The sequence below is a fragment of the Ranitomeya variabilis genome, chromosome 4, assembly GCF_051348905.1.
Source record: "Ranitomeya variabilis isolate aRanVar5 chromosome 4, aRanVar5.hap1, whole genome shotgun sequence".
NCBI classification, from domain to species: domain Eukaryota; kingdom Metazoa; phylum Chordata; class Amphibia; order Anura; family Dendrobatidae; genus Ranitomeya; species Ranitomeya variabilis.
In genome coordinates this window covers 649850006-649922094 of record NC_135235.1, presented here as the reverse complement: position 1 = coordinate 649922094, position 72089 = coordinate 649850006, and the positions used below count along the sequence as shown (strand labels likewise).

General features: G+C 43.9%; 2 protein-coding genes across 4 annotated transcripts; both read right to left on the bottom strand.

Annotated features, from left to right (window-relative positions):
• Positions 1–29483: 29483 nt before the first annotated feature.
• LOC143769279 (uncharacterized) lies at positions 29484–31400 on the bottom strand. The gene is made up of 2 exons (XM_077257789.1): positions 31322–31400; positions 29484–31246 (listed from the first exon to the last, which is right to left on the bottom strand). Exons 1-2 carry the CDS (start codon positions 31333–31335, stop codon positions 30247–30249), a joined length of 1014 nt encoding a protein of 337 aa, XP_077113904.1. The 5' UTR covers positions 31336–31400; the 3' UTR covers positions 29484–30246.
• Positions 31401–38227: 6827 nt separating this feature from the next.
• LOC143766182 (uncharacterized) lies at positions 38228–67098 on the bottom strand. Of its 3 annotated transcripts, none has more exons than XM_077253656.1 (7): positions 67041–67098; positions 43259–43408; positions 42950–43129; positions 42743–42866; positions 42562–42659; positions 42273–42363; positions 38228–40294 (listed from the first exon to the last, which is right to left on the bottom strand). In XM_077253656.1, the coding sequence occupies exons 1-7, from the start codon at positions 67065–67067 to the stop codon at positions 39279–39281; spliced, it is 1686 nt and encodes a 561-aa protein (XP_077109771.1). In that variant the 5' UTR covers positions 67068–67098; the 3' UTR covers positions 38228–39278. The 3 variants fall into 3 exon arrangements, with proteins under 3 accessions (XP_077109771.1, XP_077109770.1, XP_077109772.1); XM_077253655.1 differs by lacking the exon at positions 67041–67098 and adding an exon at positions 48783–48830; XM_077253657.1 differs by lacking the exons at positions 38228–40294; positions 42273–42363; positions 42562–42659; ... (2 more) ...; positions 43259–43408; positions 67041–67098 and adding exons at positions 51186–54188; positions 57294–57417; positions 57501–57680; positions 57811–58902; positions 59045–59242.
• Between the last annotated feature and the right edge of the window lie 4991 nt (positions 67099–72089).

Sequence of the window (72089 nt, the reverse complement as noted above, 5' to 3'; positions counted from 1 at the left end):
GACGTCAAACACACCAACTTCCGAACGATGCAGGAGCGATACAGTGACGTAACAGCGACTCACGGATCGTTCTCGCTGGTTGTTTGCTCAAACAGCAGTGGTAACGATCAGACAGATTGCAAGCGTAGCCAGATAGGTGTGTTTTTCCACTGGGAGACACCCAGGATGTGACGTTCCGGCGTCCCAGAATATAAACCGCGACTCTACAGCGATTGATTCCATATTGTTTGAGAGCTGCATCTTCACGTTCTTCTGCCTTTCCAGCGTCCTTCGCCAGCTACGATCCTCTTCTCCCGTGAGCGTTCTGTCTGGAACGTCGGTACTCTATACTGCCGGCGTCTTCATCGGTTCTCTTCTTGCACATCAACGGTATGAAAAATCTTAGAGTTGTTGTTTGTTTCTTCTGTGTATAGTTATGGCTATGCAGCAATGCTTATGTACGTACACGGTATAATGATGTATAAAACATCTCTGGCAGCCATCTTGTGCATCTGGCAAGCGGACGCACAAGATGGAGGCACTTTAGGATGCGGTTTGCAAACTCTTTTGCGCTGTCTGCCATTTTTTTTCGCACACTATATGGAAAGGTAAACCTACTTTTTTGTGTCTGCAATGCTTATCTACGTACACGCTATAATGATGTATAAAACATCTTTTGTGTCTGCCTTGGCTTGGCTGGCCCTGGCCTGCTCCGCTAGTAAATTAAAACAGAACACAAAATAAAGGTAATAATAACTTTTTTAAACAAAAAAACATTTTAAACAATTTTTTTTTTTTTTAAACCAAAAAAAAATTCACATACTCCCACGGCGGTGGGCTAACAGGTGTCGCAGCGTGCGTCCCTGCTCTTTCACCTGCTCCAGCAGGCGCGCTGCTGTCCCCTCCAGCCGCCTCTGCTTGGCCAGCAGCTCTCTCACGGTGGTCGATTCTGTGGATAGAAGAGGTCGGAGAACGGACGGTGATTACGCTGCAAATACGGCATGTGTGAACATACCCTGAGATTTACTATACACTCAATTTGGTCCTGTCCCAGAGGGCGAGAACGTTTTTTTTTTTTTTGTCGTTGTCAAATGTGACATCCCACCGATAACCCCTCCCACTGTCTGTATACTTACGGAGAAGGGACGCCGGCTGGTCATCCCCGGAAGAGGTGGAAGAGCTGCTCACCTCCCATCCCCTCGCTCGTGCCACAGCTGCCGCAGCTAAAAGGAGGCAAATACATATCTGGTTAACAATTGAACACGCTGTGGGGAAGCGCTCGCAGTTTTGGTCACTTACGAATGGTGGCCTCTGGGGAGAATGCCGCCGACCCGGGGGAGGAAGATGAGTGGTGGAAGGGTGGTGTTGTGGCCTGCGGTGGGGTGCTAGCGTGCCTGGTCCTTACTGCGTCTGTAATGTATACAGTATTTCAGCTCCCCTCTAATTTCCCGTATGCAGTAATAAAATTGCAAAGAATGATGGTTAACATACGTGATGTCCCGGGCCGTGGGCTGCTGCTGGTGGCGGATGATGGCGTGCTTGCTGGTGCTAGTGGCTGTTGCCGGCGCCGTCTCCCTACACAAACATTAACCCCTTCATGACCCAGCCTATTTTGGCCTTAATGACCTTGCCGTTTTTTGCAATTCTGACCAGTGTCCCTTTATGAGGTAATAACTCAGGAACGCTTCAACGGATCCTAGCGATTCTGAGATTGTTTTTTCGTGACATATTGGGCTTCATGTTAGTGGTAAATTTAGGTCGATAATTTCTGAGTTTATTTGTGAAAAAAGCGGAAATTTGGCAAAAATTTTGAAAATTTCGCAATTTTCACATTTTGAATTTTTATTCTGTTAAACCAGAGAGTTATGTGACACAAAATAGTTAATAAATAACATTTCCCACATATCTACTTTACATCAGCACAATTTTGGAAACAAATTTTATTTTGCTAGGAAGTTACAAGGGTTAAAATTTTACCAGTGATTTCTCATTTTTACAACAAAATTTACAAAACCATTTTTTTTAGGGACCACCTCACATTTGAAGTCAGTTTGCGGGTTCTATATGGCTGAAAATACCCAAAAGTGACACCATTCTAAAAACTGCACCCCTCAAGGTGCTCAAAACCACATTCAAGAAGTTTATTAACCCTTCAGGTGTTTCACAGCAGCAGAAGCAACATGGAAGTAAAAAATGAACATTTAACTTTTTAGTCACAAAAATGATCTTTTAGCGAAAATGTTTTTATTTTCCCAAGGGTAAAAGGAGAAACTGGACCACGAACGTTGTTGTCCAATTTGTCCTGAGTACGCTGATACCTCATATGTGGGGGTAAACCACTGTTTGGGCGCACGGCAGGGCTCGGAAGGGAAGGAGCGCCATTTGACTTTTTCAATGAAAAATTGGCTCCAATCTTTAGCGGACACCATGTCGCGTTTGGAGAGCCCCGTGTGCCTAAACATTGGAGCGACCCAACAAGCGACCCCATTTTGGAAACTAGACCCCCCAAGGAACTTATTTAGAAGCATAATGAGCACTTTAAACCCCCAGGTGCTTCACAAATTGATCAGTAAAAATGAAACAGTACTTTTTTTTCACAAAAAAATTATTTTAGCCTCAATTTTTTCATTTTCACATGGGCAACAGGATAAAATGGATCCTAAAATTTGTTGGACAATTTCTCCTGAGTACACCGATACCTCACATGTGGGGGTAAACCACTGTTTGGGCACATGGTAAGGCTCGGAAGGGAAGGAGCGCCATTTGACTTTTTGAATGAAAAATTATCTCCATCGCTAGCGGACACCATGTCACGTTTGGAGAGCCCCTGTGTGCCTAAACATTGGAGCTCCCCCACAAGTGACCCCATTTTGGAAACTAGACCCCCCCAAGGAACTTATCTAGAAGCATAGTGAGCACTTTAAACCCCCAGGTGCTTCACAAATTGATCCGTAAAAATGAAACAGTACTTTTTTTTCACCAAAAAATTATTTTAGCCTCAATTTTTTCATTTTCACATGGGCAACAGGATAAAATGGATCCTAAAATTTGTTGGGCAATTTCTCCTAAGTACGCCGATACCTCATATGTGGGGGTAAACCACTGTTTGGGTGCACGGCAAGGCTCGGAAGGGGAGGCGTGCCATTTGACTTTTTGAATGGAAAATTAGCTCCAATCGTTAGCGGACACCATGTCGCGTTTGGAGAGCCCCTGTGTGCCTAAACATTGGAGCTCCCCTACAAGTGACCCCATTTTGGAAACTAGACCCCCAAGGAACTTATCTAGATGCATAGTGAGCACTTATAACCCCCAGGTGCTTCACAGAAGTTTATAACGCAGAGCCGTGAAAATAAAAAATAATTTTTCTTTCCTCAAAAATGATTTTTAGCCCAGAATTTTTTATTTTCCCAAGGGTAATAGGAAAAATTGGACCCCAAATGTTGTTGTCCAGTTTGTCCTGAGTACGATGATACCCCATATGTGGGGGTAAACCACTGTTTGGGCGCACGGCAGGGATCGGAAGGGAAGGCACGCCATTTGGCTTTTTGAATGGAAAATTAGCTCCAATCATTAGCGGACACCATGTCGCGTTTGGAGAGCCCCTGTGTGCCTAAACATTGGAGCTCCCGCACAAGTGACCCCATTTTGGAAACTAGACCTCCCAAGGAACTAATCTAGATGTGTGGTGAGCACTTTGAACCCCCAAGTGCTTCACAGAAGTTTATAACGCAGAGCCATGAAAATAAAAAATAATTTTTCTTTTCTCAAAAATGATTTTTTAGCCCACAATTTTTTATTTTCCCAAGGGTAACAGGAGAAATTGGACCCCAAAAGTTGTTGTCCAGTTTCTCCTGAGTACGCTGATACCCCATATGTGGGGGTAAACCACTGTTTTGGCACACGTCGGGGTTCGGAAGGGAAGTAGTGACGTTTTGAAATGCAGACTTTGATGGAATGCTCTGCGGGCGCCAGGTTGCGTTTGCAGAGCCCCTGATGTGCCTAAACAGTAGGAACTCCCCACAAGTTACTCCATTTTGGAAACTAGACCCCCAAGGGAACTTATCTAGATGTGTGGTGAGCACTTTGAACCCCCAAGTGCTTCACAGAAGTTTATAACGCAGAGCCGTGAAAATAATAAATGTGTTTCCTTTCCTCAAAAATATTTTTTTAGCCCAGAATGTTTTATTTTTGCAAGGGTAACAGGAGAAATTGGACCCCAATAGTTGTTGCCCAGTTTGTCCTGAGTACACTGATACCCCATATGTGGGGGTAAACCACTGTTTGGGCACAAGTCGGGGCTCGGAAGGGAGGTAGTGACGTTTTGAAATGCAGGCTTTGATGGAGTGGTCGGCGTGCGTCACATTCGATTTCCAGAGCCCCTGATGTGCCTAAACAGTAGAAACCCCCACAAGTGACCCCATTTTGGAAACTAGACCCCCCAAGGAACTTATCTAGATGTATAGTGAGCACTTTGAACCCCCAAGTGCTTCACAGAAGTTTATAACGCAGAGCCGTGAAAATAAAAAATCATTTTTCATTCCTCTAAAATTATGCTTTAGCAAGCAATGTTTTATTTTCTCAAGGGTAACAGGAGAAATTGGACCCCAATAATTGTTGCCCAGTTTGTCCTGAGTATGCTGGTACCCCATATGTGGGGGTAAACCACTGTTTGGGCACACGTCGGGGCTCGGAAGAGAGGGAGCACCATTTGACTTTTTGAACGCAAGATTGGCTGGAATCAATGGTGGCGCCACGTTGCGTTTGAAGACCCCTGATGTGCCTAAACAGTGGAAACCCCTCAATTCTAACTCCAACACTAACCCCAACACACCCCTAACCCTAATCACAACCCAACCCTAATCACAACCCAACCCCAACACACCCCTAACCACAACCCTAATCCCAACCCTAACCCTAATCCCAACCCTAACCCCAACCCTAACCACAACTTTAACCCCAACACACCCCTAATCATAACCCTAACCACAAGCCTATTCTTAATCCTATTTCCAACCCTAGCCCTAATTCCAACCCTAACTCTAATTCCAACCCTAACCCTAAGGCTATGTGCCCACGTTGCGGATTCGTGTGAGATTTTTCCGCACCATTTTTGAAAAATCCGCAGGTAAAAGGCACTGCATTTTACCTGCGGATTTACCGCGGATTTCCAGTGTTTTTTATGCGGATTTCACCTGCGGATTCCTATTGAGGAACAGCTGTAAAACTCTGCGAAATCCGCACAAAGAATTGACATGCTGCGGAAAATACAGCGCAGCATTTCCGCGTGGTATTTTCCGCACCATGGGCACAGCGGATTTGGTTTTCCATAGGTTTACATGGTACTGTAAACCTGATGGAACACTGCTATGAATCCGCAGCGGCCAATCCGCTGCAGATCCGCAGCCAAATCCGCACCGTGTGCACATAGCCTAATTCTAACGCTAACCCTAGTTCTAACCCTACCCCTAACCCTAACCCTAGTTCTAACCCTAACCCTAGTTCTAACCCTAGTGGAAAAAAAAAATATTTTCTTTATTTTATTATTGTCCCTACCTATGGGGGTGATAAAGGGGGGGGGTCATTTACTATTTTTTTATTTTGATCACTGTGATAAGTTTACCACAGTGATCAAAATGTACATGGAACGCATCTGCCGGCCGGCAGATTCGGCGGGCGCACTGCGCATGCGCCCACCATTTTGGAAGATGGCGGCGCCCAGGAAGAAGACGGACCGACTTCGGGAGGCTCGGTAAGTATGAGGGGGTGGTGGGGGGGTGGATCGGAGCACAGGGGGGGGATCGGAGGACGGGGGGAGCGGACAGGAGCACGGGGGAGCGGACAGGGGGACAGAGGGGGGTACCGGACAGAACGGAGGACTGGGGAGGAGATCGGGGGCGGTGGCAGAACTTGATTTCCAGCCATGGCAGATGCTATTGCAGCATCGGCCATGACTGGATTGCAATATTTCGCCATTTTCATAGGTGAAATATTGCAAATTGCTCTGATTGGCTGTTGCACTTTCAACAGCCAATCAGAGCGATCGTAGCCACATGGGGGCAAAGCCACCCCCCCTGGGCTGAAGTACAACTCCCCCTCTCCCTGCAGATCGGGTAAAATAGGAGTTAACCCTTTCACCCGATCTGCAGGGACGCGATCATTCCATGACGCCACATAGGCGTCATGGGTCGGATTGGCACCGACTTTCATGACGCCTACGTGGCGTCAAAGGTCGGGAAGGGGTTAAAGGATGGTGGGAGTGCTCACCACCTGCATCAGCTGACCCAGCAGCACTGCAGTAACATCAGGTTGCCAGCAGGGGAAAGAAACTGACATTAACCCCTGATTGTCCAAAAGGAAAAAAGTTTTAAACTGAATGGAACCAGAGCTGCCACAAATCCAAAAATTTATTATAACAGTGATTTTCTGGATTTTATTTTTGATGTTCTATCTCTCAATGCTAAAATTAACCTACCCTTAAAAATATAGACTGTTAATGTCTTTGTCAGTGGGCAAACTTACAAAATCAGCAAGGGATCAAATACTTTTTCCCCCCACTGTACCTCCAGTCATGAAGGGGTTAAGGAATTTATCTGGATGTGTGGTGAGCACTTTTAATCCCAAGGGGCTTCACAGAATTTTTTAAAGTTGAGCTGTGAAAATAAAAAAATCTAATTTTTCCTACAAAAATGTTATTTTAGCACCAATTTTTTATTTTCACAAGGGTAACAGGAGAAAATGGACACAAAAATGTGTTGTGCAATTGTTCCTGAGTAAAACGATACCCCATATGTGGTCGGAAACTACTGGCAGGGCTCGGAAGGAAAGGAGTGCCATTTTGGCTGGAATAGGTTGTGGACTCCATGTCATATTTGAACAGCCCCTAACATACCAAAACAGCAGAAACTCCCACAAGTGACCCCATTTTGGAAAGTACACCTCTCAAGAAATTCATCTAGGTGATTATTGTTTTTTTTTAACCCTCAATCGACTCACAAACTTTTATAATATTGGGCTGAGTAAATGAAAAATTACTACTATTTGAACTACTAATTATGCAAATTGTCTCTTCTGAGAGGAAGAGAGCTAGAACTCTACTGCCACCTATTGGAAGGTAGCAATCCTACAAGTCAATGTCGACCCTTTAACGAGCCTTGTCACATGACTTAGGATAATAGCCAAACCAGAATCTCAATCTGCAGACACTGTGTTTCGGGGTACTGCCCCTCGTCACTGCAAAGCGGAGATCTGGTTTGGCTGTGTGAGAGGCGTCAGACTGTTATCCAAGAAGTGTCGTTTCTCCTTGTGGAGATTGACATGCTAAGCATGCCGAGATGTGGAGACTTAAAGCTGCAATGCTCCTCTGGGTATTATGCTAATTATGCAAATTGTCTCTTCAGAGAGGAAGAGAGCTAGAACTCTAGTGCCACCTATTGGGAACGTAGCAATCCTACAATTTAATTTTGACCCTTTAACGAGCCTTTAGATTTAGTTTTCATCCCTGCAGCTGAATGATTTACAGCTACTAGCCAGCTTGATTACATGTGAGGATTCCCTAGCAACCAGGCAAACCCCACATGTACTCAGGCTGGGTAGTAGCAGTAAATCATTCAGCTGCGGCGCTGAAAACTAAATCTCCGAGCACTAACAAATACTCGTGTACAGCGTGCTAGGGAAAACCCAAGCAACCAGTATACTCACTCATCCCTACAAAGGATAAGAAGACAAACCAGGAAGTCTGTAGACCTGTGGTTTGGGGTATTTCCACCTCATCAGTGCAAAGCAGGAGAGCTTTTAGAATTACTATTGCCAACAGATGACACTAGAATCACTTTCTTTTTACCCTCTGAAACAGCTCTTTGCATGTTAAAAGTCCCAAAGCAGCATTGCATGGTCTGAGTCTGTCTCCTTACGCTTGATTGGCACGTTCCACAAAAAATGGGTATTATACCTACCGATAATTCGGTTTCCAGGAGTCCATCCTGACAGCACGCTGGAGGACGTCCTCCTCCTCCTTGCAGGGACAGGAAACACAACACGAGAGGTTAAAAGGTCCCACTCCACCCCCTTTCCTTCAGTGTTTTGACAAGTACCACACCATGGATAGATATACTTTGCAAAAAAACTCTTTATTAACCAACATATACAGCATATGAAAATAGAATACATGGGGGGGAAATAACGGTGCTGTCAGGATGGACTCCTGGAAACCGAATTATCGGTAGGTATAATACCCATTTTCCAGGACGTCCCCCTGACAGCACGCTGGAGAATACCAAAGAAACCTCCTTTAGGGTGGGACAACTGCCTGGAGAACTTTTCTCCCAAAGGATGTTTGATGTGCAGCCAACACATCCAATTTATAATGCTTACAAAAGGTATTTACTCTGGCCCAAGTAGCGGCCTTGCAAATCTGATCTAGGGATGCCCCCGCCCGCTCAGCCCATGAAGCCGAAACCGCCCTAGTAGAGTGCGCTTTAATCCCTACTGGACAATCTATCCCTTCTGATGTGTAGGCTTTTGAGATTATAGATGTGATCCATCTAGCAATTGAGGTCTTGGAAGCTTTTTTACCTCTATTTTTACCCCCAAATAAAATAAACAGATTAGAATCCTTTCTCCAGGAACTAGTGGCTTCCAGATAGTCTAACACCGCCTGTCTGACATCCAGGGAGTGTAACGCCTGTTCCTTTTCATTAGAAGGGTTGTCTGTTATGACCCCAATGGCAGAGGGTCTCAAAAGTACATACCAAGTCTGCAAACACAAAAAACCAGCTCATAGGGTAGTGGTAACTGGGCTGACCATATATCTAATCCTAGCACCACAAATAGCAGCAGCCGGGGAACGTGCCTACGTTGGTTCTAGACGTCTCGCGCCAGCCGGAGAACTAACTAACCCTAGAAGGGAAAAGATAGACCTTTCTTGCCTCCAGAGAAAAGACCCCAAAAGTTGGATACAAGCCCCCAACAAATAATAACGGTGAGGTAAGAAGAAAAGACAAACGTAAGAATGAACTAGATATTTAGCAAAGAGAGGCCCACTGACTAATAGCAGAATATAGTAAGATGACTTATATGGTCAGCAAAAACCCTATCAAAATTTCCACGCTGGATATTCAAGAACCCCCGAACCGTCTAACGGCCCGGGGGGAGAACACCAGCCCCCTAGAGCTTCCAGCAAAATCAGGAATCACATTTAGTACAATCTGGACAAAAAATAAGAGCAAAGCAAATAACCAAAAAAACAAGGAAGCAGGACTTAGCTTAATTTTGCAAGATCCAAGACCAGCAGACAGGAGCAAACAGAAAGGAATTGATTACAACGATGCCAGGCACAGGACTGAGAAACCAGGAAGTTTATATAGCAACACCCCTGGACTAACGACCCAGGTGGGTGCCAAACTGAGGAAAGACAATCCCAGAGTAATATCACTAGTGACCACAAGAGGGAGCCAAAAAAGTCTAATTCACAACAGTACCCCCCCTTTAAGGAGGGGTCACCGAACCCTCACCAAGACCACCAGGGCGATCAGGATGAGCAGCGTGAAAGGCACGAACTAAATCGGCCGCATGCACATCAGAGGCAACCACCCAGGAATTATCCTCCTGACCATAGCCCTTCCACTTGACCAGATACTGAAGCCTCCGCCTGGAGAGACGAGAATCCAAGATCTTCTCCACCACGTACTCCAACTCGCCCTCAACCAACACCGGAGCAGGAGGCTCAACAGAAGGAACCACAGGTACAACGTACCGCCGCAACAAAGACCTATGGAACACGTGAATGGCAAACGACACCGGAAGATCCAAGCGAAAGGACACAGGATTAAGGATTTCCAATATCTTGTAAGGACCGATGAAGCGAGGCTTAAATTTAGGAGAGGAGACCTTCATAGGAACAAATCGAGAAGACAGCCATACCAAATCCCCAACACGAAGTCGGGGACCCACACCGCGGCGGCGGTTGGCAAAACGCTGAGCCTTCTCCTGTGACAACTTCAAGTTGTCCACCACATGATTCCAGATCCGCTGCAACCTATCCACCACGGAATCTACCCCAGGACAGTCAGAAGGCTCCACATCTCCCGAGGAAAAACGAGGATGGAAACCAGAGTTGCAAAAAAATGGCGAAACCAAAGTAGCGGAACTAGCCCGATTATTAAGGGCAAACTCAGCCAACGGCAAGAAGGTCACCCAATCATCCTGATCTGCAGAAACAAAACACCTCAAATAAGCCTCCAGAGTCTGATTAGTTCGCTCCGTTTGTCCATTAGTCTGAGGATGAAAGGCAGACGAAAACGACAAATCAATGCCCATCTTAGCACAAAAGGATCGCCAGAACCTGGAAACAAACTGGGATCCTCTGTCAGACACAATATTCTCAGGAATGCCGTGTAAACGAACCACATTCTGAAAGAACAAAGGAACCAGATCGGAAGAGGAAGGCAGCTTAGGCAAAGATACCAAATGGACCATCTTGGAAAAGCGATCACATACCACCCTGATGACAGACATGCCCTGAGACACCGGAAGATCTGAAATGAAATCCATGGAAATGTGTGTCCAAGGCCTCTTCGGGACAGGCAAGGGCAAGAGCAACCCGCTGGCACGAGAACAGCAAGGCTTAGCTCGAGCACAAGTCCCACAGGACTGCACAAATGACCGCACATCCCGTGACAAGGAAGGCCACCAAAAGGACCTAGCCACCAGATCTCTGGTGCCAAAAATTTCCGGATGCCCTGCCAACACCGAGGAATGAACCTCGGAAATGACTCTGCTGGTCCACTTATCAGGAACAAACAGTCTGTCAGGTGGACAAGAGTCAGGTCTACCAGCCTGAAATCTCTGCAACACACGTCGCAAATCCGGAGAAATGGCTGACAGGATAACTCCCTCTTTGAGAATACCAACTGGTTCTGCGACTCCAGGAGAGTCAGGCACAAAGCTCCTTGAAAGAGCATCAGCTTTCACATTCTTTGAACCTGGTAAATATGAGACCACAAAGTCAAAACGGGAGAAAAACAATGACCAGCGGGCCTGTCTAGGATTCAGGCGTTTAGCAGACTCGAGATACATCAGATTTTTGTGATCAGTCAAGACCACCACACGATGCTTAGCACCCTCGAGCCAATGACGCCACTCCTCAAATGCCCACTTCATGGCCAACAACTCCCGATTGCCAACATCATAATTCCGCTCAGCAGGCGAAAACTTCCTAGAGAAAAAAGCACATGGTCTCATTACAGAGCAACCAGGGCCTCTCTGCGACAAAACGGCCCCTGCCCCAATCTCAGAAGCATCCACTTCAACCTGAAAGGGAAGTGAGACATCAGGCTGGCACAAAACAGGCGCCGAAGTAAACCGGCGCTTCAACTCTTGAAAGGCTTCCACGGCTGCAGGAGCCCAGTTAGCAACATCAGAACCTTTCTTGGTCATATCCGTCAAAGGTTTAACAACGCTAGAAAAATTAGCGATAAAACGACGGTAGAAGTTAGCAAAACCCAAGAACTTCTGAAGACTCTTAACTGACGTGGGTTGAGTCCAATCATGAATAGCTCGGACCTTGACTGGGTCCATCTCCACAGCAGAAGGGGAAAAAATAAAACCCAAAAAGGGAACCTTCTGTACTCCAAAGAGACACTTTGAGCCCTTAACAAACAAAGCATTCTCACGCAAAACCTGAAACACCATCCTGACCTGCAATACATGCGAGTCCCAATCATCAGAAAAAAACAGAATATCATCCAGATAAACAATCATAAATTTATCCAGATACTTCCGGAAAATATCATGCATAAAGGACTGAAACACTGAAGGAGCATTAGAGAGCCCGAAAGGCATCACCAAGTACTCAAAATGACCTTCGGCGTATTAAATGCAGTTTTCCATTCATCTCCTTGCTTAATGCGCACAAGGTTGTACGCACCACGAAGATCTATCTTGGTGAACCACTTGGCACCTTTAATCCGGGCAAACAAGTCCGACAACAGAGGCAAAGGATACTGAAATTTAACAGTGATTTTATTCAGAAGCCGATAGTCAATACAAGGTCTCAAAGATCCATCCTTCTTGGCCACAAAAAAGAATCCCGCACCAAGAGGGGAAGAGGATGGACGGATATGCCCCTTCTCCAGAGATTCCTTGATATACGAACGCATTGCGGTATGCTCAGGTACAGACAGATTAAATAATCTTCCCTTAGGAAATTTACTACCTGGAATCAAATCTATAGCGCAGTCACAGTCCCTATGAGGAGGAAGAGCACTGGACCTGGACTCGCTGAATACATCCTGGTAATCAGACAAATACTCAGGAACTTCCGAAGGAGTAGAGGAAGCAATAGACACCGGCGGGGAATCACCATGAATTCCCTGACAGCCCCAACTTGACACAGACATTGCCTTCCAATCCAAGACTGGATTATGGGTCTGTAACCATGGCAGACCCAAAACGACCAAATCATGCATTTTATGCAGAACAAGAAAACGAATCACCTCCCGATGTTCAGGAGTCATGCACATGGTTACCTGTGTCCAAAACTGCGGTTTATTTTCCGCCAATGGCGTAGCATCAATACCTCTAAGAGGGATAGGATTTACCAACGGCTCAAGAACAAAACCACAGCGCTTGGCAAACGACAGATCCATAAGACTCAGGGCAGCACCTGAATCCACAAACGCCATAACAGGGTAGGAGGACAATGAGCAAATTAAAGTCACAGACAAAATAAACTTAGGTTGCAAATTACCAATGGCGACAGGACTAACAACCCTAGTTAGGCGTTTAGAGCATGCTGATATAACGTGTAGAATCACCACAGTAAAAACACAGCCCATTCTGACGTCTATGATTTTTCCGTTCATTTCTAGTCTGAATTCTACCACATTGCATTAAATCAGGTGTTTGTTCAGACAACACCACCAGAGGATTCGCGGCTTTGCGCTCCCGCAAACGCCGGTCAATTTGAATAGCCAGCGCCATGGAATCATTCAGACCTGTAGGAATGGAGAAACCCACCATCACATTCTTAATGGCTTCAGAAAGGCCATTTCTGAAATTTGCGGCCAGAGCACACTCATTCCACTGAGTAAGCACGGACCATTTCCGAAATTTTTGGCAATACACTTCAGCTTCATCCTGACCCTGAGAAATAGCCAGCAAGGCTTTTTCTGCCTGAATTTCAAGATTGGGCCCAATCCTGAGGGTCGCCCCGTAAGAAAGAGATAACAATTTTTACTTGCTGAGCTGAGTCTCCAGATGAACGGGGTCTCAGAGATAGAAACAATTTACAATTATTCCTGAAATTATTAAACTTAAATCGGTCTCCAGAGAACAGTTCAGGAATAGGTATTTTAGGTTCAGACATTGGACTACTGGTAACAAAATCTTGTATGCCCTGCACACGAGAAGCAAGCTGATCCACACTTGTAATCAAAGTCTGGACATTCATGTCTGCAGCAAGCACAAGCCACTCAGAGGTAAAGGGGAGGAAAAAAGAGAGGAAAGAAAAAAAAAAAAAAACTCAGACTTTCCTTTCTTGTAATCCCACTTCTGCAATGCATTAAACATTCAACCTTGGCCTGGCATACTGTTATGACCCCAATGGCAGAGGGTCTCAAAAGTACATACCAAGTCTGCAAACACAAAAAACCAGCTCATAGGGCAGTGGTAACTGGGCTGACCATATATCTAATCCTAGCACCACAAATAGCAGCAGCCGGGGAACGTGCCTACGTTGGTTCTAGACGTCTCGCGCCAGCCGGAGAACTAACTAACCCTAGAAGGGAAAAGATAGACCTTTCTTGCCTCCAGAGAAAAGACCCCAAAAGTTGGATACAAGCCCCCAACAAATAATAACGGTGAGGTAAGGAGAAAAGACAAACGTAAGAATGAACTAGATATTTAGCAAAGAGAGGCCCACTGACTAATAGCAGAATATAGTAAGATGACTTATATGGTCAGCAAAAACCCTATCAAAATTTCCACGCTGGATATTCAAGAACCCCCGAACCGTCTAACGGCCCGGGGGGAGAACACCAGCCCCCTAGAGCTTCCAGCAAAATCAGGAATCACATTTAGTACAAGCTGGACAAAAAATAAGAGCAAAGCAAATAACCAAAAAACAAGGAAGCAGGACTTAGCTTAATTTTGCAAGATCCAAGACCAGCAGACAGGAGCAAACAGAAAGGAACTGATTACAACGATGCCAGGCACAGGACTGAGAAACCAGGAAGTTTATATAGCAACACCCCTGGACTAACGACCCAGGTGGGTGCCAAACTGAGGAAAGACAATCCCAGAGTAATATCACTAGTGACCACAAGAGGGAGCCAAAAAAGTCTAATTCACAACAGTTGTCACAAAAAGAAGGTAAAATTATTTCCTGGTCTCGATTTTTTAACGAGGCTACTTTGGGGACAAAAGCTGGATCTAATTTTAGTATTATATGGTCTTCCCGGACCTGAAGGTAAGGATCTTTAATTGAAAGAGCCTGAATCTCGCCTACACGTTTAGCTGTTGTAATAGCTACCAAGAAGGCCGTTTTCCAGGTACGTACTGAAATAGGCATGTCTTCTCTAAGAGTATAGGGATCTTTACATAGAGCCCTGAGAACTAAATTTAAGTCCCAAGAAGGAACTAGCTGTCTCAAGGTAGGACGTAATCTCTGGATGGCCTTCACGAATCTAATTATCCACGGGTGAGAAGCCAATGGATAATCCAAGAAAGTACTGAGAGCCGAAATCTGAACTTTAAGAGTACTTGGCCTAAGCCCCATGTCAAAGCCCGACTGTAGAAAATTCAAAACTCTAGGAACATCCAAGGCTCCCGGTATCCCGGCCGACCTGCCACCTTCCGTACAAAACTTTTTCCAAATTTTGTGATAGATGGCTGCAGTCACAGGCTTTCTACTAGCCTGGATGGTTGAAATCACCTTATCCGACAGACCTCTGGATTTTAACATGTCCCTCTCAGGATCCATGCTGATAGATGTAATCTCTCTGGATCTTGGTGTAATACCGGACCCTGATGAATGATGTCCTTCCATAACGGGAGTCTGATAGGATTTTCCAACATCATGGCTCCCAACAATGGGAACCAGCTTCTTTTTGGCCAGTATGGCACTATTGTTATCACTGTTGCTTGGTCCTCTTGAATCTTCCTGAGCACTACTGGGATAAGTGCTATTGGAGGGAACGCATAAGATAGAGGTTCGTCCCACGTCTGACTCAGGGCGTCGACTGCTTCCGGGACGTCTGAAGGATTGAGGGAATAAAATCTTGGCACCTTCGAATTTTTCCTTGTAGCGAACAAGTCTATGCCGGGAGTTCCCCAACGGTGGCATAGTATTTGAAAAATGTTCTGATTTAATTGCCATTCTGTTGGAGAAACCTTTCTTCTGCTCAGGTAATCGGCCAGAATGTTTTGAGATCCCTCTAGATGTACTGCTGTTATTGACAGGATCGTGTTTTCTGACCAAGCAAAAATCCTTTGAGCTAGATCTTGAAGAGCCTTGTGTCTGGAACCTCCCTGGTGTCTCAAAAAGGATACTGCTGTCACATTGTCCGATAGGATTTTTACGTGTCTCTTCCTTAGGCGGGGACGGTTTCTTCTGAGGGCCTCCCAGACCGCGTACAATTCTCTGTAGTTTGATGACATCCGACTGATTTTTCTTGGCCACTCGCCCTGAAAGAACTTTCCTTCCAAGTGTGCTCCCCATCCCCACTGACTTGCGTCCGTGGTGATAACCACGCAGGGGGTTGCGATCCAGGGAACACCTACTCTTAGGTTGTAGTCCCGAGTCCACCATTGTAGTGATCTTCTTACGTCTATTGATTGACGTAGCCTTTTGTCCAGGGATGAACGACGACGGTCCCATATTTTGAGAACTTGTTCCTGTAGTAGTCTTGAGTGTGCCTGAGCCCACCTGACACAAGGGATGCAAGCAGTCATCTTCCCCAACATTTTCATGGCAGATCTTACTGTAACCGGACCCTTTAGGAATTCTAACACCATCTTCTTCATTGAAAACCGCTTGACTTCTGGCAAAAAGGATTGTCTGGCTGTAGAGTCCAAGAGTACTCCCAGAAATATTTTTTGGGATTCGGGCCTTAGATGTGACTTTTCCCGGTTTACTACCCATCCTAGATGCTCCAAAACCGTTATGACTCGATCTCTGTGTTTTAGCAGAATATCTTCTGTTCTTGCCACCACGAGAAAATCGTCTAAGTATGGAACTATTGTTATGCCTTGGTTTCTTAGGTAAGCCACCACCTCTGCTACCAACTTCGTGAAAATCCTTGGAGCCGATGCTAGACCAAAGGGAAGGCATTGAAATTGGAAGTGGCAGGTTTGGTCCGGAAATTTCACCGAGAACCTCAGCAGATCCTGAGATGAAGTATGTATTGGAACCTGATAATACGCACTCTTCAGGTCGAGAGTGCACATCACCGAGTCTTTGTTTATCAGATGGATAGTTGATTTTATAGACTCCATCCTGAATTTTTTGTACTTTACGTACATATTTAGAGGTTTTAAATTTATTATCGTTCGGGATTCTCCTGAGAATTTTGGAATTGAAAAAAGAGACGAATAGTGACCTGAACCTATTTCTGGAGAGGGAACCCGAACTATGACCTGGGAGCTGAATAGCTTTTGCAGGTCTGAGTACATAGGGGAGTTTGTGGTTACAACAGTTGGTGCGATACACCTCTGTGGTACGCGGGATATTAGTTCTATTTTGTAACCGTCTGCAATTATACTGAGGACATATCTGTTGTCTAAGATCAGACTCCAAGAATCTAGAAAAAGACTTAATCTCCCGCTTATCCCTATGGCGTCATTGCCTTCTTTGTCTATAGCTTGAACCAAAAAGGGAATTTCTTCCCTTCCTGTTCTGAGCGAAGGAACCCTTGAAGGACCCCCTGCTGGGTCTCCATTGTTCTCTATACTCAGGCTGCCTGCGGGGGGGAGGGGGGTAGAGGAAAGGGCCTTTTCCGAAAAGGCTGAAACTTCCTAGGTTTATCCTCAGGGAATCCTTTTTTAGTATCCGATGCAGATTCTAAAATGTCATCCAGAGCCTGACCAAAAATTCTGGACCCCGTAAATGGAATGGCGCATAATTTATTTTTAGATGCGTTATCCCCCGACCAAGATCTAAGCCAAATAGCCCTACGGGTCGCATTTTACAAAGAGCTATTTCTGGCTGCAAATCTGACGGACTCAGCCGAAGTGTCTGCCATGAAAGCCGTAGCTGACTTTATGATAGGCAGGGAGGCAATTATATCTGCCCGCGGGGTCTTGTTAAGTAAATGTTCTTCTAATTGTTCCATCCACAGGAACATGGATCTTGCTACTGACGTAGCTGCGATGTTAGTCTTAATCAGGGCTGCTGAGGTTTCCCAGGCTCGACGTAATAGGATATCTGCCTTCCGATCCATTGCGTCCTTGAGACTTGAGGAATCTTCAAAAGGGATGGAAGTCTTCTTTGTAACCTTGGCTATGGGCACATCTACTTTCGGAATTTCTTCCCAAGTCTTGATTTCTTCAGGGTTAAACGGTAGACGACTTTTAAACTCACGCGACATCACCAACCTACGTTCCGCCTCTTTCCATTCTTGAGCTATCATCCGACGAATGTGTTCGCTCACAGGAAAAACCGTCTGTTCCTGATGTGTGAGACCTCCAAACATCTGGTCTTGTCTAGATCTCAGCCTTGGTTCTTCCTTTATCTGCATAGTCTCTCTTACAGCTTGAACCAGCTGCTCCGTGTCTTCCACTGGAAAATAATACTTTCTTCCTTGCTCTTCCTTAGGCAATTCTCCTTCTTCTTGATCTGAACCTCTAAACTCCAATTCTTCTTCTGAAGAATCGTACCGATCTTCTTGGGCTGGATCACTTCTGGGTCTCTTACGTGCCGGGACTGGACCGACCACTTTGAGACATTGAGGCCAAGGAATTCTGGACCTCCTCTCGGATTAGGCTCCTCATTTCCGATAATAAAGAAGGTTGTTCCTCTCTGACAATCTTAGAGATACACGAGCTGCAGAGAGCTTTATTGTATGTCTCTGGAAGCTTCGTATTACATACAGAACATCTCTTAGACTTTGAAGATGCTTTTCCCGTCTTTTTTGTCAGAGGGAGGGGAGTTTGGGTGGCCTCCTTATCCTAAACATAAGAATAGGCACTGCTCAGTGTATGTGCAAATAAGAACGTCATTCTGCGCCCTGCGCACTTACCCCTGCCTCCTCACTTCTGACCTCCATGTCTTCTGTTGAGGGATACACAGGGTAAGTGTGTAATCTCTTAAACAAATAAAGGATATAGCAGCTTCTGCTGCACTCACCCTTAGTCTCCGGCATCAGATGCGGTTCGATATGCTGGCTGGCCCGGACTAACCGCTGTACCGTGTCCTGCCGTCACCACAATCAAATCTTGCGCCTTATCCTCCTTCACACAGAGGAATGCAGGGCGCACTATTGCAGTACCACCGGGTTTATATATGAATACTTCCGCGTTCCACCTAGTGGAACGCACGCCGAATGTATCGCCTCCCCCCGGATGTGACATCACCTTACCTTGACACGCCAACGGAAGTGCTGTATGAACCTACTTCCGCGTTCCACCTCGTGGAACGCAACCGCCGCCGGACCTTCTGTCATGTGGCGCCTCTTGCTGGCCTGGCGCCCGAGCCGAGAGCCTCCCACCGGGAGGAAGCGGCTCTCACCCAGGAGCTCGTCCGCTCGACTGGTCTCTAGGCAGAGGGACTCCCCACCGGGGAGTTTCTACCTCGGGCCATCGTCGCGGGGGAAAGATATTGGCACAGCCGCACGATCCCCCGGGCCCTCCTGGTAAGTTTCTGCGCTGCTCCGCGCTGCTCTGCTCTCGTGTGTCCCTCCATGCAGGGACAGGAAAAACACTGAAGGAAAGGGGGTGGAGTGGGACCTTTTAACCTCTCGTGTTGTGTTTCCTGTCCCTGCAAGGAGGAGGAGGACGTCCTCCAGCGTGCTGTCAGGGGGACGTCCTGGAAAGAGTTGATAGCACTTTCGACATCCTGTCAGAGGCCACTCACTTAGCCATGTCAGATCTTCTGTTTTGTACTGATGAGTGAAAACTCCTTGAAACACATCTGCCAATGGAGTTTCTGGTTTGGTTTCTAATCCTAAACCATATGGCAAAACACAAAAATTAAAAAAAATGGGTAAAACGTGAATTTAATCTGCGCTGCTGAATGATTCAAGGTCCAAATGTGTAGCCATTAAATTGTGGTTGTATTCAAAGTGTTTCAAAGCACAAGACGTCTTCATCAGGAACACCACAGAGTAGAATCTGATAATTTCAATCATTTCTATCCCAGATATGACCCTATTGCGCTATTTTCTCCAGCAGCACTTATTAAAACACAGAAATTAACATTTAGGATTGCTACTTCCAACAGGTGGTACTAGAGTCTTCGTCTTCCTCTCTGAAGAAGCTGTTTGCATTAGTAAAACATAATATTCGCTCCAGAACCATTTCTAATTTTCTTCTTATTAGTCATATACACACTAAAATTGTCACAATTACAGAATTAAATAAAAAATGCATCATTCAAAAACATTGAAAAAGGGTCTTACTGTAACAAGTGGCTGTTGATATTATTGCATCCAATACAGCTGATTAGAAACAACCACACAGAGGACCTCCAGTGGCAAAATATAGAATAGACCAAAACAGAAAAGGTGCTCATGGTGTTAGCACATCACAAAAACTGAGCAAGGGATGTAGGAAGGCAGTAGTGCTGGATCACCATAGTTCATAGGAAAAACATCATTAAAATGCAAGCACAATAAAGGAGCGCAAAGTGGAATGTTTTGAAGCTAAAAAATATATTTTAATTTATGCAAAAATATTAAAAGACCACACATGGGTTATAAAATGGACAAACTAGTGTTGACAAACAAAGAATGGGAATCATTTTATAGAGATGGGTCCTGGGGGTGGGTGAATGAGGGGAAGAAAAAAAGTATCCATATATGCATCAGTAGTAAATAGACTTCCTTAGAAAAAACCTTCCCACCATAATTCCAAAATTGACCCAGAAGCGGATTAATCGCAACTCTTAACCATTCTGTTAAATGATCCTAAACAACGTGCAGATAAATTACCAACGCTTATGTCACTGCTTTCTCAAGGGGAGAGTGATGCAATGAACAATGTTCACTGCAAAACCATATAGCCCCATGGCCCTGATGACATGGCTGTTGGCCAACCAATGGGATTGAACTGCCGGTGCATGTGTAGCGCCCCCACTGCCGCAGGGCCGAGGGGTACCCGGTACCGGGCCTCTGAGTCTCTGCTCTGGGGTTGTCACGGTGGCTAGGCCCGGTCCGTGACCCTGCTGAGGGGCGTACAGTAAATGATAGATGTGGATGGTGGTGGTGGTGCAGTGCAGTAAATAACGAGGACACCAGGTTGCAGTCTCTTTACCTCTTTACTGAAGGTCTCTGGGTCCTCAGTCCGGAATACGGTTCACCAGGCTGCGCAAGTCCGGCCGGTCCGATGGCACCTCCAGAGTTCTCTTTGCAGGTGGAAATCTGTGCCTTCCTGCTAGCGCTATGTGTTGTGGTCCTCCCCTGCTGTGCTTACGGGATAGTCCCCACAACTGTTGTGTCTGTTTCTCGTGTTCCCTCACAACAACTCGATTAGATGATGTTCTGCTAATCCTCCGTCCCTCCCGGTGTTATGGTTGGGACACACCCGTATGACAGGTAGGCTCGGAGCTCTTCCGGGACCCTAGAGTCGCCCCTCTCCACAGGTTGCCCCCCATGTCTGCATAGGTGATTTAGGTGAGACAGCCCGCCTGTGACTGACTGTCCTGCCGTTGGTTTGAAGTATTGCCTGGAGCTAGATATATGAATACTTCCTCGGCGTTCCGGCCGCCGGTTGTGCGCCTCAGTAGGATGTTGCCTCGGTCTTACAGCACGACTCCTACTGGTATTCTCCTTCTTGCTTTGATCTCGTTTCTCACTCAGCACAATATATCTCGCTTCTGATCCTTTCTTAGGGCACCGCCGCTATGCTGAGCAGGCACGGTCCCGTGACATTCTTTCTTGTTGCCAGGCCTCTGTCAGAGTCCCAAACCTGACAGGGACCCTACCGAATCTTCCCCACAACACCCCCTGCCACAAGGTGTTGCGTGGTTTCAACCCAGTCAGCTTTCTGTCTAACTTCCTGCCTGACCCCCAGTTTACCCACACGGTGAGGAGTGGCCTAATAAATAGCACCCTTAGCTCCCCCTGGAGGCCTGACTGTGAAATGTATTGGTGTATGTGATACCTGGTCAGATGAACTCCTTCAGTGCCATCAGACGTACCATAGCCCCCCTTAGCGGCGGAGCCACAGTACTGCAACGACCAGGACTCTGGGGCGCTGCACTCCCCCCCGGTTAAATCCAGTACTCCGGGACTGGGAAGAAAACAACAATACATGTCAGCAAAAAGACATACAATTTTTGTGAGTGCAATAACAATAAGCATATTTGAACAGAGCTTCCCTTTATGGGAGGTGAGGACACTTGAACGTTACAAACATGGTTAAATACTTTTAAATAACTTTTCTTACCCAACCGGGTATTCTACTAAGTGCAAAAGTTTTAAACATTAATTCAACATTGCCTTTAAGGATGTACACTCTAAATCCACTAAAGACCTTCTTATAACACATTATAAGGCTTGAGCAACTGTGCTACATTCTCCTACTTTACGTCTGCAGGACCGCCTGTCCTACCGGCTCCAGACCTACTGCCTCTCCTTTCTATTACAGGACCGCTCCTTTCCGCCTGAGCCTACTGTCCTTCCACTACTATACACAGTATAGAACATGTTTTTCTTTCAGTTTGAGATCACTGAGCCATCTCTATATGGCTCCTAAGAGGACTCACCACTAACCCCTACAGGTTCACTTCCTGTCCTCATCCTTCTATTAACATTATTGAACATTTCTTACAATCAACTAATTGGTTACATTTAACTTTCACATATCAACATTATTACTTCTTCTTTCAAAGCATCATCATTCCTTAAGTGCTATTGATGAACATCCCCTTTAAGAGGGGACCAAGTCTCTATGAGGTAGTGCAACTTTTCAAGCTGCAAGTCCGTATGCAGCAAGGACTCCAGTACAAGTTCCAATAACCGTATCTTCGCAAAGAGTCCGTCTTTTATATAAAACCAGTAGAGAGCACCTTTAAGAAGGTGCAAACTATATACAAGAAGTTTGTATCATGCACTGTTCATGATTCCAGCAGTTTTTGGGAAGTTGAGCAAAAATTAGAAAACAAACCAAAAAGCAGAAACAATAGGGATCCTGGGTCAACAAAGGGATCCCTTTAAGAGTTAACCCTGGACGGGTTTTAGCAGCAACGTAGCAGAAACCAAACAGTTTGAAGAACTATTTACATATTATGCAGAGTTTTAAGATCTTACTCTTGTGGTGCAGAAGGTGGTTTCCTTCCGGGCCTCACCAGACCAATGGGTTGCGCTGCCGATCCAAGGAGCGGTTCCTGCCCCAGCAATGACAGGATCCCTCGCCATGATGCTCTTCCCACTGATGGACCGGCACGCCCCCAAGGTACGTGGTGGGTCCGGGTTCCCCGCTGCTCCGCAGGGACAGGTTCTGTTGCCTTTTCAGCAGGTTTGTCTTCTGATGTTCCGGCAGCGGCCTGGAGTGCGACGCACCGCTGGACGCCCCGAGCTATCCAGCCAGCTTCACCTGTTTCCCTCCTCCACCTGGTGTAGGTTACAGCGTCACCTGGCTCCAGGTCGCGAGCGAACCTTCCTCCGCAGGGCTCTACTTCCTCCCGGTCTACACGGACCTGTAGCGGCTCCCCAATCTCCTGTATAACTCCCCTTCCGTGTCGGGAGTTAAAGGACACCACTACACCCCAGTGTGACGGCGGGGTTTCTTCCACGCTGGTCAGGTCAATCTGGGCTGCAGGCTGGGGCCGGCTCCGCCACGCCGTCAACAGGCGCCGTAGGTGTTCGGCCTCCGGCAGGATTCTCATGCCCTGTGTCTGCAGCGTACCTTCAGCCGCGGTCGGGTTGGGAGGAGCAGGGGACACCGGAGACAGGCGGACCTCCGTGGGCTGGCCCAGCCGAGCGAGCTTGCGGGCGTCAGCCTCCAAGCGGCGTGCTATCTGTCGGACCTCGGCTGCGGCCACACACTCCTCGGACATCTGCCAGTTAGGTCGACCCATCGGTGGTTCCGTGAGAGCCAGTCCCCGCAACGATGGCGTCTCCGAGGCTGTGTCCGATGATGCGGCTCCATGCCGAGTCAGGTCATCCCCACGCGGTGCTCCCGGCGTCGCCATCTTTATCTCCTCCCCAGCGTCTTCTTCCCGCGGTCTCTTTCGTGGGCGGCCCCGTCTCCATGGTCTCCACCCTCCAAACAGGATCAGGAGGCGGACCTCAGCTGTTGATGGACACGTCCTCAGGACACAGAAATATTTAGACTGGGCGGCCATTGTCCTTCGCGCTCTTCAGCTTGTCTACGCCAACTCCACGCCCCTCTTCTTCTCCTGCGCTCTCCTCAGCGCTGTAATGGCGGCGGATTTTGGCGGCAAGTGGCACAGCACAGTCTTTGCAATAAATCACAGTCCAAGTATAATAAATCACAGTTCCAAGGCACACATAACCCAATTCCTCAGGCTTAAGTAGATCCTGTTCGTGACGCCAAGTTGTAGCGCCCCCACTGCCGCAGGGCCGAGGGGTACCCGGTACCGGGCCTCTGAGTCTCTGCTCTGGGGTTGTCACGGTGGCTAGGCCCGGTCCGTGACCCTGCTGAGGGGCGTACAGTAAATGATAGATGTGGATGGTGGTGGTGGTGCGGTGCAGTAAATAACGAGGACACCAGGTTGCAGTCTCTTTACCTCTTTACTGAAGGTCTCTGGGTCCTCAGTCCGGAATATGGTTCACCAGGCTGCGCAAGTCCGGCCGGTCCGATGGCACCTCCAGAGTTCTCTTTGCAGGTGGAAATCTGTGCCTTCCTGCTAGCGCTATGTGTTGTGGTCCTCCCCTGCTGTGCTTACGGGATAGTCCCCACAACTGTTGTGTCTGTTTCTCGTGTTCCCTCACAACAACTCAATTAGATGATGTTCTGCTAATCCCCCGTCCCTCCCGGTGTTATGGTTGGGACGCACCCGTATGACAGGTAGGCTCGGAGCTCTTCCGGGACCCTAGAGTCGCCCCTCTCCACAGGTTGCCCCCCATGTCTGCATAGGTGATTTAGGTGAGACAGCCCGCCTGTGACTGACTGTCCTGCCGTTGGTTTGAAGTATTGCCTGGAGCTAGATATATGAATACTTCCTCGGCGTTCCGGCCGCCGGTTGTGCGCCTCAGTAGGATGTTGCCTCGGTCTTACAGCACGACTCCTACTGGTATTCTCCTTCTTGCTTTGATCTCGTTTCTCACTCAGCACAATATATCTCGCTTCTGATCCATTCTTAGGGCACCGCCGCTATGCTGAGCAGGCACGGTCCCGTGACGTTCTTTCTTGTTGCCAGGCCTCTGTCAGGGTCCCAAACCTGACAGGGACCCTACTGAATCTTCCCCACAACACCCCCTGCCACAAGGTGTTGCCTGGTTCCAACCCAGTCAGCTTTCTGTCTAACTTTCCTGCCTGACCCCCAGTTTGCCCATACGGTGAGGAGTGGCCTAATAAATAGCACCCTTAGCTCCCCCTGGAGGCCCGACTGTGAAATGTATTGGTGTATGTGATACCTGGTCAGATGAACTCCTTCAGTGCCATCAGACGTACCATAGCCCCCCTTAGCGGCGGAGCCACAGTACTGCAACGACCAAGACTCTGGGGCGCTGCACTTGCGCAGATCGCCGTGTGCCCCTCATCCACCCCCAGCCATCAGACCGCTATGGTGCATGTCCGAGGGCGAGGATGCATTGCCAAGCCTCCGGAACATGTGCAAAACTGCACTGAGCCCACATCCTTACCCACACATGATTACTGATTTAATCAGCCATCAAGTGCCTCTAACAGCCGTGCGTGCATCCCAGATCCACCCACGATTGTTAACCAGTTAAATGCCGCCGTCAATCACTGACAGCAGCATTTAACATGCACCAGCAGACCGTTACAAATCCCACCCATCGGCGCCTGTCATTTGATTGCGGAGTGCCGCCAAAGACCCCTGTACTTGTCATCATGATCTTCCTGTGAACGCCGGTTCGTGAGTGGTGTTTGTAGGGCATCATGATTTTGCTATACTTTTTCTGAAGCCCTGCACTGTATAGCACAGGCTATCACACCATTGCTGCTTCAAGTCTCCTAATGGGACTAATATATAAAGTAAAAAAAAAACAGTTTTAAAAAGTATAAAAAAAGCCTACAAACGTTTAAATCACCCTTTTGCCCCATTAAGAAAACAAACAAAAAATACTCATATTTGGTACTTTTGATGAAAATCAAAAGTAAATTAATCTGATTGGTAAACTGCGTAAAAGGAAGATTAATCAAATCCTCCAATTTACGTTATTTTTGTAAAAGCAACCTTGCAATAAAATACAGAACGTGCAATCAGAACATCATAATTACCCCAAAATGGTATTATTATTATTGTTTATTTATATAGCACCATTAATTCCATGGTGCTGTACATGAGAAGGGGTTACATCAAAATACAAATATCACTTACAGTAAACAAAACTAACAATGACAGACTGGTACAGCGGGAAGAGGACCCTGCCCTTGCGGGCTTACAATCTACAGGATTGTGGGGAAGGAGACAGTAGGTCAAGGGTTGCAGTAGCTCCAGTGGTGTTGAGGTGGCCGTGTAGTCTTTACAGGCTGTAAGCTTCTTTGAAGAGATGGGTTTTCAGGTTTCTTTTGAAGGATCCAAAAGTAGTGGATAACCGGATGTGTTGGGGCACTGAATTCCAGAGGATGGGTGATATTCGGGAGAAGTCTTGGATGCGATTGGGTGAGGAGCGAATAAGCGTGGAGGAAAGGAGGAGGTCTTGGGAGGACCGGAGATTACGTGAGGGAAGATATTGAGAGATTAGTGTGGAAATATACGGAGGAGAAAGATTATGGATGGCTTTGTAGGTCAGTGTTAGTAATTTAAACTGGATACGCTGAGAAATTGGGAGCCAGTGAAGGGATTTGCAAAGAGGGGAAGCAGGAGTGTAGCGAGGAGAGAGATTAATTAGACGGGCAGCAGAGTTAAGGATGGACTGGAGGGGTGCGAGAGTGTTAGAAGGTAGGCCACAGAGGAGTATGTTGCAGTAGTCGAGGCGGGAGATGATTAGGGCATGCACGAGCATTTTGGTAGAGTGTGGGTTGAGGAAAGGACGGATTCTGGAAATATTTTTGAGCTGGAGGCGACAGGAGGTGGCGAGAGCTTGGATGTGCGGTTTGAAGGACAGGGCAGAGTCAAGGGTTACTCCGAGGCAGCGGATTTTGGGGACAGGGGAAAGTGTGATTTCATTTATTTTGATAGATAGATCAGGTAGGCAAGATATGCGAGAGTGAGGAAAGATAATTAGTTCAGATTTGTCCACATTGAGCTTGAGGAAGCGAGAGGAGAAGAAGGAGGATATGGCTGATAGACACTTTGGGATTCTGGAGAGCAGGGAGGTGACATCTGGACCAGAGAGGTAGATCTGAGTGTCATCGGCATATAAATGGTACTGGAAGCCATAGGACTTTATGAGTTGTCCCAGGCCGAGTGTATAGATTGAGAAGAGTAAGGGTCCTAGGACAGAGCCTTGAGGGACACCAACAGAGAGGGGGCGAGATGAAGAGGTAGTATGGGAGTAGGAAACGCTAAATGTGCGGTTGGCAAGGTATGAGGAGATCCAAGATAGGGCGAGGTCTTTGACCCCAAAGGAAGAGAGGATCTGTAGTAGGAGGCAGTGGTCAACTGTGTCAAAGGCAGAGGACAGGTCTAGGAGGAGGAGAATAGAGAACTGTCTGTTAGCTTTGGCTGTAAGTAAGTCGTTAGTAATTTTGGTCAGGGCAGTCTCAGTGGAATGGTGGGGACGGAAGCCAGATTGTAGGTTGTCGAAGAGAGAGTTAGATGCAAAGTGAGAGGAAAGTTCAGCATGGACGTGCTGCTCAAGGAGTTTGGATGCAAATGGGAGCAAAGATATGGTATCAATAAAAACGTCAGATCAGGTTGCAAAAAATAAGTTCTAGATTCTGAAAAATGAGAATGTTATGGGTCTCAGAAAATGGCAACAAATGCAAAAAAAAAATGTTTCCATTCAAAAATGTCTGAATTTTTTTTCACCGCTTAAATAAAAAATAAACTATACATGTTCGGCATCTATGTACTCATACTGACCCAGGGAATCATATTACCTGGTCAGTTTTACCATAAAGTGAACATGGTGAATGAAAAACAACAAAAAACTATTGGGAATTGCACTTTTTTTTGCAATTTGACTGCACTTGGAATTTTTTTTTCTGTTTTCCAATACACTATATGGTGAAATCAATGGTGCCATTCAAAAGTACAACTCATCCAAAAAACAAACCCTCATACGGCCATACTGACAGAAAACTAACCACATAATCTGCTGTAGTAGTACAAAGTGACTGGAAAAAGGGAGTAAATTGGGATTGGGACTGAATAACTGCTCAAAAAGTCACTATTAGTGATGAGAGAGTATACTCGTTGCTCTGGTTTTCCCGAGCACGCTCGGGTGGTCTCCGAGTATTTGTACCTGCTCGGAGATTTAGTTTTCGTTGCCTCAGCTGCATGATTTACGGCTGCTAGCCAGGCTGAGTACATGAGGGGGTTGCCTGGTTGCTAGGGAATCCCCACATATATTCAAGCCGGCTAGTAGCTGTAAACCATACAGCTGAGGCAACAAAAACAAAATCTCCGAGAAGTTACAAATACTCAGAGATCACCCGAGCGTGCTCGGGAAAACCCAAGCAACGAGTATACTCGCTCATCACTATATGTGCTAGCAAAGTGCCATACAATGCAAAATGAAAATGAAAGTGACTGAAATATCAAAAGAAAGCCCTTATTGCGGCTTCTTCAAAAAACACAGTTAGGCTGGAGTCACACATGGCGTAAGACAATACGCCACGTATTATACGTCCGTACTACGCGTTCAATACGCCAAAATGTCTCCGTAAGCGACTTCCGTAGTTCCTGCGTTGCTTAGGTGTGGTCGCGTATTTTGCGCATGTGCTTGTGCGTGTGTAATCCGTATGTGATCCGTATTGCGTATTTATCACGCACCATCACAAAATGGACATTTAACGGTTTTCAGGCCTGCAAATCATTTAAACCATCATTAACCACACTATTTAAGCCCTCTACAACAGGTGGAGCCCTCCCATCTGCCCTATATGTTCTCTAGCATATTTTGGCTGTGGTGCTTGGCGATTAAAAACATGTCTGGCCCTGTGTATTTAAGCACAACTCAGCGGGTGTTGCTTCACTGGGTGTTGTCTCGTCGCTTTGGCCAGCCATATCCGGTCAATGTGGATCCGCGAAGGAGGAGACGAAGATTGTGGGTACATCCTCTATTGACCCAACGCCAGAGTAAAGGCCATTTCCAGAGACTATATTCAGCTTTGAGGGCACATCCAGAGAAGTTTTACCAGTATACTCGCATGTCCATCCAGACTTTTGACATGTTGTTGGAGATCTTACGTCCTGGGCTCACCTTTCAGGACACCTGGATGAGAAAAGCCATCTCTGCTGAGGAGCGTCTGCTCCTAACCTTACGGTATGTATTCCACATTTTAAAATACTGTTTTTTGGGGGGGGATTCTTTCCAAATGTGTGGTGTCCTACTAGGTTTAATTAACTTCACTTTGACATGAAGCCACAAGCACATATCAAAGAATTTTGGCAATATTCTAGTCTATTTATTTTGTCAACTGTAAATTTGTATACTGTAAATAATGTAATAGTAAATGAAATATACACTTTGGCTTATTCCTTTGTTCGTCATCCTCATGTTTTGTTCTTTTCCCTTTTTGTTGTATTGCAGCTTCCTGTCGACAGGATTGTCCTATGCGGGTCTACACCTGGAGTTTCTGATTGGGCGGTCGACCATTTCAGGCATTGTTAGGACAACCTGTTCCCAAATCTGGCAGAAACTACATGAAGCTGTGTTGCCGGAGCCAAAACAGGACGATTGGCTTAAAATCGCCACAGGTTTCAGAAATAATTGTGACTTCCCTAATTGCATTGGAGCTGTGGATGGGAAACATATCAGGGTGCGTAAGCCGCCGAACTCTGGTTCCCAATTCTACAATTACAAGCAGTTTTTCTCTGTAGTTCTGTTAGCAGTTGCTGACAGTAACTACAGGTTTGTAATTGTAGACATTGGGGCCTATGGGTGAACTGGAGACTCTAGGGTCTTCAATTCGTCCATAATGGGTCGGCGGCTACGTGACAACCAGTTGAACCTCCCACCACCACAACAACTCCCAGGCTCCAATGCGGAAGCAGTGCCTTTTGTTTTTGTTGGAGATGAGGCCTTCCAACTGTCGAGGCACGTCATGAGGCCTTACCCCAGGCGCAACCTTGACCACCGGCGGAGGGTGTTTAATTTGAGACTTGCCAGGGCACGGAGACTGGTTGAGTGCGCCTTTGGGATTCTTGTGGCCAAATGGCGTGTTCTTCAGTCTGCCATCCAGCTGAGTGAGGCTACAATCAATGAGGTGATCAAAGCCTGTGTCATTCTCCATAATTTCACAAGAATACATGATTGTTCCTCTCCAAATTTTGAAGCTAACCTCCTGAACAATGTTCCTAGGCCTACCCCATATGTCCCTCCTCCGCGTCGTCCACTTTCTGGACTGAGAGTTCGTGATATCTTTACAAATTATTTTCTGACTCCTCAAGGTGCTATTCCCTGGCAAGACTATGCCTTTTTGCATGTGTAATTAATTAGCTCTATAAAGTATGTGTTAATCAAGTTTCCAACTGTGTGTGTTGTATTTTCTTATTTCACATATGGTTATCAGCATATCATGTGTGTGTGATGGAAGAATGAATCCAGCGCATACAGACGGTGATTGGTAGTAATAAAACGTTTTACTGAATACCTTTTTTTACTTTCTAGGTTCTGTTTTTTTCAGAACCTTTTTTTGGCCTTATAAAGGCCTATTTTTCTTTTTATCCAAAAATAGTGAAAACAACCACAATAAAACATGCTCTGTAGTGACAATACAAGCCTAAATATTGTATCCAAATCATATTAAAAACAAAATAACAAAAGTTTAAAGTAACATTAAAAAAATAAAAAATTACAAGTCCTGGTAGGTTGGGGCAGGAGAAGTAGCTTGCTCATTGTCTGCATCAGGTGGCATTTGTAGGGCCAATTGTCCAGCACCCTGTGCAGATGTTGTAGTGGCCTGAGGGACATTTGCCAAGCTATGATGCTGGGAACTTGGAAGAGTGGGGCGAGGATTTGGTAGATACCCCTGCTGGTGATAACCATATTGCCGGGAATCATAACCCAACCCAAAATGACCATATTGTCCATACCCAGGTTGGGACCAGCCTCCAGCACTGGGTGTGGACAAGTGGCCATATTGGGATGGTTGAAGATATCCCGCCATATGTTGCTGAGGTGGCCATTGTGTGTTTGATGGGGGTTGGGGCTGAGGTGTTGGCTGTCGTGGAGGGGGTGCTTCAGATCCTTGTTGAGCTGCCAGGCCTTGTAATCTCTGAGGCCGCAGAACATTTTCAGGTGACATCTGCCACTGTTCAATCATATGTATGAGATTGTATGGGTTATTTGGGGGGGTGCATGCGTCAACAAGGATCTGAAAACACCCTCTCACACGAAGCCTTAACTCACGCTCTAGGGACCTTAAGTAATGGGCCATGCTCCTGGTAAATCCCTCCTCCCCATCATCATCTCGAACACGGGCCAAGTAGCTCAGGACCCCAGCATCCACGTTTTGGCGCCTTTGAAGCAATTCTCTTCTGCGGCGTGCACGCTGTGGTCTGCCTGCAGCCTGTGGGGATGGAGCCAGGGCAACAGTTGGGCTGCTGCTATTTCCAGGGTCATCCTGGCTAGGTGGTGGTGCTGCTGATGAGGCTGCTGCAGAAGAGGCAAAATGTGGGTCCTCAGGGTGTGGGACGGAGGCAGATGGAGCTGCCTGACCAGATGAGGATCCAGGAGGGATGGAGCCAGAGGGAGCATCAGATGGACCAGCCACCTCTTCAACTTCCCCAACTGGGTCAATGACAAGTTCCGAGTCAGACCCTGTCTCCCTGTCAGTGAGGTTAGACTGAGTTCTGAAAAAGAAAAAATGTTTTAGGTCCACAAATAATACAAAAACCAAAAAATAAACAAAAAATATTGTTACTTACGGCCTGAGGTCCATGCTGGGATTCAGAAAGTTGAGTCGGTCAAAATATATGTATTTTTTTTTTTTGGGAGGTGCCCTGGCTCCACTTCTCTCCCGCTGCTGCCTCTCCCTCCTGTCCTGGTCGCGGATACTCCGCCACGTTGTTGTAACATCACCCACTGAAACAACAAAAAATACACACATTCTTTAGGCCATTAATCAGTGAGCTCACAAAAGGGGGAACTGACTACAGAGATTTAAGTGTAGCATCCAAATAGGCCTTTGTGGAGAAGATTTAATCTTAAATATACCCAAAAAACACAATTAGCAAGCAAAGCCACAAGGACAGAGTCCACTAACCTCTATCACAGAAAGGACAAATAATGGGAAACACTGTTAGGGCTGTCCCACACGTCCAGATAATTCCGGTACCGGAATAAATCGGTACCGGAGTTATCCGTGTCCGTGTGCCTGGGAACTCACGGAGGCCATACCTGCGGCACACGTGTGCCGCCCGTATGGCGAGTGGGTACCACACGGAGCGTGTGGTACCCACTCTGCATGGTGCTGAAGCTGCGATTCATATCATCCCTGCAGCAACGTTTGCTGCAGGGAAAATATGAAGAATAGTGTTTAAAATAAAGATCCATGTGTCCGCCGCCCCCCCCCCCCCTGTGCGCCCCCCCCGCTGGTCAGAAAATACTCACCCGGATCCCCCGTCGGCAGTCGCTCCTTCCTGGTCTGGCCGCGGCTTACTGTATGCGGTCACGTGGGGCCGCTCATTTACACTCATGAATAGGCGGCTCCGCCCCTATTGGAGGTGGAGCCACATATTCATGAGTGTAATCGGCCGCATACAGTAGGAGGCGCGGCCAGACCAGGAAGGAGCGACAGCCGACGGGGGACCCGGATAAGTATTTTCTGACCAGCGGGGGGGGCGCACAGGGGGTGGGGGGGCGGCGGACACATGGATCTTTAGTTTAAACACTATCATTCATATTTTCTCTATAGCAAACGCTGCTACAGGGAAGATATGAATCGCGGCTTCAGCACCATGTGGGGGGGACAGCGCTTACTGTAGCGCTGTCTCCGGCACGCCACACGGACCCCAGACGGAGAATGTCCGTGTGAGGTGCGTGTTTTACACGGACCCATTGACTCTATTGGGTCCGTGTAATCCGTGCGCTCCCACGAACACTGACATGTCTCCGTGTTTGGCACACGGAGACACGGTCCGCACACGGTCCGCACAAAATCAATGACATCTGAACAGATGCATTGATTTTTATGGGTCTACGTGTGTCAGTGTCTCCGGTACGGGAGGAAACTGTCACCTCACGTACCGGAGCCACTGACGTGTGAAACCGGCCTTAGTAAGTAAAAGGGACACCTATTCTAAACATTAATGAAATCCGTTTCTCATGTACAACACCATGGATCTACTGGTGGGCTTTCTAGTTCCTTCATGACTATTTACTAAATTCGTGAAGAGAAATTCAAAGTAGTAAGGGCCTGATAATTCACAAGAACATTACATTTCAAACATGGGTGTACTTACTTATCTGTCGCTGTGCCTGACGTGGCTGCTGGTCATAATGTGGGAAGAGGGCCACACACACGCTCCTCCATGCTGCCTCTTTTTGTGCCCTGTTGGCATAATTAGGGTCTCTTTGGTCCCAGAGGACAGGCCTCTCTTGGACCAAAATTATCAGCATGTCCGCGTTGACAATGTTTGCCATGCTGAATATCACTCCGTGGAGGCGTGCAGCAGACTTCCGGGTTCACTGTCTGGCTTTTTCAGCTAATTAGCATGTCTCACCTGCCTGATTGAGGCCTTTGGACATTTCAGGACATCTGCCAGTAAATCCGTATTTCGCGCAAGGCACACGCATGGTCCGTAAGCATTCCGTATTATACGCTCTCCCATAGACTTGCATTGGCGTATTTTTTGCGCGATACGCTGACAAACGCAGCATGCTGCGATTTTATGCGCCCGTACAACTCCGTAAATTACGGATCCGTAATATACGCCTTATAGGACTAGACCCATTGAGAAGCATTGTGCCGTATGTAATGCGAGTTTTACGTACGTAGTTTTTGCGCTCTTACGTACGTAAAACACGCATGTGTGACCCCGGCCTTATACCGCAACAAAACCAAAAGAAATCAGGGAGAAGGAATTAATTGTGTGAGAAATTATATAAGGAAGGATTTTTACCCGGTATGATGTATGTTGTAGATTGGGGCGAGATTTGAATAAGCTCACTAGCAAACGGCCCTCGTCAAGCGCAGGGATGGTCACAGTACTTCTCTTTCTGCCGCATCTTACCACCGTAATCTACAACAATCATACCAGGTAAAAATCCTTCCTTATATCATTTTTCACACAATTAATTGATGATAAGGGCTTTCTTTTCATATTTCAGTCACTTTCATTTTCATTTTGCATTGCATGGCACTTTGCTAGCACATATAGTGACGTTTTGAGCATTTATTCAGTCCCCCTTCAGAAAGCTATAATCTTTAAAAAAAAATGTTGGTTTGGTTTGCAGGCATAATTATTGTCTACAATTTACTGTTCCCTTCCTTGATTTTTTTGGAGGTTTTCTTTCCATTTTTTCCCTGTCTTTTAACTGCATTTTTAATAAATTTATTAAAGATTATGTGGTTATTAATAATTGAAGTGCAACCGGCCTACTTGAAATAGGATTATGGGACTAAGAAAAATAAAAAAGTAATGACTTTTGGAAGAAGGGAATGAAAAAAAAAAAAGGTTGGGAGTGAAGGGGTTAACTGAATAGAAAACGTAGTCTAAAAAAATGCATTTCAGGGCTCAAAGTCCCCATTTTCAAGTATTCAGAGATGTACAGAATGCAGAATCTAGATCAGTGTTTCCCAAACTCCAGTCCTCAGGGCCTCCAACACATTATGTGTTCATGATTTCCATGGTATTGCATAGGTGATGGAATTACTATCAAGGTATCAGAAATTTCCACAGGTTATCTCATCTGCAATATAATGAAATCCTGAAAACATGATGCGTTGGAGGCCCTGAGTTTGGGAAACACTGATCTAGATATGAACCAAATAGATAGTGCCAAAAATCGAACTCAAAGATAAGCTTCGCAAGTCATACTTGAAAAAACATTAACAATAACTTGATGCCTGCATAACAATGCTCAATAATTATAAACAAGAAAGGACCAACAAAAATAAACTTAGATGAAAAAAATAAAAAAAAGGAATGAAAAAAAGATGAATTGCATGTGCAGTAGAAAGTAGTGGTCAGGTGACGTGTGTCATAAATGATGCTGTAATAAGAAGAAAGTGAGAGGCAACATGTTGTTAGGCTGCAGAAAATACCAGCATTGAAGCCTAATGGAGAGGATTAGGGGTGTAGGAGCTGAAGAAGAGGAAACATTAGAAAATGTTAGTTGCTAGGCAACCAGTGACGCGAGCTGTGAAAGGTCTAGGGGTTAAAGGGGTTCCTATTCACTGTCCCTAGGTCAAGTGCTCCTGTGCTTTACTCACAGTTCCCCAGGTCCAGTGCTTGAAGTATCTGTTTACTCACTGACCCTAGGTCCACTGCTCCCCGTTTTCATACTCACCAGGTCAGGTGCTCCCAGTTTCCATGTTTTAATCACAGTACCTGGGTCTGGTGATCCTAGTAACTGCACTTTTACTCACCATGCCTGGGTCAAGTGCTCCCAGTATGTGTTCTTTACTCAATGCCGATAGGTCCAGCACTCCTAGTATCTGCACTTTACTCACTGTCCCCTGGTCTTGTGACCCTACACTTCTGGTATCCATGCTTTACTCATTTTCCCACGCCCAGCACTTCCAGTATCAATACTTTACTCTTCATGTAACTGAGGCCATCACTCCTGGTTTATATGTTTTATTAATTGTTCCCAAGGTCAGTGGGTCCTAGTATTAGTAATGCCGGTGGGTTACCCTGGAGGGGCGTAATTAAATGTCTACCAGGTCTTCACTCGAGCCTCTGGTGGTAAGGATAGGCTGGGCTGCTGGTAGACAACAGGTACCACTCCAGAACAGTCCATGGGACTGCATCAGATGACTGCAGGGTCAGAGACGTGGTGACGAGGTCCAGGAAGACAAGACAAAAGCATGGTCAGATGGTTCGAGGTCAGGGTAGGCAGCACGGGTTCACAAAACAAAGCTGAAATCAGAGATGGAAAAGTCAAAATGAGCGGGGAAACAGGCCTGGTCGATAACGGGAGACAGAATGGTGAGAAATGCATAAACAGGTGCTAGCAGGCTAGGAACCAATGTTCAGGCAATGAGTGGTGGGAGAGGCTACATAATATATGCCCTGCTGACATGGGATAAGCCAGAAAACTTAATATCTGCAGGACACAGTAGGGTTAAATTCCTGCAGAGACCGGTCATAGCCCCCTAAGGCTAAATGAAAACAACATGTAGATACAGCAGTGCTAAGGAGAGCTGCAAGAAGCAAACTCAGGAGGATGGCCTGACACTGAGAAGCTGCCCAGTGAGTAGGGCAGCACTGAAGAGGCATGCGAGTTACCACCGTGATAGTATCCATGTTTTATTCACTTTCCCCTGGCTCCGACATCCGACATGGCTCCCAGTATCTGATATTGGGCTCAGTGCTGATATGAAACAAAGGTATTGAGAAAGCTACCAAAAGCAATCCGTATGGGACATTCCGCTGTACGCTGCAGACCAGCAACAATAGGTAATTGCAGAAAAAGAAATTAAAAGGGGAACCTTTGAAAATAAAAAAAGCTTGTTTTAAGCTTCTTTATTAAGAATTCATCAGAAGGGTATAAAAAAAGTAATCACTTCTACAGTGCAGCAGCCAGTAACTGAGCTTAATATCACAAACCAGCGCATATAGTGAGTAAAGCAGTTTGTTTTTGTTTTTTTAACAGTGTCTGGAAACAAGGATTTTCTGAAATGGACAACAACCCCTTGTAGATCTATCACCAATTGTGTTACTGGTCGCTTAGCAATACTAGACGGTTTTCTTTTGCCCGATCAGGCTTTATGGCAGGCGTCTTCTGCAGCTAAGCTACCAACATGATGGCTCCTCCCTTCCCGTCCTTTATTCCAGCACCATTTACATTACTGGCTGTTCTAGGAAACACACAAGTTCTCTGACAAACTTTCTACTGCACAGGCTCTTCTCATTTTTTTATTTTCTTCCATTTGGACCTCATTGCAGAACGTTTCTTTTATTTTCTACTATTGGAATTCATTTGCTATACCCACAGGACCCAGATGAAGATTCAGACAGCAGGGATAGGGAGCCCCTCTCTTTTTAACTTGTAATATTATTCTATTTCTTTTAAGAAAAAACATTTCCCTCAAAATAGTATGGTAATTCTTATTCTGTCTCATCTCCAATTGTACCAGTTGAGGGGAATTTGGCACCTCTTTGTATAAGAAAGATCTTGGGATGTCACCTCTACCACTGTCAATAGTTATTCTCTGGAACTCAAATGTGTCTTTTATGATCGCATGACTGGTTTATGATCAATACGTGAAAAAAAAACATTGGAAATTAAATTAGTTTCCAAGTTTTTTGGAAAAGGGTTAACTACAGGAATTTCCTCAAGATCAATAAGGAAAAGACATGTTCTCCAGTCTTTACCATCCCCAAAACAGGAGAGAAACAGTGCTTAGACAAACTATTTTTTTCTTGAAGCAAAAACTCAAGTTGGAGTCCATCCAGTCAGTCCAACAAGGTGATTATCTTCACAATCAATGTTTAACTTCACATGCTAGTACTAAATTCTCACAGGTTTTTGCATATTGGGCTTCCTCTTCAACATTACATTCTGCATTTACAATTCAACACATTGAGTCTTCACCAAAGAGCAGTACTACTGTCCACTGAGCTGCACCAGACTGGGGTCTTTATCTAGACATTCCTAGATGACTGATTGCTAATATCTGACTTTGGAAACTTCAGAGAACATTGGTTCTTGAAAAAAATCTTAAAATATATCATCTTGTTTCAGCAATCACCCTAAATTATCATAGTTTCAGAGTAGACACTTTGACCATGAACTCAGCTGATCCTTTCCGACAAAAAAATTTTGAGCCTCTTTCACATTGTATGTCATCTGAGATCTCTCCATCATTATTCCATTCATTACATGATGAAAGTCCTTGACTTTCTCACCTCTGCCATCAGAGAAGAGCCATGGGGTTAGGTTCATATCCAGGTCATCCAACACATTGTTCTGAAATACTGGGACAAGATTCTGTTATCTCGCAACAAAAACATGCTTCTTTCTCTCCTTTAATCAACAAATTTCTCCTTTGATTGTTGACCCTATACTAAATATCTTGGAACTTGAATCTGACAGCTAGCTGTCTTAGGGTACCGTTACACTAAACGATTTACCAACGATCATGACCAGCGATACGACCTGGCCGTGATCGTTGGTAAGTCGTTGTGTGGTCGCTGGGGAGCTGTCACACAGACAGCTCTCCAGTGACCAACGATGCCGAAGTCCCCGGGTAACCAGGGCAAACATTGGGTTACTAAGTGCAGGGCCGCGCTTAGTAACCCGATGTTTACCCTGGTTACCATTGTAAATGTAAAAAAAAACACTACATACTCACCTTCTGATGTCTGTCACATCCCCCGGCGTCCACAGGGTTCGCGCTGCTGCTCAGAGCTTCCCGCACTGACTGTGTCAGTGCCGGCTGTAAAGCACAGCGGTGACGTCACCGCTGTGCTCTGCTTTTACTTTACGGCCGGCACTCACAGTCAGTGCAGGAAGCTCTGAGCAGCAGCGCGAACCCTGTGGACACCGGGGGACAGACACCGGAACGTGAGTATGTAGTGTTTTTTTTTTACATTTACAATGGTAACCAGGGTAAACATCGGGTTACTAAGCGCGGCCCTGCGCTTAGTAACCCGATGTTTACCCTGGTTACAAGCGAACACATCGCTGGATCGGTGTCACACACACTGATCCAGCGATGACAGTGGGAGATCCAGCGACGAAAGAAAGTTTCAAACGATCTGCTACGACGTACGATTCTCAGCGGGGTCCCTGATCGCAGTAGCGTGTCAGACACGTATGTATATCGCTGAAACGTCACGGATCGTGCCCTCGTAGCGACCAAAGTGCCACTGTGAGACGGTACCTTTACAGTCCTCACTTTGAATAAATCAGGTTGCAATTGGCTTACACATAAGGTCACTCCAGGTTCAGAAAATGTGATATATCAAAGAAAGATCTCTATCCTTCAACATGAAGTAACTTTAAGCCATCAGACTAAAGTTATTCCATTTTCAAACATTTCTTCATCAGAAAGCTGTCCAGATCCCATCAGACAGCTAAACTGCAGTATTCTATATAAACAAGCAGGAAGCCACCATAACTAATGCTTGTGAGCAAAAGATAGAAATATATGGCTAAAAAAGTTATAATCTATCGTTATACCTGTAAGATATAGTGGAATATCATAGAAGAGAGGGCATTAATGCTTATTTCTTGAATTTAATGGTCCTGTTCCAATAGTTCTATCTGTCAGACTGAATTAAAAGACATTTTATTTCCGAGATGATTCGATTCTAGAGTGGGAAACAATTGTAAATATAAGGAAAGTTAGCCCAAAATTTTTCCCAGCAAACATTTATTTATGATCGGTAATGAAAAAAAAAAAATGTTGAAATGCAAGTGTGTTCATAAATGTGACCTATTTTACTCTGATACATATACAGACATCGACCGTCTATTTGCAAACTGAGATAATCTGTTCAATGCTGATTGCGAAAATTTCATTATTTAGTACTCTTTTTTTTCTTTACTTTCTTGTGTGCGAGATGTTATGTTACTTGATTATAAGAGATTTATGTTTTATCGTACCACTAGTCGATAACATAAATCTGTATCATAAAGAAAATTGTTACTCACCCCTGAAAGTTCTTTGATGTTTTAGATTATGTTTTATTATGGACAAAATATTCCTTATTAAAAACTTGAATATGGCTTCTCTTCTGTATGACTTCTCTCATGCTTAACAAGATCTGATTTTGGATTTAATAGTTCTTCACATTCTGAAAATGAAAATTGCTTCCCCCTCATGTGAGCTTTTTGGTGATTAACAAGACTGGATGGCCAGGAAAAACATTTTCCACATTCTGAACATGAAAAAGGCTTCTCTCCTGTGTGAATTCTCTGATGTCTAACAAGGTGTGATTTCTTGGTAAAACCTTTCCCACACTCTAAACACGAATATGGTCTCTCCCCTGTGTGAATTCTTTGATGTATAACAAGATTTGATTTCCCAGTAAAACATGTTCCACATTCTGAACATGAAAATGGCTTCTCCCCTGTGTGAGTTCTCTGATGTGAAACAAGATCTGATTTCTGGTTAAAACATTTACCACATTCTGAACATGAAAATGGTTTCTCACCTGTATGAATTCTCTGATGTGCAACTAAATGTGATTTTTCTGAAAAACATACTCGACATTCTGAACATGAAAATGGCTTCTCCCCTGTGTGACTTTTGTTATGTCTAACAAGATGTGATTTCTCTGTGAAACATGCCCCACATGCTAAACATGAATATGGCTTCTCCCCTGTATGAATTCTCTCATGTCTAACAAGAGCTGATATCTTGTTAAACCATTTTCCACATTCTGAACATGAAAATTGGTTTGAATTTCTGTGACGTGTCTCATGTTTAAAAAAATGCGATTCATCTGTAAAATTTTTACCCCCTTTTATGTGTGAATATGGCTTCTTCCCTCTGTGAGTTCTTTTATGTTCAACATCCTTCCATTTATTTTTATTTTCCTCAATAGGCAAATCTGAAGCTAGCACTTGATGAAAAGGATCAAATAAAAGATCTTTGCTGAAAAGGACTGAGGGTATATCTGGGAAAATGGCATGTTCTTCAAATGTATCTTCTGAGATACCGTCATCTTCTGCTTTAAAATCCGTAGACATATCATGATCCTCTGAGCTTCCGATACAGTCACCTGCAGAGAATAAAATTAATTTTGTTGCATTTTTGAATAATACAACCTAAATATTATATTGATACTGTATAACATTTCTATATAAAAATATCCATACAAATTACAGGGCAAATAGCAAAACTCAATAATTAACCGATTTAAGTGTAAAAAAATTAAAAATTAAATAGCTGTTGGTTCCTGCATAACCCCCACATATAAAAACTGGGGAAAGGGAGTTACAAGCGGAAAAAGACCTACCGGTATGTTGTCTTTTTATCCCTATTGAAAATAGTCTGGTTGAAAGCCATCAGCCTGACACCCACCACCCATGATATTTTCTGCCAGAGGAAAGCCGGGCAACATCTATTCTTGACTGCCAGCTCACTCTCCCAAATTCTCCATACACAGGTGTACTCATTCTGCCGAGTGATCTGGCGTTCTCTACGAGAGAGCCATGATAAGTCTCATCTGGGTGAGGTTCATCTCACCAAGAACAATAGGATATGTAGTCCAAAATGTGACACACTTGATCCTTATTTGCCCCACATCGTCTGATGTCAATCTAATGTGTATGTGAGCCTTACAAAAACTGCACACAGCCAACGCCTTTCAAGAAATAATAGGTAAGATTATGACTTGCGCATCCTCTTCGTGGATTGATTGGTTTTGAATTTGAGATAGAGTGTGATTGGCCAATTCGTCAGTCTAATCAAACCTTTAATTCTTTATTTATGATGGAGATACTCAGACCAAGCTCTTTTTCTATCTACCTAATCAATTTACTGTATGGCCCCCATATAGGGATCTTATCAAACACAACAATGATGAGAACAGATTCTACACTTGATGTTACCCAGAAGGCAATATACAAACCCTTCTTATCTGATAGAGCTGTGACATCTCAAATGTACATGTAACATGACACGTCACCTAATTTGTAAGAACCATGACAAAATGAAATAATAAGAAAACCAAAATCTAGATGGGAATTTAAGTCAAGAGGCTAAACCAATAGCAATAATAAACCTTCATTGCTTGTTAACCCTACCCTTTTGCACCCTGTCCCTCTGCTCCTTGACAGGAAAACAGCTCCACTATGGCCTGAAAGAGCTGAAAAGTGTGTTAAACACTTTCCGATGTGTGACGCACATGTACGCCACATGTTGGGAGCAGGCCTATGGAGACCTGAGAATAATATTGCTCAGTTGTTTATACCACACACTAAATGCTGTAAAATAAAAAAAAACAGTGATTTTATACAGAAGTCATGTGCTGTAGTTGTGACATCACTACTGTCGCCATGTCAGCTAAGACTACTTTCACACTAACGTTTTTGGCTGCACGTCGCAATGCGTCGTTTAGGAGAAAAAACGCATCCTGCAAAGTTGTCTGCAGGATGCGTGTTTTCCCCATAGACTAACATTACCGACGCATTGCGACGTATGGCCACACGTCGCAACCGTCATGCGACGGTTGCGTCGTGTTTTGGCGCACCGCCGCCACAAAAAAAGTTACATGTAACTTTTTTTGTGCGTCGAGACTGCCATTTTTGACCACGCATGCGCGGCCAAAACTCCGCCCCCTCCTCCCCGGACCTTACAATGAAGCAGCGGAAGCGTCTTAAGACTGCTTCCGCTGCCAACGTCGGGCATTTTTTCACAGTATGCGTCAGTACGTCGGGCCGATGCAGCGCAACGGCCCCGTACCGATGCTAGTGTGAAAGCAGCCTAACACTGTTGGAGCACTAGAGCCACAGCGGGTAAGTAATGTAGTATTTCTTCTATGCAGGCATATATCATATCAGTGATTGTTGTATTTTTACATCCTTATTTTATCATCTGTAAGAGTTTTACATATTCATCCAAAATAAATGATTTTGCCTTAGGGGAGAATATACAACTAACAGAGACAGAACACAGTGCTCAAAAAAACTAAGCATCACTTATGGAATTTTTACCTTCTTTTGGCATATGGGTTGAACTTAGTGGTTACTACTCACCCGGGTAGTCATATGTAGGAATTTCCTCTTTACACCACTCATCACCAATCACAAATGTCTCTGTAGTATTAATATGGGTCAGATCTTCATCCTGAAACACAGATTGTAAAAATCACAGACATATGGAGAAGTCACACCTATGATCAGCTCTAATCCTGCCATCTCCACCATTATCATTACACAAGTATAAAACATATAATAATGGTGGATAAAACAAGACTGAGCACAAGACCTTCACAGCCATCTACACATCATAGGGGAGATCTCATGACACCTTCTCTCCATCTACCTGATGATCCTGTGGCACCTTGAGGTTTTCTTCTGAACAGTCCTGTAGAAGAGGAGGACTGTGACATCTCTCTGGTGTTGTCCTCTTACTGGATGGAACTGTAGGATACATATAGAGGGACTGAATTCAGTCTTTATATACAGATAATTATAGGTCGTGTGTATTTAGTCCTGCGTATTACCTGGTGATGTGAGGGGCTGGGGAACCTCCATCATGATGTCCTTGTACTGATCTTTGTGTCCTTCTAAATACTCCCACTCCTCCATGGAGAAATAGACGGTGACATCCTGACACCTTATAGGAACCTGAGACGTACAATGATACCGTCATCCCCCCGATCCCTTCATAGTATTAATGTATAATGTCCCAGCATTCCCAACAGTGTCACCTCTCCAGTCAGCAGCTCAATCATTTTGTAGGCGAGTTCTAGGATCTTCTGGTCATCAATATCCTCTTCTATAAGGGGGTGAGGTGGAGGCCCAGTGATTGGGCTCTGGGGTCTTCCCCATCCCTCAGACAAAGGGGTCTGACAGCGCTCACTAGAGGTCTTCTTCACTACTGTGTAATCCTGGTTATGGAGAGACACATTAATAAATCTCACTACAGACATTCCCAGAGTCCTCACCTCTCCAGTTCTGTCCATCTGTTATTCCCATAGATAAGAACGATGTAATGTGACGTCATCAGAATCTCTCACCTCTCCAGTAAGCCGGAAGAGGATCTCTAGGGTGAGGTGAATTATCCTCGCCGCCATCTTTTCCCTGTCCTTATCCATCTTTGATGGGTGAATCAGGAATATTCTCTTATATAGATGATTTCCACTGAGAAGATCCGATATTGTAGAGACCTGAATGAGAGAGGACAAAAAAATCATAGAGAATCCCATGTAATAATAGAATTACTGGAGATAATAATGGGAAACATATGCAGAGATAGAACATGTAGATGTTGGATTTTCTCTTTTTTATGTATTGGAATAAGAGGTGTATATCTTATCAAGGCAGCTCTGCCACACTTAAGGACAAACTGTCAACATCTGCCACTCCTCACGAATGCTAAAAGGAAACATTGGCGTGGCAAAAGAGATGTTGAGGTATGGCACATGATCCCAGTAGATCATTATGGGCCAAAATAGTTAGATATAATAAACACTGCGTCACTTATGCAACCCATGTTATGGTTGAGTTAACATCACAAATACAGTATATCTAGAACTCATCACATTGTAAAGACACTCAATTACAGATGCCAAACAAAGTGACTGAAACACAATTTATTTGAAAAAGGTTAAAAAAACATTGCTATGGTGGTTCTGGGACATTAGTGTACCATAGTGAGAGCCATTAACCACTTGAAGAAATCAGTGAGAAAACTTTTGGTTTTGGTCAACCAACCAAAAGGTCACCAACTACACATCGACAACTTATCCAGGTCATAAAGAAAAGCTGGAAAGAACTGTAGGTCATTATTTGCTTGATTTCAGATGGGCATAAAACAGGTGATATTTTTATAGTCTTCAAACTCTACTATTGTTGAAATTTCGGAAGTTTAAGCATTATTGTGAACTGCGTAAACAAAAACAAACAAAAAAAAAAATCAGAAAGTGCCGTACCTTCCCAAAAATGGGATAAAAAAAAAAAAAAGAGATAAAAATTTTGCATGTGCTACAAAATTACCGTATATCAATAACAAAAATACTGCTCGTAACGGAAGAAAAAAAGCTCACGCACACAAAATAGTTACTGGTCTCAAAACATGGAGAAACAAAGGAAATTTTGGTTTCTAACTTCAGAATGTTATAAATCAAACAAAATAAAAAAAAAACACAAAAAACTTCAGAGGTTTTGTATCGCCATAATTGTACTGACCTGAATAATGTCGTCAGGCCATTTTCTTTACTACAAATTACATGCTGTAAAAACAAAACCCCAAAACAGAGGGGGATTTTTGGAGCTTTTTCACTATATTTATATTTTTTCCCATTATTCAGTACAATAGATGTTAAAATAAATGTGACGCCAAACTACAACTCATCCCGCAAATAAGTTCTCATATGGCTATGTTGTTGGAAAATAGAAGGGGAGAAAAAAACAGAAGAGCATAAAAATGACTAATGAGAATGGGCGCAATTGTTAAATATTGTAGTGGACAATTCCTTCAAAGTAGATTTTTGGTCTTTGCAGCTCTGATGATCTCATGACAAGAACAGCAAGTCTAGGTCTAATTGGTACGTATGGTATATCTAATATATAAAGCTGAATGTGTGTATGTATGTCCGGGATTGGCATCTGCACCGTCGCAGCTACAGCCACAAACTTTTGAACAGTCACACGTCTGGACTCCGAGAGCGTCATAGGCTATGTTGTGAAGGCAAAATTTTAACCCCGCGCGTTCCAATTCACCAAACAATTTTGCCCTTATCTACATAATGGGGAAAAAGTGAAAGGAAAAGTGTTGGAGGAAATTGACAGCCAGGAGGAGATGGCAAACAGGTATATACTATATACAGGGGAGATGATATACACGTATATACTATATACAGGAGATGACATACAGGTATATACTATATACAGGAGGAGATGACACACAGGTATATACTTTATACAGGAGGTGACATACAGCTATATATTATATACAGATGACATACAGGTATATACTATATACAGGAAGAGATGACATACAGGTATATACTATATACAGGGGAGATGACATACAGGTATATACTATATACAGGAGATGACATACAGGTATATACTATATACAGGGGAGATGACGTACCGGTATATACTTGAGATGACATACAGGTATATGCTATATACAGGATAGATAACATCCAAGTATATACAGGAGATGACATACAGGTATATACTATATACAGGAGGTGACATACAGGTATATACTATATACAGGGGAGATGACGTACAGGTATATACAGGAGATGACATACAGGTATATGCTATATACAGGATAGATGACATACAGGTATATACTATATACAGGAGATGACATACAGGTATATACTATATACAGGGGAGATGACGTACAGGTATATACAGGAGATGACATACAGGTATATGCTATATACAGGATAATGACATACAGGTATATACTATATACAGGAGATGACATACACGTATATACAGTACTATATACAGGAGATGACATACAGCTATATATTATATACAGGAGATGACATACAGGTATATACTATATACAGGGGAGATGACATACAGGTATATACTATATACAGGGGAGATGACATACAGGTATATACTATATACAGGGGAGATGACTTACAGGTATATACTATATACAGGAGATGACATACAGGTATATACTATATACAGATGACATACAGGTATATACTATATACAGGGAAGATGACATGCAGGTATATACTATATACAGGAGACGACATACAGGTATATACTATATACAGGAGATGACATACAGGTATATACTATATACAGGGGAGATGACGTACAGGTATACACTATATACAGGAGGTGACATACAGGTATATACTATATACAGGGGAAATGACATACAGGTATACACTATATACAGGAGGTGACATACAGGTATATACTATATACAGGGGATGACATACAGGTATATACTATATACAGGGGAGATGACACACGTATATACTATATACAGGATAGATGACATACAGGTATATACTATATACAGGAGGTGACACAGGTATATACTATATTCAGGAGGTGACACAGGTATATACTATATACAGGGGGATGACATACAAGTATATACTATATACAGGAGGAGATGACTTACAGGTATATACTGAGGGGAAAATAAGGTGTCAGGTGAAAATGAAGAGGTGTGAGTGCAAAAGGAGAGGAGTGAGGGGAAAATAGTGGAGTGATTGGAAAAAGACAGGTGTGAGGTCAAAATGACAGGTGTTAGGGGGGAAATTAGAGAAGTGAGGGGAGAAAATGAGAGGTGTGAGGGGGGAAATGAGGTGTGGGGGGAAATGAGAGGAGTGAGGGGAAAATGAGAGATGTGAGGGGGAAAATGAGAGATGTGAGGGGAAAATGAGAGGCGTGATGGGAAAATGAGAGGTGAGGTGCTATAACTAACAGTTAGTTACTATGCCTGGGCAACGCCGGGCTCTTCAGCTAGTCTTCAATAAAATAAGGGCTAACTTGTGGATTTGCTGTGGATCTGACGGCTGTAACCCTCTGTGATCCATGTCTTGAATAGCTCTTAGGTGCACGTTAGAGATGAATAAATCGTGTAGAATTTTTAGGAATTCGCTACAGGCAGCAACTTCGAAAAATATGTGATTCACTTTACGTGAATCGCCTAAAATGGTCAGAACTATTTTACACAATGCAGATTAGTCAGAGGGACTACAAGACCTCACATGCAGCTATCATATCACTTGCACAGGTGACAGCTGCAGCTTAAAAGGACAGTGTACATTTATGCAGAATGCAGAAGCAAGCCATCAAGATGTGTCACACACCGTACTGTCGCACACTTATTTTATTAATCACAATGAACAAACGTACACACCACATCAACACTGTTGCCAGTGGCATGTTGAGGCGGTTATATTTAGCAATTTTTGGTTGTCTCTTTTTGAAAAGCAAGGAATTGTGGTAAGAAAAAAGTTTCATTGTAGTGTATTAAAGAAGTATGGTAAAAGGAAAAGTGGTAATGGAGGGGTAATACATAAAAAAATCCCATACCAAGGCAACAGGCAAGTAACAACAGCAGTGATTGCAGTATGTATGACATGATGGACCAGATGTTGTATCAGCCACTGGATTAACTTGATGCACATTAGAAAGCGGAAACACATCTCCTGAACTACCAGGTTTTTTCCATTATTTTTAGAGAGCGGTGTATTTTCTCCTATATATTAGGAGCTCAAGTCTATTGACGATTAAAGAGAACTTGACTCAGTGAATATATGCTGCAAAGAGACGGCACAGATGCCGAGGAAATGACGCCAATCAGACCAGACCAAATGCATTTACATACAGTGCAGGGAAAATAAAAATGCATTTTTGGTGGTAAACAGTGGAAGTTGGACACATTTGGGAAATGCAGTAGTGGCACTCAGAAAAGTGGTGGCATTGGTTGACACACTAAAAAACTGGTGACAGGAACCTCTTACGTGAAAATATGCTATAAACCTGCAGATATGAGGTAAGTCTTCAGGTTATTAGCTTCATGAACCTGCCAGGCACCCACACTTAGAGCCACGCTGCCAGGAGGAATTTTATTCCCCCGTTAGGCTCGCTCTTTCAGTCACTTGGGTAGTGATGGTGCGGGTTCCGTCACCGCTCTGTGTACAGAGAGGAAAGGCTGTAACCACACTCCTGGCGGCATTAGGGGTGGGTGTTAGTCAGTGCCAGGGGCGCAGTGACAGCCTCTGTTCTCAATACAGAGTGGTGACTGAACACGCGCCAACACCACCCCTATGACTGAAACCGGAATGCTGCCAGGAGGAATAAAGTTCATTTCCTCCAAGCAGCAGGGTTCTAAGTGCAGGCAGGTTCAGAATGCTACTAATCTACAGATTAATCCCATATTTGCAGGTTAATAGCGATTTTTCACATGACATGTTCCCTTTAAAGAGTTAAAAAGTCAGTCAATACAGTGTATTAATAAACAGGAGATTGTCACCACATATCCATTTACCCATAGTCATATTATGAGGACACTATGACATTACTAAGGCTGTATGGGCATTAAAGAACTTAAAGGGAATTTGCTACAGTCATAGGAGACCTCAGAGTGTTACAAGTCTTTTCAGAGAAAATGGAGGCTTTGCAGGACCTTCAAATTTGGGTTGAATCAAATTTCCGTGAATCTGGCAAGTTCGAATTTTATAGGTTTCACTTTTCACTAGTGCTCACGCTCAAGCTCCACGCCATTCATTGTCTATGGCAATAGGTGAGAACAGCGCTCTGCTGTATCGGTCTCCGTTAGTCCCATAGACAATGAGTGAGGAGGATCTGGAGCGACTGCACATAATTTCTATTCAAGACAAGCCTAGTCAGGAATCCAAAACCACCTTCTCGTGATCGCTGGTGGTCCCTGAGGTCAGATCCCCACCAGTTAGCAAACTATCCCTTATCCTGGCTTGTTATTTTGGGAATTACTCTTTTAAGAGTTAAATTATCTCCGATAACGAAGGGGTTAATGTCCCTTGCATCCAGAAATGGGGAATCTCCAGCACCTACCTCCACCTGCAGAGCCCCACACCACCACATATATGGCTGTTCTGTGCAAACAGGACCTGTGATGAGGTCACAGTCATGTGATCAGTCACATGGAGGGGAGGAGTTAAGGGATAGGGTGGCACTATATAAGGCATGCATAGAACAGAGCTTTGTGACTGTGAGTGAAATACGAACCCCGAGAGTGAGGTGCAGCTCCTTGTCATCCTTCAGGAGCACAAATGGGAAATTCTCCCATCCTAAAATGATAGAACAGAAGATAACTAGTGATGAGCGAGCATGCTAATAGAGTATCTTCGCGTACTCGAAAACTATGTTCGAGTCCCCGCGTCTCTTCGACAGTCACAACACATGCTGGGATTGCCTGTTTGTTAGGATTGCCTGTTTGTTAGGCAATCCCTGCATGTGTTGCAGCTGTCAAACAGACGGGAGGTATGTAGCCATAGCGACGCAAACAGTTTTCGAGCATGCCAAAGACACTCTATTAGCACATATACGTCCTCTGATAACACGCCCGCTCATCACTACTGATAAATACATTGTCAGCCTATATAGCCGACTACTGAGGAGCCTCTCTATGTTTTTATGTCCTTCCTCAAGGCCAGGTGATATTTTAGGAGGTATATTTCCATTTTAAGCTACTACCATGCTGTCTGTGTGCACTCCAAATAGGGGCTTTCATTTCTTATTACTATTAATTAATCTTTATTCAAGGATTTTTTTTATGCCAAAAATTGGAGTTATAATCCTAATACCTGTGTGGATATTATATAGGTGTATATGGATAATGTGTATACAGTTGTGCTCAAAAGTTTACATACCCCGGCAGAATTTTTGCTTTCTTGGCCTTTTTTCAGAGAATATAAAAAAGTTAAGACTCTGGGAAGAAGGGGAATGAAAAACGAAAACCAAAAAGAGCTGGGATCATTAAGGGGTTAACATCACTAAGAGTATGTGCACACACAGTTTTTGGAGTGGAAACTCAAGTTTTTGAAATATTTTGAACAGTATTCAGAGTTTCCACTCACTTTCCTTAGAACATATCCTTAGAGTTTCATGAACAAATAAAGGTTTGCTTTCTGCATAAGGTGTAACACACCATCTCCCCTCTTGCAGGAATGCTTTGCGAAGGTTCCTAGTCCTTCTATCTTTCAGGACCAGGTTGCTGCATTCTTCACTTTTCTTGCATTTTGGTTTACACAAAATACTTGAATGATCAGAGTTGTCTACCCTCACCAAAGGTATTCTTCCTTTTGTCATTTGAAATCCACTGATCTCCTTTCCAGCTTTCCTGGCCGAAAAAAAACCTCTTCGGAAGGCAAGTATAAATAAAGTGTTTCTATTATGACATCACAAATCTCTGCACTTACCATTCCGGGATGAGCATACATTTTAACTGATCAGTAAAGTTCTCAAGACTTAGAGACCTAAGCCCCCATAAACATTAGATAGCTATTCGACTGACAGTTATCTCTCCTGACTCCCCCATATCTAGGAGTTCTTGGCCGAGCGCTTGTGTTCTCTTTGAGGGAGCCATACTCTTCTCACAGTGGCTTATTGCGCGGAGAACAAAAGGATCGACTGTAACTCCGACATCATCTCTCAGATAAGAGTTGGGAGGCAGCTGCCAGACAAATTAGACTGTTAGCATTTATTGGCTGGTTCAACTGACTAGTTTAATTTTTATGGGGGGCCTTTATCTACAAGAATTGCTGAGTCAATATGTGGCCTCTTGTCCACATCCATTAGTTTTACTACTCATAGTTATACTTTGCCTAACAATCTTCTGTAGATCTTTCACGGTATATCTTGTGATTTGGGCAGAATGTCCCTCTTTAGATGATTTTACTTGTTACTCTTCCTATATTCTACTATAAGGGAAGTTTGGCCTAGGAATATTACTACTTTTTCCCTTAGCCCCAGCAGTACAAGATGTTTCAGAATAGGTACAGTCTCTATTTCACAATATTGTTGATTCCAGGTGATGGACAATAGCCAAGGGTATGCCTGTAAAGAACATAGAAGGATATCCCTAATTTTTCATAGTAAACATTTAAACATTAACTTAATACACACAGCTCTGGCAAAAATTAAGAGACCACTGCAAAATTTTCAGTTTACCTGATTTTTCTCTTTATAGGTATATTTTTGAGTAAAATGTAAATTGTTCTTTTATGCTATAAACTACTGACAACATGTCTATGAAGTTCCAAGCAATACATTTTGTATTTATTTTCTGAAAATGAGAAATGGTTAAAATAAAAAAATTCAGTGCTTGCAGACCTCAAATAATGCTAAGAAAACAAGTTCATAATCATTTAGAAACAAGTGTTTTAACTCAGGAAGAGTTAGAAATCAATATTTTGTGGAATAACCATAATTTTTAATCACAGCTTTCATGCATCTTGGCATGCTTTCCACCAGTCTTTCACACTGCTTTTGGGTGACCTTATGCCACTCCTGGTGCGCAAAAATGTAAGCAGCTCTGCTTTGTTTGTTGGCTTGTGACTATCCATCTTCCAGAGGTTTTCAATGGGGTTCAGGTCTGGAGATTGGGCTGGCCATGACAGGGATTTGATGTGGTGTTCCTTCTTCCACACATTGATTGACCTAGCTGTGTGGCATGGCACATTGTCCTGCTGGAAAAAACAGTCCTCAAAGTTGGGGAACATTGTCTGAGCAGAAGGAATCAACTGTTTTTCCAGGATAACCTTGTATGCGGCTTGATTCATACGTCCTTCACAAAGATTAACCTGCCCAATTCCAGCCTTGCTGAAGCATCCCCAGATCATAACCAATCCTCCACCAAATTTCACAGTGGATGCAAGACACTGTGGATTGTACGCCTCTCCAGGTCTCCGTCTAACCATTAGACAACCAGGTGTTGGCCAAAGCTGAAAATTAGACTCACCAGAGAAGATTACCTTACTCCAGTCCTCTATGGTCCAATCCTTATGGTCTTTGGCAAACTTCAGCCTGGCTCTCCTTTGCTTCTCATTGATGAAAGACTTTTTTCTAGCTTTACATGACTTGAGTCCTGCCTCTAGGAGCCTGTTACGAACTGTTCTTGCCATGTACTTCACCCTAGCTGCAATTTGCAATTCCTTTTGTAGGTCACTTGATGTCATCCTGCGGTTGCTAAGTGACATTCGAATAAGATAACGGTCTTCCCGGTTAGTGGAGAGTCGTTTTCGCCCTCTGTCGGTCTGTAGCTTTGCTGTCCCCAATATCTGCTGCTTGACCTTGTTGTAATGGACTGCGGTCTTAGAAATTTTAAGTATGGAGGCAACATGACGCTCACGGTGTCCCTCTGCTAGTAAAGCCAGAATTAAGCCTTTCTTTTCCTCACTCTAGACTTTTCTTTTCATCTCCTTTGGCATGGTTAAAAGTTATTTTTTCATTCCTATTACTTTTATAATATTACTAGCAATGGTTTTGCCATCCAGCTTGTCCTACTGCAAGTGGATTGTGAACACCACAGCAGAGTTTTTTTAAACTTTCCTTCGTTAAATAAGATATGGTTCAGGTGATCACCTAATCAGAAGCACATTAAGTAGGTGTACTCTGGTTGGAATTCAACGGACACTGGAATGGAATGGCTGTCAGAAACGTAGAGAAGCTGATTTTTATAAAATTGTGCATTGGTCTCTTAATTTTTGCCAGAGTTGTATGTTGCTAAAGTAAATCTTTCTTAAACACTGGTAACAACAAAGTTTTAAATTGTTTTTAGTTGTTATAAGTACGTATTAAAGTGACATATTCTATAGATATTCCTTGGGTGAGCGGCCAGAGTGAAGTGATACATGTTGGACCATCTTGGTAGCACTTTTAATCCTTATCTATCTTCACTATCACTCTTGGTATTCATAAACATAGTTTTTAAATATCTTGGACCTATTTGAACATCACATTATATCGTCTCAGCATTATTTATTTGGTGGTATATGGTACTTTCATATTTCTTATAGGAATTGAATTTTTCTTTTAACCTATTTTTCTTGCTTTTTGACACATTAAATGTAATATTATTATTATTTAAAGAAGCACTCCCATTAAAGGTTTTACTGGGCAAATCTGTCTAAAAGTCTATGTTTTGTAGTGTAGGGAAATTCATAAACTCATTGATAGCAGTTTTCCAGTTTCCAGCTCCGAACTGATTCTCTACCAAGTCACGTGACTTCGCTATTCAGGATTGCCGGCTCACACTAAGCCAGAAGTCATTTTTACAATGTAAACCTTTGGAGCCATGTTCTGAAGTTTCATAGACTTACACTGTACAAGCGATTTCCCGCTCACACATAGACAGCAGTGTGAGCTGGCAAATTGGAATAGCCATTTTGGGAACCGGAAGAGCACCACAGTAACGCTGGCAAATCTGGCAGAAGATGGCAATCGGTGAGTATATGGAGTCACTTACACTACATACAATTTTATACAGGTTTACCTAATAAAAAAAATTAATGGGAGTACTTATTTAATGCTTAAATGACTACTTCCCTGTGTGAGATTGTTCATGCGTATGAAAGTCCTTTTTGTACACAAAACATTTTCCACACTCCGAACATGAATAACGCTTCATCCGCACGTGACTTCTCTGATGCCTAGCAAGATCTGACTTCTGTTGAAAACATTTCCCACATTCAGAGCATGTAAATGGTTTCTCCCCAGTGTGTGTTCTCTGATGTTTAATGAGATCTGAATTCTGATGAAAACATCTCCCACATTCTGAACAAGAAAATGGCCTCATCCCTGTGTGAATTCTTTCATGTCTAACAAGATGTGATTTTGAAGTAAAACATGATCCACATTCTGCACAAAAAAAAGGTTTCTCCCCTGTGTGACTTCTCTGATGTATAACAAGTTTTGAATTAGCTGAAAAACATTTCCCACATTCAGAACATGAATATGGCTTTGCCACTGTGTGATTTATCTCATGTCTGACTAGATGTATTTTCTCTGTAAAAAACTTCCCACATTCAAAACATGAATATGGCTTCTCCTCTATGTGAGTTTGTTGATGCTCAAAAAGATTTGCTTTCCCTGTAAAACATTTGTCGCATTCTAAACATGAAAAATTATTGATCTCTGTATGAATTATCTGATGTCTAACAAGATTTGATTGATCTGTAAAACATTTGTCACAATTTACACAAGAAAACTGTTCCTCCCTTGTGTGAGATCTTTGATGTTCAATGTCCCTTCTGTGATTTTTATTTTGCTTAACAGTCAGTGGTAAATTGGAAGATAGGACTTGTGGAAAAGCATCAGCTGATAGATCATCGGTGAGAATAAAGGATTGCATATCTGGGATAATTGCCCTCTCTTCATATGTATCTGGCGTGACACCGTGATCTTCTGCTTTAAAATCTGACAAGATTACATGTCCATCTGGGCTTCTGATACAGTCACCTGTCAAGAATAAATGAGGGTTGATTTTTTTTTTTCACTTTTGGATAACCTTAATTTATAGAAATTTTTTAACAGATTGTAAGACATGTAGCAAAACTAAAAAAAAAAAGGCAAGATTGCTATACACTTGGTACAGTAGGTACAGAAAGTATTCAGACCCCTTTAAATTTTTCACTCTTTCATTGCAGCCATTTGATAAATTCAAAGAAGTTAATTTTTGTTCTCATTAATGTACACTCTGCATCCCATCTTGACTGAAAAAAACAGAAATGTAGAAATTTTTACAAATTTATTAAAAAAGAAAAACTGAAATATCACATGGTCATAAGTATTCAGACCCTTTGCTTAGTATTGAGTAGATGCACCATTTTGAGCTGGTACAGCCATGAGCCTTCTTGGGAATGAGGCAACATGTTTTTCACACCTAGATTTGAAGATCCTCTGCTATTCTTCCTTGCAGATCCTCTCCAGTTCTGTCAGGTTGGATGGTGAACGTTGGTGGACAGCCATTTTCAGGTCTCTCCAAAGATGCTCAATTGGATTTAGGTCAGGGCTCTGGCTGGGCCAGTCAAGAATGGTCACAGAGTTGTTCTGAAGCCTCTCCTTTGTTATTATAGCTGTGTGCTTAGGGTCATTGTCTTATTGGAAGGTGAACCTTCGGCCAAGTCTGAGGTCCAGAGCACTCTGGAAGAGGTTTTCATCCATGATATCTCTGTACTTGGGCCGCATTCATGTTTCCTTCAATGGCAACCAGTCGTCCTGTTCCTGCAGCTGAAAAACACCCCCATAACATGATGCTGCAACCACCATGTTTCACTGTTGGGATTGTATTGAGCAGGTGATGAGCAGTGCCCGATTTTCTCCACACATACCGCTTAGAATTATCACCAAAAAGGTCTATCTTCGTCTCATCAGACCGGAGAATCTTATTTCTCATAGTCTGGGAGTTCTCCGTGTGTTTTTTTTAGCAAACTCTATGCGGGCTTTCATATGTCTTGCACTGAGGAGAGGCTTCTGTCGGGCCACTCTGCCACAAAGGCCCGACTGATGGAGGGCTGCAGTGATAGTTGACTTTGTGGAACTTTCTACCATCTCCCTACTGCATCACTGGAGCTCAGCCATAGTGATCTTGGGGTTCTTCTTTACCTCTCTCACCAAGGCTCTTCTCCCACGATTGCTCAGTTTGGCTGGACGGTCAGGTCTAGGAAGACTTCTGGTGGTCCCAAACTTCTTCCATTTAAGGATTATGTAGGCCACTGTGCTCTTAGAAATCTTGAGTACTGCAGAAATTATTTTGTAACCATGGCCAGATCTGTGCCTTGCCACAATTCTGTCTCTGAACTCCTTGGCCAGTTCCTTTGACCTCATGATTCTCATTTAGTCTGACATGCACTGTGAGCTGTGAGGTCTTATATAGACAGGTGTGTGCCTTTCCAAATCAAGTCCTATCAGTTTAATTAAACACAGCTGGACTTCAATGAAGGAGTAGAACCATCTCAAGGAAGATCAAAAGGAAATGGACACCATGTGACATAATTAGGAGTGTCTAGAGCAAAGGGTCTGAATACTTATGACCATGTGATATTTTAGGTTTTATATATATATATATATATATATATATATATATATATATATATATATATATATATATATATATACACACACATTTGCACAAATTTCTACATTTCTGGTTTTTTTCAGTCAAGATGGGGCGCAGAGTGTACATTAATGAGAAAAAAAAATGAAATTTTTTGAATTTACCAAATGGCTGCAATGAAACAAAGAGTGAAAAATTTAAAGGGGGTCTTAATATTTTCCGTACCCACTGTATATGATCAGCCTGTCTTCCACCATTCACTCTCTATGAGAGTGCTGGAAAAAGGTGTGACCCCTACTAGGCTTTCTCTGGCAGTCTCATAGAGAATGAATAGAGCAGTGGTCTGGCCACCACTCCATTATGGCAGCGCATTTCAGAGTCCCATTCACTGTATCATTGGGTGTCCCAGCAGTCAGACCACCGCTGATCAGCAATTTATCACCTTTCTTGTGGATATTCCAATCTCTATGAATTAATCTCTAAAATGTCCCATCTAAGTGTAGTGGTGGCCAAACACGCACACCATTGCTCTCTCTCTATGGAACTGCTGGAGATAGTAAAGTAAAAAGCTCAGCTTTTTCTGGTAGTCCAGAAACTATATACAAGTGCATTAATGCCCATTAACTGCCTAGTAAAGTGTCTACAAGGATGCAGAATTTTTACTAAAAAGTCCTAGCAGTATGATTCTATAGGTCAAACCCATTATGGCTATACCAAACTTGTGCATTTTTTGCTTTGTTTTTTATTTAAGTAGTGAAACAAATTTGGTTTGTGTCGCCATATTCTGAGACCCACAGTGTTTTCATTTTTACATCGATGGGGCTGTATGAAAGCTTGTTTTTGCATGGCAAAACCCTATACCTATGTTTATTATGCTTTAGGGTCTGGAAAAACACCAGAAAATGATAACTGTTTTTGGCCCGATATAATTTGCACTGAATTGAATCTGCCGACACAAATTTTAGGAGATACACTCATGTCTAAAAAATGATACACAGAGGCGGTAGCTGAGCATTCGAACTTTTAGGACCTTAGAACTTGATATTTCTTACAGGACATGCCTTGAAACCAGCCACTTTTATGCCTTAACTGACACCTGATTTGAAATGAGTGGATGTACATTGTTGAATATATATTACAGATGTTTGTGACTACATTTGCAGATGAGTCCCAGGCTGATGTCAAACTGATATCTTTGTTGATGGATCCAGACTTTATGATAATTAGGATACCTCCTCACACAGCCTATGTAAAGGTAAGTGGCTAAGCTATGGTAAAGGCAGCCAGTTGCTTAATCCGTAATCAGCTCAAGTTGCTTAGTTAGTAGCCTTCACAAATGCCTTCAAAATGGCCAAAATGGCTGATGGGAAGGACGTGAACATTTTTATCAACTTACACTATAGTTTTGAAGGATACAAGTGTAGTAAAAGAACATAAAAAATGACAATCTTTCAGGCTAACTTCACTTCAGTAAAAATAAAAAAAGGGTATTTATTAATGACTATTACCTGGTGATGTGAGGGGCTGGGGAACCTCCATCATGACGTCCTTGTACAGGTCTGTGTGTCCTTCTAAATACTCCCACTCCTCCATGGAGAAATATACGGAAACATCCTGACACCTTACAGGAACCTGACACATACAATGATACCGTCATCCCCCAGATCCCTTCATAGTGTTACTGTATAATGTCCCAGCATTCCCAGCAGTGTCACCTCTCCAGTCAGCAGCTCAATCATCTTGTAGGCGAGTTCTAGGATCTTCTGGTCATTGATGTCCTCATGTATCAGGGTGTAAGGTGGAGGCCCCATGAATGAGCTCAGGGGTATTTCCCAACCCTCAGACACACGTTCCTGACAGCACTCACTAGAGGTCTTCTTCGCTATTGTGTAATCCTGTTATGGAGAGACACCCATTAATACATCTCACTACAGACATATCCAGAGTCCTCACCTCCCCAGTTCTGTCCATCCGTTATTCCCATAGATAAGAATGATGTAATGTGACGTCATCCAAATCTCTCACCTCTCCAGTAAGGCGGAAGAGGATCTCTAGAGTGAGGTGTAATATCCTCTCCACCATCTTGTCCCTGTCCCTATCCATTATTGATGGATCAATCAAGAAAATTCTCTTATATAGAAGATCTCCACTGAAAGGATCCGATATTGTAGGGACCTGAATGGGGAGAAGGTGAGCTTCTGAAAAATCATAAAGATCCCATGTAATAATACAATTACTGCAAATAAGGGGAAACATACGAGGAGATATGAAGTGCAGATATGGCATTTTCTCTTTTGGTATGAACTATGACATGAATTGAGTATTTTAGGCAGCTGCATGACTAAGGATAAAGTCATGTCATACTTTCACATGAACATTACGCCTAATCACTGTCCACAAAGGTGTTGATAGTATGTATGGTACACGATTGTTGTAGACTATCATAGGTCTCACTGGCATCACTGCTGCAACCAATGTTTCAGTGCAGTGATGACCCACCTTGATCACAAAATATAATACAAGTGTGGATGCCATTATTATGCACCGCCTCGGTATATTATTTAATCTATTGTGCAGTATCCAACCACTTACTGTAAGTTCTGAAATTCTCCAAAAACACCTTCTTATTACTGCACATAACCATGCAAGAAAAATTACATTATAAACAATATTGTTTTACCAAATTGTTTCTTAAAAAGTATTTTTCCCAGGGAATAAAAACGGTCTATAAAAACTGTTAATTATTAAAAGAACAAACAAAAAAAGATGCAGCTGATGAAACAGTAGTCAAGTACAAACCCATTTTAGAAGTGTAAAAATGATACTGGTGCAGGCAAAGTTCAACGTAGCAGTCCAAATACTTCCGCAAAATTAAAGTAGTAAATTGCACTTTTCCGCAAAAGCTAGGGCTGTTGTGCCTCGTGTCCATTTTTATTATTTCATATTGCAATTCTATCACCTTATTCCTGTGCATATAATAAAATCCTTTCTTGGATATCATTACCCAGTTGAGCAGCACTATATCCAGTCTTGTTTTCCAAGGTCATCCGCATCGAATATTGGAAGTGAAGGAGGATTGGATTGTATGCCTGCCATGCCCAGGTGTTTTTTTTCCACCTGCATGTGATAGAGAAGAGGAATTCTGGAGGATATTTTATGTGTTACAAATATTGTCTTGCGATAAAGTGCAATCTATTACTAAAAAAAAAAAAAAAAAAACTTTGGAATTTTCATGAATTAAAAATTCAGAAGTCTTTACCTCATCTGTGGACCAAAACTCTCCAATTCACGATACAGGAGGAAACAGATGTTATATAAGCATGTGATATGGCCCCCAAAGAACCTGGCTCCATACAATTGTTAGGTAATTTGTATTTTTGATGATTAATTTTATTATTGAACATCTCCAGTGTTGTCGGTCAGTCCAAAAGGTTAATAAACCTGAATAAATAGAAAAGTTTAAGTGAGGTTGTGTCTTAGGAGAATATCTATGTGTTCAGAATTATTGGCCATTGGTGTGCAATTAAATGAAACATGAAAATTTTCCATCTCAATTGTTTGTTTTCATCTATTAAAAAGAGAATAAAAACCCAACCGCTCAAAATGAGCAAAATACATTTCTGACATTTCCATCAAAAATATGATTGACCAATATAGCCAAGCTTCTTTCCAATAACAGTTACAAGCTCCATCCATGGAGTTTGTCAGTTTCATAATCTGTTGACGATTAACTTTTTGAGATGCACCAACCGCAGCCTCCCCATCACTGATAAGTAAGGTGACCATTTTCCTTTACCGTAAATTACCTGTTTAAGAAGGGCCCATGAGTTCTCACTAGGGTTTAGGTCAGATGAGGAAGGGAATGTGCCATTATTCCTTCATCTTTAAGGCCTTTACTGGAGCAGTGAAGACTTTGATGCTGGGATGGAGCATTGTCCTGAAGAAAAATCATGGTTTTCTTGAAGGAAGCAGACTTTCTACACTATCACTTCTTGAAAAAAGCATCTCCTTAAAAATTTCAGAAGGTTTGGGAGTTGGTCTTGAGTCAATCTTCAACCCAAAAAAGTCCAAGTAGCTCAACTTTAATAATACCAGCCCATAACAGTACCCACTGTGACGCAGCAACCCCTGTTACAGCTAGGGGGCGCTGTGTGTGCTCCTCAGGATATGCATGTGGTTATAATGGTGATAATGAGATAGTGACTGGCAGGATTGTAAATGTCCGGTATGTGTCGCAGACGGAGTCCGCGCTGCAAGCCTGAAGTAATGTTGTTGTTCTGGGACCTGTAGTCCTACAAGTGTTTGTATAGTTGTGAAGGGAGGCTTACTGGGCTAGTTTGAGAGCTGGGTGGGTCGAACTAGCCACACACACCTCCCATCTATGGGAGTGGTTACAACTACATAATATGACCATGGTGTGGTCACATGGTCGGTAGTGGTCTCTATGGTCTCTGTGATGGAGTGTGTAGATCCTGGACGGCTTGTGTGTTGGGAGGTCCTATGTGTGGATCGAATCCCTGAACAGTGCACTGAGAGGCAGTGGATCTGGAAGACTTGTGTGTTGGGAGATCCTGGGAGTAGGATTGGATCCCTGATAAGCACACTGAGAGACTTGTGCGTTGGACGGTCCCAGGTGGGGACGGACGTCCGGAACAGCACACGCAGTGGTCTGTGTTGGAAGTCCTGGGAGTAGGACTTCCTGAAGAGCACAACCTGTGTTGGAAGTCCTGGGAGTAGGACTTCCTAGAGAGCACATGGGAAGGAGTGTTTGAAGAGTCTGTGATGGCACTGCATTGAGGGAGCTACAGCCCGTCTGAGGATCTGGACTAACTGATGCATGCCTGCCAGGGAAGTTGGTGATTCCAGTTCGGCAGTTTCCCTGGAGGAGAGAGGACTGACAGGAGTCAGCGTGTGGAGCAGGAGCTCCTGGAAGGTAACCCAGAGTATGGGGAACTGTGTGCACTGACAGGGGGTCAGTAATGAACTGTGTAGTCTCCCACGGTAACTGGACGAAGGGAGGTCCAGCGTGTTTAGAGACTGCGAACCAATGTCGTGTGCGCTATATGACTAGAGACATTGATACAGCCTTTGAACAATCTGTCTTCAGATATGTCTTGCCCCAGCCTTTACTTTTCACCTTCTGTGTCTTGCTCAGTGGGGGTCGGGTTCAGCCTCTTCAACTCACCTGTGTCTCTGAGCACTAAACACCTTGTATTTCTGTGTCTTGCTCATTGGTGGTCGTGCTCAGCCTCCTCACCTTGGAGTTGTCTCTGAGCACTAAACACCTTGTATTTCTAGGCTCTCCAGGGAGGTTGCAGTCCTGGAATATGACAGCGTCAGAAGATAATAGCTTCTTGGTCAATATACATTTGATTCTTATCAAATCTTTGGCAGTTAATAAGCATCTTTTTTTTCCTAAACAGTTTGTTTGCGACCCTGCTGACTATTTGCAACAAACCTTTTGGCGGTTCTGCTATAACGCCTCAACATCTGAGCAATTTCAAGATTACTGCACGTGCTGTAAAACTTGTAATAATTCTTGACTTTTAAGAGTCAATTAAATCTCCATTTTGGCCCATTTTGCCTGAGGAAAACGAACTGCTTATTAATTCTGGACACCTTGATAAAGGGTGTTGTATCCTTAGGCCGCATCCTCCCTCATTACACAAATACACATTACCTAATGCTTCAAACCAATAAGCTTTCAATTTTTGGCCCATTTCGCATCAGGAAAACAAACTGCCTGATCATTACATAATAGAAAAAAGGTCGTCACTACTCCCAAAAACAAGATGAGCACATTGGACGGTATTCACATGTTTTGTGCACAATATTTCAAAGAGCTCAAATGTAACATCAGAAAATTGAACACCTAAATGTCCATATGTATGTCAAAACATGGCACTTCAGTTAATCATGGAACAACCAATTTTCCAAGGTATGACACTCTTACCCAGGAACAGAAGAGATCCATAAATGAATAACCATAATACTGTCAATGTGATCAATGTGACGGATACATTTTATGTTTCCTAAGTAGTAGACCTCTAAACAATATTTTTGTCACAACTGAAGCAGTAAGCAAATGGGTTTACAAAAGTATACGCTATGTAAAGGGTTACTAATGCTACCAAGTCGCATGTTTTCAGGATTGTACGGCTATGTTCACGTGTTGCGTTTTTGCTGCAATTTTTAAAAGCAAATTTTAAGCTGTATTTTACAGTACAAGTAAAAGCTATGAGATTTCAGAAATTTCATGAATATTGGGGTTTATTTTTTCCTGACTGATTTGGAAAACTGCAGCATGTCACTTCTTTCAGCGTTTTTGCAGCATTTTTTCACCTATAGAAAGTAATGGGTAAGTGCAAACTCGCAGCAAAAAACACAGGTATCAGCATTTGCTGTGTTTTTGGTGTAAAAACCTTAAGGAAGTCGCAACATGATTTTCTGGGAAGACACTAAACTTTATCAGCATGCACAAGAGACAACAAAAAAAGCAGCAAAAAAAACCCAAAAAACAGCAAAACCTGATTTTTGTAAACAGCTTCCTTACTGCCAAGAGTGCAGATTTTGCCTGGGGGGGAAAAAAAAACGCAGCACAAAATGCAATGTGTGAATATAAGTTAGGTGGATTGATTTAAATCACGCCGATTTAAATCATGATTTAAATCACGATTTAAATCAAAAGATTTTTTTCTATTTAAATCGGATCGATTTAAATCATGATTTTAATCATGATTTAAATCACTGATTTAAATCAAAAGTTTTTTTTTAATATAAATCACGATTAAAATGAGAAGTGAGAGCAGTGCGCATGTGCGCCCATAGTTACACGGACGAAACTAGGGGCAACGATCTAACGCCAGGGTGAGGGGGGGACCCCAAAGTAAGTAAAAATCTTTTTTGTTTTACTATATGGCAATAGGTAGGTGTTTAAAAGCAGCATGTCTTAATTGTATAAACTATTAATAGCCTCCACATTTTGTTCATACTGCCCCTTTAATTCCACACTTCTAGCTTGGTTTCACTTTTGGTTTAGTTTCTTTTTCCATTCAGTTGACATGCCCAAACTTGTTGGATAGTCAGCATCCTACAGAAACCTCTGGAAGAGCATGGCATTGTGAATGTTACACATATACAGCCTTTATTCTACTGAGTTAAACAACTCAGCTTTATCTCATGATGGAAGAACCTTTGGATGGTAAAATATTTTCCTCAAAAAGCAGTTTATTGAAAAAAATCCGATTTAAATCAAAAAAATCCGATTTAAATCAAAAAAATCCGATTTTTTTGATTTTTTTAAAAAAACATTGATTTTTATCCACCCTGATATATAACATACGAGGACTGGGGCCATTTAGGCTGAGAGGAAAGTCTGGCAGATAACATATGTTGGTTAGTTTTTGTGTCATATTGGTTTAAGATATTAATAACCAGACTACCATAAACTATCCGGTACGGATAGGATCAAGCACCTTATATCCTGATAGAGCATTTATACCTCGTTTAAAATGTCAAGGTATGTAGATATTATAGTATGAAATATTAGAGGTCTGGGAGATCCGACTAAGGCTGGTTTCCCACTTGCGTTTTGATCTGCAGCGTTTTTTAAAAAAACGCATGTGGTGAAAAAACGCATGTAAACGCGGCGTTTTTTAGACGCATGCGTTTTTGCATGCAGAAAAAAAACCGCGGCGTTCACATGCCTTTTTTCCTGCGTTTGCGTTTTTTAAACGCATGCTGAGAAGTGTGTGACAGCTGCCAATCATCAAAATCAACTAGAAAACCCACTAAAAACAGAAATAGCTAGGGCTAGGGTTAGGATCCCTAGTAACCCTAGGGATCCTAACCCTAACCCTAGGGATCCTAACCCTAACCCTAGGGATCCTAACCCTAACCCTATCCCTAACCCTAAGGGTTAGGATCCCTAGGGTTAGGATCCCTAGGGTTACTAGGGATCCTAACCTTAGGGTTAGGGTTAGGATCCCTAGTAACCCTAGGGTTAGGGTTTTCTTGTCTTTTCTTGTGTTTAGGGTTAGGGTTTTCTTGATTTTTCTTGTGTTTTTCTATGAAAACACATGCGTTTTTAACGCAAGCAAACGCATGTGCTTAAAAACGCATGCGTTTACATAGACAGCAATGCATTTTTTTGCCGCGAATAAACGCATGCCTTTTTTGCGGCAAAAAAACGCCGGTAGAAATTACTACAGGTTGCATTTCTGCAAATGAACGCACGCGTCAAAAAACGCATGCGTTGCCGAAAACGCGTCAAAACGCACGCTAAAAAACGCTGCAGATCAAAACGCAAGTGTGAAACCAGCCTTAGAGATTTGCATTATACTGCTGGTTACATAAATTTCAGCCCGTGATAATCTGTCACATATGGTACGAGAAAAAAAAACCTATTACATCGCTCATGGACATCATAAATATCACCTGGTTTATTCTATCCACTCAAAGGTGTAAGCCTCAGGGTACATAGAACTATACCATTTATGTGTAACAAGGTCGATTTACAGTACAGATCAAAAGTTTGGACACACCTTCTCCTTTAAAGATTTTTCTGTATTTTCATGACTATGAAAATTGTAAATTCACACTGAAGGCATCAAAACTATGAATTAACACATGTGGAATTATATACTTAACAAAAAAGTGTGAAAGAACCGAAAATATGTCTAATAGTCTAGGTTTTTCAAAGGAGCCACCTTTTGCTTTGATGACTGCTTTGCACACTCTTGGCATTCTCTTGATGAGCTTCAAGAGGTAGTCACTGGGAATGGTTTTCACTTCACAGGTGTGCCCTGTCAGGTATAATAAGTGGGATGTCTTGCCTTATAAATGGGGTTGGGACCATCAGTTGTGTTGTGGAGAAGTCTGGTGGATACACAGCTGATAGTCCTACTGAATAGACTGTTAGAATTTGTATTATGGCAAAAAAAAAGCAGCTAAGTAAAGAAAAACGAGTGGCCATCATTACTTTAAGAAATGAAGGTCAGTCAGTCCGAAAAATTGGGAAAACTTTGAAAGTATCCCTAAGTGCAGTTGCCAAAACCATCAACCGCTACAAAGAAACTGGCTCACATGAGGACCACCCCAGGAAAGGAAGACCAAGAGTCACCTCTGCTTCTGAGGATAAGTTTATCCGAGTCACCAGCCTCAGAAATCGCAGGTTAACAGCAGCTCAGATTAGAGACCAGGTCAATGCCACACAGAGTTCTAGTAGCAGACACATCTCTACAACAACTGTTAAGACGAGACTTTGTGCAGCAGGCCTTCATGGTAAAATAGCTGCTAGGAAACCACTGCTAAGGACAGGCAACAAGCAGAAGAGACTTGTTTCGGCTAAAGAACACAAGGAATGGACATTAGACCAGTGGAAACCTATGCTTTGGTCTGATGAGTCCAAATTTGAGATCTTTGGTTCCAACCACCGTGTCTTTGTGCGACGCAGAAAAGGTGATCAGATGGACTCTACATGCCTGGTTCCCACCGTGAAGCATGGAGGAGGAGGTGTGATGGTGTGGGGGTGCTTTGCTGGTGACAGTTGGGGATTTATTCAAAATTGAAGCATCTTGCAGCGGCATGCTATTCCATCCGGTTTGCATTCAGTTGGACCATCATTTATTTTTCAACAGGACAATGACCCCAAACACACCTCCCGGCTGTGTAAGGGCTATTTGACCAAGAAGGAGAGTGATGGGGTGCTACGCCAGATGACCTGGCCTCCACAGTGACCAGACCTGAACCCAATCGAGATGGTTTGGGGTGAGCCGGACGCAGAGTGAAGGCAAAAGGGCCAACAAGTGCTAAGCATCTCTGGGAACTCCTTCAAGATTGTTGGAAGACCATTCCCAGTGACTACCTCTTGAAGCTCATCAAGAGAATACCAAGAGTGTGCAAAGCAGTCATCAAAGCAAAAGGTGGCTACTTTGAAGAACCTAGAATATAAGACATATTTTCAGTTGTTTCACACTTTTTTGTTTAGTATATAATTCCACATGTGTTAATTCATAGTTTTGATGCCTTCAGTGTGAATGTACAATTTTCATAGTCATGAAAATACAGAAAAATCTTTAAATGAGAAGGTGTGTCCAAACTTTTGGTCTGTACAGTATGTACATAAAGTGCAGCACAGATTCATCTCAACTAAAAGGACATTTCAGAACTTTGCCAAATTCTTATGAAAACATTTATAGCACACCCTGCACTGAGCTACTGAACCCAATTTATTATGTATTTTATTGGTCCATTTAATACCGACTCCACAGCACCGCAAACCTCATTATCGAGAGTCATCTCAAAAATGGGAATATACAGATATATGGCAAGTAAGATACCCCACAACTAAACAATTCTTGTGTTTTTCAACATCACACTACTCTCTGTCTAGAATAGAGCTCGCAGTTGCAAATGCACATGTATTACCATATGTCAAAACTGTTGAATACTTACCTAGAAGGATCTCAGATGACTCACATTTAATGGGTACAGCTACAAGTAGCTATAGATGGGGTAAACACTAGGCTGAACCTAGATTGTATTCAGACAATTGGGGAATCCCAACGAGGGCGGATACTCGAATATTTTACAGTATACATGGGCTCAGCCTCCATAACAGTCCGGGATGCCATGAAGGCATATAATAGAGGGCGACAGATAGATAGATAGATAGATAGATAGATAGATAGATAGATGAAATCTGGAACAGAAACTCCAAATCAAGGAAACAGACAAATGCTGCAAGAATGGATCCAAAACCAGGGCTTTCATTTATTACTGGTGCATCTTTACACAACGCTAATGATCTAAAAGAATGGCAAAAAGCATTGGTCCGCTAGTGATGGGAGAACGTGTTCGGATAAGGTGTTACCGGAGCATGCTCGTGTGCTAACCGTGATTGGCCTCCATCATGGTTTATTTGGAGGGTGGGAGTGAGGACGCAGGTTTTTTTTTTTTTTTTTTAAATAACTCATTAATGTCAGTGTAAAAACAGAAATAATATGACAAAGAAAAACGAAAATCCTGTGGACACATGAACGAAATATAGCAATATATTATCCTTAGTGCAGAGCAAAAAGAGATGCAGAACCGTGGTGCGCAGCCACATCACAACCGGGCAAACCTCCTCCAGCACCAATGAGGGGAGTGCTGTACATATACACATGGCAGAGCTACAGGGGGCACCATCTCCGGGAATGGAGGGGTTACTGCCCCCTGCCCCCGCCCAGTAATGGGGAATCTCCAGCACCTACCTCCACCTGCAGAGCCGCACACCACATATATGGCTGTTCTGTGCGCACAGGACCTGGGATGAGGTCACAGGAGGGGAGGAGTCAGGGGTCACATGATCAGGGGCCTCAGTGTATGCAGGACTCTGCTGTTGCTGGTTGTCATGGTGCTGAATGAGGGGAAGTTTATGTGTGGGGTCAGGAGGGGTGTACAGGGTGGATGTAGCAGAGCCGTGTGTGTACGAGGTGTACGGAGCGGAGCCATGTGTAAGAGGTGTACGGAGCGGAGCGATAGGTGTATGGAGCAGAGCCGTGTGTGTACGAGGTGTACGGAGCGGAGCCGTGTGTGTATGAGGTGTACGGAGCGGAGCCGTGTGTGTATGAGGTGTACGGAGCGGAGCCGTGTGTGTACGAGGTGTACGGAGCGGAGCCGTGTGTGTACGAGGTGTACGGAGCGGAGCCGTGTGTGTATGAGGTGTACGGAGCGGAGCGATAGGTGTACGGAGCGTAGCCATGTGTGTACGAGGTGTACGGAGCGGAGCCGTGTGTGTATGAGGTGTACGGAGCGGAGCCGTGTGTGTATGAGGTGTACGGAGCGGAGCCGTGTGTGTACGAGGTGTACGGAGCGGAGCCGTGTGTGTACGAGGTGTACGGAGCGGAGCCGTGTGTGTATGAGGTGTACGGAGCGGAGCCGTGTGTGTACGAGGTATACGGAGCGGAGCCGTGTGTGTATGAGGTGTACGGAGCAGAGCCATGTGTACAAGGTGTACGGAGCGGAGCGGAGCGATAGGTGTACGAGGTGATGGAGTGGAGCCGTGTGTGTACGAGGTGTACAGAGCAGAGCCGTGTGTGTACGAGGTGTACAGAGCAGAGCCACGTGTGTACGAGGTGTACGGAGCAGAGCCACGTGTGTACGAGGTGTACAGAGCAGAGCCACGTGTGTATGAGGTGTACGGAGCAGAGCCACATGTGTACGAGGTGTACGGAGCGGAGCCACGTGTGTATGAGGTGTACGGAGCCGCGTGTGTACGAGGTGTATGGAGCGGAGCCGCGTGTGTACGAGGTGTACAGAGCGGAACCGCGTGTGTACGAGGTGTACGGAGCGGAGCCGTGTGTGTACGAGGTGTGCGGAGCAATGTGTGTACGAAGCGGAGCCATATGTGTACAAGGTGTACGGAGCGGAGCTGTGTGTACGAGGTGTACGGAGCGGAGCTGTGTGTCTGTGTATGATGGGCCACGTGTGTACGCAGCAGAGTTGCTTGAGTATGACATGTACAGGGGGGCGGAACAGCGTGTGTAGGACCTGTAAAGAGAACAGCATAAACAGTGGAGCCGCACGCCTTGTGCAGAGAAGGGGCCGTGTGAGGTAATGCTACGTTCACATTAGCGGCGGGCGCCGCATGCGTCATGCGCCCCTATATTTAACATGGGGGCGCATGGACATGCGTCGCACTTGCGTTTTGCGCCGCATGCGTCGCTGCGGCGCCCGCGTCGGGGCGCAGAGGACGCAGCAAGTTGCATTTTTGCTGCGTCCAAAAACAATTTAAAAAAGGACGCATGCGGCGAAAAACGCAGCGTTGTGCATGCGTTTGGCTGCGTTTTTGTTTGCGTTGTGCGCTGCGGCGCCGACGCTGCGGCGCACAACGCAAATGTGAACGTAGCGTAAAATGGGACGTGCAGAGCCTGACATGATAGTGATCTGGATCGAGACTCTACATTTCTTATTCCCACTGTTTGAGGCTATGTGCACATGTAGAGGAGGTCCACTGCGGATTTTTCCGCAGCGGATTTGATAAATCCGCAGTGCAAAAGCACTGCTTTTTTACTGCGGATTTCTCTCGGATTTACAGCGTTTTTTTGTGCGGTTTCCACTGTGGTTTTCTATAATGGACCAGGTGTAAGACCACTGCGGATTCGCACAAAGAATTGACATGCTGCGGAATGTAAACCGCTGCGTTTCCGCGCGTTTTTTTCCGCAGCATGTGCACTGCGGATTTAGTTTCCCATAGGTTTACATTGTACTGTAAACTCATGGGAAACCGCTGCGGATCCGCAGCAAAATCTGCAGTGTGTGCACAGAGCCTTATGCTCTTGTAGATATTTACAGTCTCACGGGTCAATGAAACGATCTGCTGAACGTAACACGAGTTCCCAAGATATGGAATAAATAGCCAGCCCAGGTACCGGGCCAGGACGTTACTCCTTCAAGCTGGCTCCAGTCAGAACGGAACCGAGTAAAGTGACTACTGAATATCTGGGGGGTTTTTTAGGGTTGAAAGAAACCAACTCTTGGCTGTGCCAAACACTGCTCATGTGGGGGGTTGGATTCAGTCCTGCACAGGAGCAGATTGGGAGCAGCAGCGGTTACACAGAGTCTGGTTGGTAACTGATCATCCATTTTATTAATAAGAAGAACTATGAAATGCTTTATAAAAGTTTTTTTTCCATTTCCTCCGCAAGGGATAGTCTAAGTTGGGTTGGTTATCGATCATCAATTTTCTGGCTTTACACCAGCCATTGAAAACAACTTGGTACGCTTTCTTGTCTGTCCTACATTCTTGACTGAAGTTTCAAATTAATACACTATTTTTTGAGCCCGAGATTACAAGCATAGCCATATCTGCCTGTGAGGCTTCACCCATCACATTGGGCACAAAGGGACTGTGACCAGGGTCATCAAGGAGGGAGTGTTAATGAAGTTCACGGCCAACTTTTACTCTTGTCTCATTCCTCCTGGTCAGTTTGTTAAAGGGAACCTGTCACTCCCCCCCCCCCAGGTGTTTGTAACTAAAAGAGTCACCTTGTGCTGCACTAATGCTGCATTCTGACAAGGTGGCTCGTTTAGTTCGGGTCCCTGGCACTGCTGCAATAATCGGTTTTGAAGTTTGTCCCTCATACCTGTGAAATCGTCCCGGGGCAGGCTTTTCCCCCTAATCCAGCCGTCAATCATGGCCTCTTCGCGCCGGGTGCCGCTGCCTCTTCTGTAGCGTCCCCGGCGCTGTAAGTTCAAAGGGCAGCGCAACTGCGCATGTCTCCCCCCAAAAAAAACAACAGCGCAGGTGCCGGGGACGCTAATGGAGGAAGAGGCGGCGCCCGGCGCGCAGAGGCCATGATGGACGGCTGGATTAGGGGGAAAGACCTGCCTCCTTGGCGATTTCACAGGTATGAGGGACAAACTTCAAAGCCGATTATTGCAGCAGTGCCAGGGACCCGAACTAAAAGAGCCACCTTGTCAGAATGCAGCATTAGTGCAGCACAAGGTGGCTCTTTCAGTTACAAACGCCTGGGGGGGTGACAGGTTCCCTTTAATTTCTCCAAAAAGTATTGTTTTTCTTTATTTTACCCATAGAGAACACAGAATGGCATGACAGAAATTGGTAAAAGTTATGGCTCTCATATGATGACACAAAAATAATTTGTCAAAATGTATTTATTGTACAAAAGTAGTAGAACGTACTGTATGTAAAACAACATAAGGTTGGCATTGCCCTAATCATCCAGACCCACAGCACGTGAATAGTGGAAAATTTAAAATAGCAAAACTGCTGGGTTTTTTTCTACTCCCCATAAAGAGTTAATAAGTCAAGTTATAAGTAGAGATGAGCGAACCCGAAGTTTAAACTCCAAACACTGACTTCTCACAGAAGTTCATTTTAATGGAGAAAGGAGTGAGAGGAGAGAGAGAATATTTTCCAGCTCCAAAGATCGGGTGCTCTTGTTTCCAATGGGGTTTGGTTTCTGGTGCTCAAATCAAACTTTGGACTAATGTTCGGGTTGGGTACCAGAATCCAAATTTCCATGGGTCCACTCATCTTTAGTTACAGTTGTGGCCAAAAGTATTGACACCCCTGCAATTTTGTCAGATAATACTCAGTTTCTTCCTGAAAATGACTGCAAACACAAATTATTTGTTATTATTATCTTCATTTAATTTGTCTTAAATGAAAAAACACAAAAAGAATTGTCCTAAAGCCAAATTGGATATAATTCCACACCAAACATAAAAAAGGGGGTGGACAAAAGTGTTGGCACTGTTCGAAAAATCATGTGATGCTTTTCTAATTTGTGTAATTAACAGCACCTGTAACTTACCTGTGGCACCTAACAGGTTTTGGCAATAACTAAATCACACTTGCAGACAGTTGACATGTATTAAAGTTGACTCAACCTCTGTCCTGTGTTCTTGCAATCTTGCCTTGCGCAGGCGTGTACTACAGAGGACACAGCATGAACTTCAATCCAATATTGCGGCCAGCATGCAGCCAGCGGGTAAGGAAAGGGTGAATCAAACACCCAAAAACCCCACCCATATGACCGCAAACCTGTCCCGCCAAATTCAGGTGACAGGTTCCCTTTAAAGCCCATGGCACTGTGGCTAACCTCCCTAGATGTGGATGGAAAAGAAAAATTGACAAGAGATTTCAACGCAAGATTGTGCGGATGTTGGATAAAGAACCTCGACTAACATCCAAACAAGTTCAAGCTGCCCTGCAGTCCGAGGGTAAAACAGTGTCAACCCGTACTATCCGTCGGCGTCTGAATGAAAAGGGACTGTATGGTAGGAGATGCAGGAAGACCCCACTTCTTACCCCGACATAACAAAGCCAGGCTGGAGTTTGCCAAAACTTACCTGAAAAAGCCTAAAACGTTTTGGAAGAATGTTCTCTGGTCAGATGAGACAAAAGTAGAGCTTTTTGGGCAAAGGCATCAACATAGAGTTTACAGGAGAAAAAAAGAGGCATTCAAAGAAAAGAACACGGTCCCTACAGTCAAACATGGCGGAGGTTCCCTGATGTTTTGGGGTTGCTTTGCTGCCTCTGGCACTGGACTGCTTGACCGTGTGCATGGCATTATGAAGTCTGAAGACTACCAACAAATTTTGCAGCATAATGTAGGGCCCAGTGTGAGAAAGCTGGGTCTCCCTCAGAGGTCATGGGTCTTCCAGCAGGACAATGACCCAAAACACACTTCAAAAAGCACTAGAAAATGGTTTGAGAGAAAGCACTGGTGACTTGTAAGGTGGCCAGCAATGAGTCCAGACCTGAATCCCATAGAACACCCGTGGTGAGATCT

Excerpts from the sequence above, each read along its gene's own strand:
- LOC143766182 (XM_077253655.1), bottom strand. The coding sequence starts at position 48,812 with ATGTGGTGGTGTGGGGCTCTGCAGGTGGAG. Across the intron at positions 43,130-43,258 it reads TCTTCCGGCTTACTGGAGAG|GATTACACAGTAGTGAAGAA; the intron begins GTGAGAGATTCT and ends CTCCATAACCAG. Across the intron at positions 42,364-42,561 it reads AGGTGCCACAGGATCATCAG|GATGAAGATCTGACCCATAT; the intron begins GTAGATGGAGAG and ends TCTGTGTTTCAG.